At 35.5% G+C, this 64,840-nt stretch overlaps 4 protein-coding genes, 1 long non-coding RNA gene, 2 other non-coding genes and 2 pseudogenes across 14 annotated transcripts; 6 read left to right on the top strand and 3 right to left on the bottom strand.

The window, feature by feature from the left end:
* Nucleotides 1-23,351: 23,351 nt before the first annotated feature.
* Nucleotides 23,352-25,345, top strand: LOC120129341 (FAD-linked sulfhydryl oxidase ERV1-like). 2 transcript variants are annotated; one of them, XM_039146859.1, is made up of 6 exons: nt 23,352-23,612; nt 23,839-23,910; nt 24,009-24,056; nt 24,419-24,483; nt 24,887-24,964; nt 25,103-25,345. In XM_039146859.1, exons 1-6 carry the CDS (start codon nt 23,415-23,417, stop codon nt 25,215-25,217), a joined length of 576 nt encoding a protein of 191 aa, XP_039002790.1. In that variant the 5' UTR covers nt 23,352-23,414; the 3' UTR covers nt 25,218-25,345. The 2 variants fall into 2 exon arrangements, with proteins under 2 accessions (XP_039002790.1, XP_039002789.1); XM_039146858.1 differs by having other exon boundaries at nt 23,836-23,910.
* A 3,134-nt stretch (nt 25,346-28,479) lies between these two features.
* On the top strand, nt 28,480-28,563 carry LOC120129400. Its single transcript, XR_005516735.1, has one exon. It is a non-coding gene; the product is annotated as a small nucleolar RNA snoR117 (small nucleolar RNA).
* Nucleotides 28,564-28,687: 124 nt separating this feature from the next.
* On the top strand, nt 28,688-28,770 carry LOC120129399. The gene has a single exon (XR_005516734.1). It is a non-coding gene; the product is annotated as a small nucleolar RNA snoR117 (small nucleolar RNA).
* A 4,348-nt stretch (nt 28,771-33,118) lies between these two features.
* Nucleotides 33,119-35,441, top strand: LOC120129319 (annotated as a pseudogene).
* Nucleotides 35,442-35,782: 341 nt separating this feature from the next.
* On the bottom strand, nt 35,783-38,195 carry LOC120129355 (BTB/POZ domain-containing protein NPY2-like). The gene is made up of 4 exons (XM_039146876.1): nt 37,990-38,195; nt 37,759-37,828; nt 36,465-37,613; nt 35,783-36,190 (listed from the first exon to the last, which is right to left on the bottom strand). Exons 1-4 carry the CDS (start codon nt 38,049-38,051, stop codon nt 35,783-35,785), a joined length of 1,689 nt encoding a protein of 562 aa, XP_039002807.1. The 5' UTR covers nt 38,052-38,195.
* Nucleotides 38,196-39,055: 860 nt separating this feature from the next.
* Nucleotides 39,056-41,912, top strand: LOC120129357 (annotated as a pseudogene).
* LOC120129358 lies at nt 40,885-58,694 on the bottom strand. The gene is made up of 3 exons (XR_005516728.1): nt 58,683-58,694; nt 55,968-55,975; nt 40,885-41,017 (listed from the first exon to the last, which is right to left on the bottom strand). It is a non-coding gene; the product is annotated as an uncharacterized LOC120129358 (long non-coding RNA).
* Nucleotides 46,129-52,611, bottom strand: LOC120129354 (early endosome antigen 1-like). 7 transcript variants are annotated; one of them, XM_039146873.1, is made up of 20 exons: nt 52,483-52,611; nt 52,308-52,401; nt 52,106-52,214; nt 51,987-52,025; nt 51,784-51,867; nt 51,614-51,675; nt 51,282-51,384; nt 50,444-50,584; nt 49,923-49,991; nt 49,792-49,848; nt 49,482-49,687; nt 49,334-49,382; nt 48,717-48,788; nt 48,566-48,643; nt 48,410-48,487; nt 48,219-48,329; nt 47,793-47,863; nt 47,231-47,419; nt 47,018-47,111; nt 46,130-46,679 (listed from the first exon to the last, which is right to left on the bottom strand). In XM_039146873.1, exons 1-20 carry the CDS (start codon nt 52,541-52,543, stop codon nt 46,371-46,373), a joined length of 2,076 nt encoding a protein of 691 aa, XP_039002804.1. In that variant the 5' UTR covers nt 52,544-52,611; the 3' UTR covers nt 46,130-46,370. The 7 variants fall into 7 exon arrangements, with proteins under 7 accessions (XP_039002801.1, XP_039002804.1, XP_039002802.1 ...); XM_039146870.1 differs by having other exon boundaries at nt 46,129-46,679; nt 49,334-49,687; nt 52,308-52,380; nt 52,483-52,606; XM_039146869.1 differs by having other exon boundaries at nt 46,132-46,679; nt 49,334-49,687.
* On the top strand, nt 56,316-58,314 carry LOC120129356 (tubulin alpha-2 chain). Its single transcript, XM_039146877.1, has 3 exons — nt 56,316-56,506; nt 56,897-57,131; nt 57,215-58,314. The coding sequence occupies exons 1-3, from the start codon at nt 56,414-56,416 to the stop codon at nt 58,237-58,239; spliced, it is 1,353 nt and encodes a 450-aa protein (XP_039002808.1). The 5' UTR covers nt 56,316-56,413; the 3' UTR covers nt 58,240-58,314.
* Nucleotides 58,695-64,840: the final 6,146 nt, after the last annotated feature.

Raw genomic sequence — 64,840 nt, 5'->3', positions numbered from 1 at the left:
CAGCTTGGCAACTCTCCTGGGGATCAGTCAAGCTTTGAAATTAATTATAAATTGTCTCTGGAAATTAAAAATTCATATATTTAATTTAGAATTCTTTCCTTTCAAATTTTTTATACATATACTTATTATTTTTGTAATATTTTATATATTCTTTTTTATGATTGTTTTTTATTTTATTTAAAGGTGTTAAATTTCATTTTTATTTAATTGTTTGTTAGAAATCTGAATATTTCTCCTCACACACAACACTTGCATTGCATAAACATAATCTCTATAACTGAGATTTGTCCCTTTTAAGTGGTAGTGAAAGCGACGTCTTCGTGAGAATTTATTCTCTGTGTCATACATAAAGAAATGTGTCCCCTCGAATTGAGCTTGGTTCGCTTAAGTCTGTGATGGACTATGATTGAGGGATGGCAGCCCAAGGGGGCATCAACAAGGACAGTTCGAGTACCTTTACTCTTAGAACCAAAACCCTGCATATAATGAACCCTAGAAATTCTCCTGATCTAAGACAATACTGAACCTTTGTACGTAAGTGTACACAAAGGAGAAATAAGCTTTAGCTTTTAATTTATTATTTTTCTCTCTGAATAAATGCATGTGAACTAGTAATCATGCGGTTAGGTTAATTTTTTTCAAACAAAGCATGGAACTAGAAAGCATGAGGTTAGGATTTATACCTTGATAGATATAAATTTTTTCTTTCCATTAGTTGGTACTAACCATTTTATTTTATTTTTCTTTTTTACTGCATGTTATTTTGCTCTAACTTGTTCATATTAATTTCTTTTTTCTGCATTGCATGATCATGGCATAAACAAAAGGTGTTGACTTGAAAGGCTGCTCATCAAATTAGAAAGAAATCATAAATGGACAAAAAGTTTTATGATTGAACAAAATATGACGCGGCCAAGGAAAGACATCCTGAGGGAACTCCAATGATAGAGGAGAGCTGTGCACCCAAAGGTCGTATGCCCATTGAAGAGCAAAAGGAGATACGACAAATAAGAGAGCATATGTCCAAGATGATGGAAAGAATATATGTTTTGGCCAAAGGAAAAGAGATTCCTGCACAAAAAAGAGAGAGAGAGATCAATGAACATAATCTTGCAATTTCAGATATGCAAGAGACTTCTGATCCTAATCAATTGGAGAAGTTACAGACAATCATCATTCGTATTCACAAGTCGTCTGAAGATACCAAAGAAATGATGACAACTATAAAAGCTCCCAGAGAAGAGAATAAATTATGTAACCTAAAATCATCGAAGTTTAGTCTGCTCCCGACATCTAAAACTCAGGTTCTCATGTTGATGTTATACCTATATCATATAAAGAGTTATATGAAAAACTACTTGAAGCACGAGAAGTGGCTCCATATTGCATAAACCTCCGTATCCGAATTGGTATGACATCAACGTTCACTGTAAATATCATGCCGGAGCTCAAGGACATACCATCGAGAATTGTCATGCTTTTAAACGTCGAGTCCAAAGTCTTTTAGATCATGGAACCTTACAATTTATGGTAAATCATCGACCTAGTTTGGTAACCAAAGGTCCTGCTAGATTAATACCAAAAGTCTTCAAAGGTAAGAGTATCAGTAGGGGGCGCGCCCAAAAAGAAGAAGATTTACTGAGGTTCGAGGCTCAAATACGTCATTTAAAGATGGAAAACAATAAATTGAGCACCAAAATGGAAACCATGCAGGAAGATTTCCAGAAGATCAATCAAGCTTTTCGAAATGCTGGCATAGGAAACACCCCAGAAGAGTGGATAACAGGGGTCACCAAACTGAAAAAGAACTGCAACATAAATGGAGGACGAACCAAGAAGTTTTCCCATGATTTAAGAGTCGCAGAAGAAAGACACTATACAACTGTCGTCGATTTGAAAAAATGTCAAGTCGAAAATCAAAGGTTGAATAGTGTTATGACCAATATGGAAGCATCATATCAGATCCATCAGTTGAGATCGATACTGAATTAGAAGTCACTAAGACTAGAAACAAGATGTTAGAGAAATGTTCAGATGAGTATAGAGATTTTTTACAAGAACTTCTTGGACACAAAGGGTCTCTTACAAGGGAAAACGAGCAACTCCGAGAAATGACATAGAAGATGAAGGAAAAAGAGAATGTCATGGAATAAGCTACAGTCCAAGATAAGCAATATGGCCCATAAATTGATAGACTAACTTGGCTTTAGAGGGAAAGTTATCCCCTATATATAAAGTTTTGTTGAAGTTAGGACCGAAAGTTGTCCCCTATATGTAAAGTTTTATTTGATGCAATGAAACTTTTGTGTACAATAAAATCTGTTCTAAGATGATCACTCTTGAGTAACACCTTTTCATACATGCATTTGCATTTTGCATCTTTGCATTTTTATGTTTGTATTTACATTTACATCATGCATTAAAACATATTTAAATGTTTATTTATTTTCAATATCAAAGAAAATGGCAGTCTTAATATAATTGGATGTCCTATTCTGGTATTTTAAATAATTTACATTTACATTTTTCCATTTTGCATTTGTATTTTTATGTTTACTTTTACATTGCACAGTTTGCATTATTATTTTTGCATTTTCGCATTTACATTACATTGTTTTATTTATTTAAGTATTGTTATATACATTAATTATAAAAACATGTAAATAATTCATGAAAGATTTTTGAAACAGTAAAATCAAGATCATTCATTCATATTACTTTATTATCATCATGAAAACAATAGAGCAATGTTATGAAGGACTACAAGATCAGTGGTCATAACAATTGATAGGGTTACCCCAGGATATAAGGAAAGAAGCATCAGATTCAGTACCATATAGATCAAATCAAATCATTCAGGGGATGACATCTGATAAAGAAGAGATAACCGATAAAGAGCAACCATGCTGTCATATTGAAGAGTCAAAAATGATAACATACCCTGGGGCATCCCAATCAAACCCAAATAATAGCCTCGTTAATTATTCACAATATGGGGAAAGATGCAAGAGGATGGATGAAGCAATCAGAAATATGAAAAGTGTTAATGCCTCCCACAAAGAATTAGAAGCAAGAGAGCTCAGCTTGGTTCCAGACTTAGTTATTCCCCATGAATTCAAAATGCCAGATTTTGAGAAATACAATGGCACCAGTTGTCCCCTAATCCACCTGAGAATGTTTTGCAGAAAAATGGAAGGATATTTAAGTTCTGATGATCTGTTAATTCACTCTTTCCCTTATAGCCTCATTGGCCCAACAGTAGTCTAGTACAATCAGTTGAACCCAAGAACATATCAAGAGATGGGTTGATCTAGCTGATGTATTTTTGGGACAATATCGGTATGTTAAAGGCTTAGCTCCAACACGTATGAATCTTCAACGAGTAAAGAAGAAAGCCAATGAAAGGTTTCAAGAATATGCCTTATGATGGAGAGGGGTGGCATCACAAGTTCAACATCCCATGTTAGAAAAAGAGATATCATGTATGTTTCGTGATTCCCTTCTCTCTCATTTCTTCAAGATAATACAGGTAAATCCGACGAAGGAATTCGAGAATCTTGTGATAAGTGGAGAATTAATTGAAAATGTAGCCAACGAAGACAACTCAAAAGTCACATCCAAGAGCTCAACGGATCAAAAAGCGAAAGAATATGATGTGAATGAGTGTCGCATCTAGAATCATCGTAATTATAAAAGAAAAAGAGCAAGTAGTTGTTCTGATCGACCAAAGAAAATCATGCGATCAAGAAAAACTTTGGAAGTGTTCCAAGCTTCTATTTCAGACTTGTACCCTCATTTGGTTAAAGGTCGATATATCACACCAAGACCAACAAAAGTGCCATCCAACCCTTCTGCTCATTGCTATGATCAAAATAGTTTCTACAATTTTCACTTGGGGGTGAAGGGGTATTCAACAGGGAATTGTTGGCCACTATTAAAAGAAATAAAGACGCTTGTTGAAAAGGGAGTCTTGACGTAAGAAATGATCAAGAAATAGGGGCAAATAAAGACAATGACCCTGATCCTGTTACACACCCAACATTCGAGGAACGAGATAGCAAGTTAAACAAAACAAGTGGAAGTTGTTATCTACCACTATAGGGCTTTTCTATTTGCAGCATCTTGTTTGAACTTGTTTTTTTGTTCCTTTCTCCTCTTTTTGTGCAATAAATAAATTTGTGTTGCTTATTAAGGTTATGAGCATTGAGTCAATTTTGCAATCTTGCAGTTCTTTGAATATCAACTGGATTAAAAAGCTCTTCATGATTAGAGTTATAATCTTTGACATAATATTAGGATTGAAAACCAGAAAAACAAGGACCATTGACCTTACCTCAGAAGAAATACACCCAAACACTATCCTATTACAAATATGAGATAGCCTACTCCTATTGAAAGAAATTACAAAAAGGCTTGGTATTTATATATAGGAGCGTACAACATGGGGAATCGTTAGTGTATTACATTACAAAACTGATTAGAATATTTTTCTATTGATGATGTTCGATGATGAACATGATTTTTACAAATAGGTAAATCTAGTTTAAGTCAGTTGCTTGGGAATTGAACTCTAACGAAGAGATTTTCTTAATTCCACCAAAACACCTAGACTTTAACAGGTTCTTCTTAAAAAGCTTAAGAAATTGGATTTGGATACCCATGTTATATTATTATATATAATAAAGCTTGAGTTGTCCCACTAGAGCAAATGGTTAATCGCCCCGGCTTTATGGATAATATTCAGTTAATCTATTTATACTATTATATGTAATAAAACTATCCCTCTAGAGCAATTGGTTAATCGCCCCAGCTTTATGGATAAGTTTCAATTAACCTGATAAATGTGATTATATTACTATATACAATAAAGCTGAATTCAGCTAGCCAACATGGAAAATGTGTTAACAAATGGACTAAGGGAGTTACGAAACACATGTTATAGTCAACTTCACACAAGCACTCAGAAATTTCATTTTTAGACTGATATTTTCGCACTACTTTGATTAGATGAGTCTAAATGAAAGATTCCAGAGAATTAAAATGGAAGGACTCTATAAGGTCTAGTAATTGGTAATCCTAGTTGCGTCATTTTGTACGTATCCGGTTAAAATACCAAGTCCTCAAAGTGAGACATGTGACAAAGTTCACAAAGAGCGATAGATGAGTGACATCTTAAATAGATGTAACCATAGAAAATAGGAAAGTCATCCTGAAACCAAACCAAATCTTGATACTTGTCAAAGAACTATAATTCTCAAACATTAAAGAATTGTTGATTCTTTTGATATTCTTTGAATTCATGCTTATGAGTTGATTTTATTGTGAACCTGTGATAGGCAACATTTTACAAAATTCTTCAATAAAGAAAGGGGAAAAACATTTTCAAACAGGACAGTCTCAAATGATGAAGGTCTTTGAAGCAAGTTGTTGTTTATTCTACCTCTATTGTAGAAAAAAATGAGACCAGAATAATGAAGCATCGCACTTTCTTGAAAGAAAGTGGTCCAAAAAGCCAGAAAGTCTGGAGAATTGAACTTGTAACGATCTCCTGTGACATCATTAGCAATCCATCAAGAAAGATTATCACTTATCTCATGCTGAAGGCGATAAGCATCACCAGACAAATTATTTTCCCCAGCCATCAATCCATGTCTCTAGCAGATTCTCCAATCACATAGTCATAAGTCCCATTAAGTGTATTATGGGAATGAACAAGTCACCACTTGCACTCTGGTTATACCGTGATACTGGATCAAGTCTTGGTACACCATTGCTAATTCTTCCACGTTGATCATTTTCCTTGTCAGGATTATATCCATTATGTCATTCAAAAGATTGTTGAACTTAAATAAGACATTGGAACAGATTCTACACTTGTATGCCTTTCATATTGGGTAATATTAGTTACAAGATTCCAAAAGTAAAGATAACCAGTTTTACTATCAACTAAACCTTTTCATGGTTCGGGAAGAGTGAGATATAGCAGTGAGTATCTTGAAACAGCAGAAGAGACAGTCATTGTAGCAGTCATTGCAAGAAAATACACCAACAAAAATCTTCTAGTTCACCCCGATGATGTTTATTTCTTCCAGTAAGGTTGTTACAATGGATGCCACCGACAACCAGGTCGAATCCGCCAAATCTACTCATCAATTGTTCTAACCGATCACCATTCAGTTCTTGCGTATCTGTTTTCAAAGGTATGCCAAGACATGTAGAAGGCAACCTCTGCACCACTGATCCCAGAGAAAAGAGACAGGACATTGATACCACCAGGGAGCATGTCTCTATACAGATCCTCGTGTATGGTTTTTAAGGAAATCTAGAAGCATTTCCTCCTCATCAGGTTCAAGTGGAACAACTTTATTCCTTCCAACCCATACCAGATTCCATTTTCGGCACTCATCAAGAACATACTTTTGGATATTCGAATATGGCTTATTGTCATAAGTTTCAAGAGCCTTACGGATCCTTTCTATCAATTTGGCATTTCATGTACATGTTTGTAAACATTTCAACTTTGTTCTTGGATCCCAGGAAGGTCACCAGTTTGTTGTCAATGGAAAAACATCATGTATGGTGCGTGGAGAAAGCGGAATAAGAGGAAATCTGTTATCAATTGGCAGATTATGAATGTAGCCCTTTTCCAGCAACACAAAAATACTTTGAATATACGAATTCTGGCTCTGCATCGTGTAAGTATCGTGACATTTCTGTCCAAACACCAACTAGAGCAAGTGCCACGTTCTCATTGTAGAAATAAAGAGGCCCAATAGCATCTTCTGGAAGTGTTCTTTGAGTTATCTGATCGGATTTGGTAGGAACCCCAAAACTAATCATTAGATTTATAAGATGAACTGCATGATTGTCTTCATTAAGAAGCTTCTTTTCAAGCTTCCTCTGCTTCTTCCTTTTCAAAAATCATAGCCCGAGTTCGCATTTGCTTGTAATTGGATGAGTGCGTCATCAGTTTTAGCATCACATATAAAATTTGTCAACTCTACGATTGATGAATCTGAATCTCATCTCTCCATGGCTATTGAGGCCTCAACCTCTGAGTACCCCATTTTCGTCAAGCATAACAGTTTATTCTCTTCATCAGAATCAGAATTCAGGATTTCCTCGGTATCAGGAGAACTATCAATATCTGTGAAACCATCCTGAAAGATTACTTCATAATCAGATGAGTAGTTATCAGAATCAACATGTTGCATGGGTGCGGACTTTTCAAGAACATGTATCACTGTAAATGGTCACCTCATTCAGAAGAGGCACATATCTCATACATTTCTGTCAGAATGATTGATTACTTCTTAAGTTTGTGACAACATGAAGAGAATTACTCAAGTTAATTTACAACACTGTTGTTTAGTGATATCAGAATGAGAGTATTCAAGATAAACAGATTTGGGGCACAGATAAATCCATAAGTACCCATAATAGTGCATTGTCAAAATTGAACCTCGTAGGGATCATAAGATTCAAGTCAAACAGACATTGAAAGTAAACCAGAAATAAAATGTTAGGGCATTTTGAAGGTTACTTCAGACAGATCCATATGGGGCATGCTGAAAGCCCATTTCAATCAGAATCAGGAATATTAATATATTTTGAACATTTGTATTAGCAAATGTTGTGGCATATCGAAAGCCCATTTCAGAAAGAAATGATTCATGTGGGGCATTCTGAGGGCCCACGTCAGTATGAATATTTGGTCATTTTGAAAGCTCATATCAACAAGAAGCAAATGTTGGGGTATGCTGAAAACCCATTTCAATCATAATCAGGAATATTGACGCGTTTTGAATATTCACGTAAACAAATGCTGGGGCATGCTAAAAGTACATTTTAATCAGAATTTGGAATAACATTTTGAACGTTCATATCAGCAAATGTTGGGGCATGCTGAAGGCCCACATCATTATGTGTTAAAGATCATTGCTTTGAGCAAAAATTTCCAATGAGATAGAAAGATATGAAGAATGAAAATGGTAAAACAGTGACAGTCGAGCTAACTATACATAATTGCTTCGTTCATCAGGCAGTTACATTATGATGTTGTTGAACAAATATCTACTCAGCAAGTATGGTTTCAAATACCCAATATTCTTAACCATGTATCACATGACATCATTTTCTTTATTAAGCTACATCACAGTTGCATGAATAAAGATGGTCCCCAAGCAGACCATTCGATCTAGGATTCAGTTCCTCAAAATCTCAGCTTTGAATTTTGTATTACGTATGTCGGTGATGATTGGAAATATTTCTTTGATATTCCTGACAGTTAGTTTCAATCATGCTGTTGAGATCACGAAGTTGTTTTTCATATCAGTGTTTGTCTACTTGATGATATTGAACAAATAAAGAGGCTCTGCTTACGTATATTACCCTTATTCCCGTTGTTACTGTGGTTATCATTGTCAGCCAGGGTGAACTGAGTTTTCATCTATTCTGGTTTTATCATGTGCATTTCATCCCCAGCGACAAGAATTCCATGAACATACTTCTGTACATGGTTCCTATAGTTGATGTGTTTCTACTTCCTACAACACTCGTTATTGAAGAAAATGTGACCAGTATCACACTGGTACTTACCTGAGACGATATCAAGATCAATTGGAATCTCTTATTCAATTCATCACTAGCATATTTTGTGAATTTGACTAACTTTTTGGTCATGAAACACACCAACCTCTCACCTATATTCCCCCTGAGTTTTGTTCTCAAGAGGTCTTGTGACATCATATAAAAGCTTTGAACACTGAGCAAAGAGCTTCCTTGACCAGAAATTTATGCAGAAGCCATAGGAAGAGATGAATACGTTATCAAATGTTTTATGAACATCTGGGCAGAAACCACATGAGAGGATAAATATGTTGTTAAATATTTTCTGAACCAGTGATTATGGTGCTGAACCAATGTTGCTATCATATGGTGTTTTCATTTATTGATCTGAGATAAAGTTTTCTTCAACCCCAAGGTTTGAAATGAGATATGATGAAGATTTCTTTCCATAAAAGGGAAGCAGAAATTTTAACAACAAGAAAATAGTGGAGCCAACAAATGTTGAACGGCAGGTTGTTGTTAAGCATCTCGACATGATATGGTCCAAGTTGCCTTATTGAGATTTGATTAGATGTGGAGACATGAAGGAATTAAGATACATCCTCCTTATAATGTGTTGCAAGAGTCAAATCAAAACAGATGTTGATCTCCTAATTAATCCCTGCTGAGTCAGGTATATCTACATCTACATTCTTCGAAGATGATAGATTTTTTCAAAGATGATAGATTCTCTTTTCAAAGATGAAAGATTTATTGGATTTCTACACAAGTCCAGACAAAGAAAGCCGATGTTATCAAAGACAAAATAGGGCATCAAGGTCATAATTCTGATTACGGTAAGAGTTCCATAAATGAAACATTTCTTCTGAGATTTTAATACAAGAAAAGAAGATACAAGATTGATCAGATGGTTCTTCAGAGATACAAGCTTGATAGTATAAGTTGCTACACTGATATTCAAAGGTAACCCTGGCAATAAATGATGAAGTGAAAGAAGACCGAGTTCACCACTTTGAAGTCAAATGAAGATTGCATAAACATTCATGCATTCATAAGAACATCATTTACACAATAGACAATACATTACATTGATACATCTGAATGCATTCAAACATGAAGTTTTACAGATCTTCGTATGAAAAAGAAGATTCATGATGAACAATCTTTACAAGAAGAAGGTAGAATTCAAAACCTCAAATACAGAAATCACACAAACATATGAAGAATAGATGAACGCAATCCACAGAAGAGACATTATTTTAATTCGGTCATGTTACCCAATCAACAAGTTAATTCAATGAAAAAACGATTTCCAAAATTTCTCATTTAATCTTTTCTAAAAATGAAATTGTTGAAAAGTAAGAAAATGATTTCCATAGTTTTTTACTTAGTAAACTATTTCCAACATCTGTAAGTCCTTCAGTGCATGATGTTATCAAAAACCTTCGGGTCATCTGTAAGTTCTTCAGTGCATGATGTTTTCAAAACCTCCGGGTCATCTGTAAGTCCTTCAGTGCATGATGTTATTAAAAACCTTCGGGTCATCTGTAAGCCCTTCAGTGTATGATGTTTTTCAAAAACTTCGGGCCATCTGTAAGTCCTTCAGTGCATGATGTTATCAAAAACCTTCGGGCCATCTGTAAGTCCTTCAGTGCATGATGTTTTCAAAACCTTTGGGTCATCTGTAAGTCCTTCAATGCATGATGTTATCAAAAACCTTCGGGTCATCTGTAAGTCCTTCAGTGCATGATGTTATCAAAAACCTTCGGGTCATCTGTAAGTCCTTCAGTGCATGATGTTTTCAAAACCTCTGGGTCATCTGTAAGTCCTTCAGTGCATGATGTTATCAAAAACCTTCGGGTCATCTGTAAGTCCTTCAGTGCATTATGTTATCAAAAACCTTCGGGTCATCTGTAAGCCCTTCAGTGCATGATGTTTTCAAAACCTCTGGGTCATCTGTAAGTCCTTCAGTGCATGATGTTATCAAAAACCTTTGGGTTATCTGTAAGTCCTTCAGTGCATGATGTTATCAAAAACCTTCAGGTCATCTGTAAGCCCTTTAGTGAATGATGTTTTTCAAAACCTTCGGGTCATCTGTAAGTCCTTCAGTGCATGATGTTATCAAAAACCTTCGGGTCATCTGTAAGCCCTTTAGTGCATGCTGTTTTTAAAACCTTCGGGTCATTTGTAAGCGCTTCAGTGCATGATGTTTTCAGAACCTTCGGGTCATCTGTAAGCCCTTCAGTGCATGATGTTTTCAAAACCTTTGGGTCATCTGTAAGCCCTTCAGTGCATGATGTTTTTAAAACCTTCGGGAGCTTTTTGATGTTTTTTAAAGCCTCCGGGTCATCTATAAGACCTACAGTGCAAGATAATAAGACTTTAGAGCCATTCATAAGACCTCTGGGTAGAATGTTTTCAACATTTCCATCATACTTAAAAGAAGCCAAATGAAAAATTATTGTCTTTTTCGTCTTTGCTCTATTCTTGTTAACACAAGAATAAGCAAAGAGGGGCAGCTGTAGACACTAATTTTTTAGTTTGTTATTATTATTATTATTATTATTATCATTATTATACATTATTATTATTATTATTATTATTATTATTATTATTATTATTATTATTAAATAAATATTACAAAGCCCAAAATCTGGCCCATTTTACAAAACTCGGATGGCCCAAAACGGTCCAGGCCCAAGCCTAAACTTAACCCTAATAATACAGGGTTTATATCATCTTATCAGCAGCCAGCCGCCTCAGCATCACAGCCGTTGGATCTGGCAAGATCCAATGGCCCACACGCATCCAGAACAAACCCTAGGGTGATGATACCCTAGGGACCACGCGGCGCCGCCTCTGCCTCTAGCCGCCCCACATCGACGTTCCAGCTGCTGCCGCCCTCACCAGAAGACCTTAAAGACCGTCCACATCACAGCTATAGGATGAGTCACCACATAGTTCGGTGACTCACCGAGAAATCCCTTTGGGACCGGTCCGACGAAAGCCTCATCGAGGCTATAAAGCCTCGGTTCACCTGCAAACAAAAGAAGGCAGCGAGCAAGAACGAAGAACATAGCAACCAAAACAGAATCGACAGTAAAAAGAGAGGAGAGACGAAAAACAAACCACAACAGCGAGCCAAACAACACCCATAGCAGCGAATCGAAAACAAAGAGAGAAGAAAGGAAAAGACTTACCCTTGGGAAGCCCAAGCATAGCCGGAAACTGTGTAAAAACCAAGGTAAAACCGTCGTTTTGTTTTCTAGATTTACTCCGATTAGGAGATTTTTAAGGAAAATTAAGGCTAGGTTCGGGTTTAGGGGGTTTAGAGCTCCGTTTTGGGGTATTTTGGGATATTTCGGCCACCGTCAACCGACGCCAGAGCACGTCTGTCAGCCGGTGGTCTCCCTCTCTGTTTTAGAGAGAAGCTGAAAAACGAAAATGAGAGGAGATGGCCATTTTAGGCCGGTTTTAGGGTATTTATACCCTCTCCCAAATGACGCCGTTTTGGGGGAGGGTATCTGTGTAATTTCCCTTTTGGGAAAATCATTTCCGCAACACCCACAGATTCGTAACATTATAATTTAGTCACAGGAATTAATTGCTAATCCTTTTAATTTAATCTCGTAATTTTATTTTATTTTAGTCCTTATCTGCATATATATTTATTTAGGGTAAATACCTAATTTAGTCCCTTACAGTTTAGTAATTATCATTTTAACCCGAATTAATTAAATAAGGCTAAATTACATTATTAGCACTTAGATCTTTTTATTATTTGATTTAGAACCTTTAATTTTAATAATTATCATTTTAATCACCTATTAATAATTAGGGTTAATTACATCATTAGTAATTATATTTTTATAATACTATAAATAAGGGCTGTAAAATTTTATTTTTTATTATTTTAATATGTTTTAGTCACTATTTAATTGCAATTTAATTTGTATTATTATCATTTCCGTTCCAAAATGTTTAAATGATTACTTTAATTATTATTTTATTATTTTAGTCAAATATATATATATATATATTTGTTTAATTGATAATATTTATTTATTTTTAATATCAAAGAAAAGGACAGTCTTAAAGCAACTAGATGTCCTATTCTGATATTTTAAAAATAAATAAAATTTCTACTTATAAAAACCAGAAAATACATATTGTTTTATTTAAATTATTTTCTTAGAAAAATAATATTTTAAATATATATTTATTTTTCAATATTAAGAAATGGCAGTCTTAAAGCAACTGGATGTCCATTTTCTGATATTTTTAAATAAATATTTTACTTTTATCAAATATATATATTAATAGAAATTTTTTATTAATATTTATTTATTTTTAAGAAATGAGTTGTCTTAATGCACCTAGAAGCCATTTTCTGATATTTCTAAATAAATAAATATCTTATATATATATATAAATTAATATATTTTCTTAAAATTATAAATTTGAAATAACATGATTACAAATTAAATATATTTTTGAATTTTTAAATTTCCAATAATAGAGACAATTTATAATTAATGAACACCAATTTTGGGCGTTATGGGACTGCTAATCCTTCCCCAAACGTAATCGACCCCGAATACCTTTTATTATTAGAAAGAACGAATTTTTGGTTAAAACGCATACCAGTTTATCTTTTAACTGACGTTTTCTGAAAAACTCTTTTAAAAGATAATTTTTAGGTATTCGCCCTACCTGATCCAAAAGGCCGATGGCGACTCCCAAAATATTTTTAAAAACCATTTGTTCACATCACTTTTCTTGCCAAGTAAAAATTTCGTGCCCGGATGAAAACCGGTTACGACAACATGCACATGCGAGAAATGAACGAATCAATGTAAAAAAATATGCTACCTTTTATTTTCTTTTCGAATCGTTTACAATAGCTTCGCCTTTGTATTTTTTCGTTCTTTCCTCTTTATCTTGTATGTAAATCGTGTCTTACAAATGGGGAGGATTACATGTATTTATAGTGAAAAAAAACTAACTATTTTTAGAAACCTATTAACAATAGAATCCTAATGCAACTAGACTCCTTGCTCGGTTGTTGCACATTTGTTGGTGTGGTTGTTGCTTTAAAAGATATGGTGGTGGAAGAGTCCTCCTAGGAGAGAAACTCTTGCTAGTTCTATCTTTTAAGAAAATGAGTGTCTACAGCTGTCCCTCTTTGTCCTTTTTTGTGGATCGAAAAATAGGACAAAGATAAAAAGACACAAATTTTCATTCAATGGAGTTGAAGAATAACTCCTTGTTGAATTGAATTGCGGATGGCTCCTCCGTCGCGAAGTCGAGTCCATCTTGAAATTATTTGAATCAAAATGTGGCTTCTCGTTGTAGTCCACTTTGGTCTTCATCTCGATTTAAAGACCTTGGCTAAAAATTCGACTGGAAAGTAATCTCTTGACTCCACAATATGGTTGATATGCCCTCGAGCTGAATGAAACCGAACTCAAAAAGTCTTTGCTAACAGATAGCTTTTCTCGACTTAAGTTATACTGACGGAAAAAAGGTTTCTTGCTACTAAGGCACTGCTAACCCAGACCTTCTTCTCGGCTTAAAAACCCTCGATTGAAGCTGGACAATAGTATGATTGAGGTGTCATCGAGCTGAATGGAATTGAACACGACAATTTTTGTTGACAAATAACCCTTCTTGCCTTGAGTTATGCTGTAAATTTGATTTACCTCTGAGTTGAATGTAATCAAACTCAAAGGTCTTTGATGATAGATAACCCTTTTTGCCTTGAGTTATGCTATAAATTATGTGTTTTGGAGCTGAGCGTAGTCGAACTCGAAGGTCTTTGTTGACAGATAACCCTTCTTTGAGTTGGATATCCTTCGTTGTGAAGTTGAAATCCAATCTAGAGATGGATGTTGCTTGTGTACACGATTCCCCTTTGTCGTGAAGTTGAAACCGCGGGTGGCCCATTCGTCATGAAGTTGAGCCTGGTAATTGGATATTCTTCGTCATGAAGTTGAAATCCAAGTGGATAGTATTGTTCCGAGTCCAATATCCTCCGTCGTGAAGTTGAAATTGGCTCTGGAACTGGGAAATTATTTGTTGACAGCCAGTCGCCCCTTCGCTGTGAAGTTGAGCTTGTGTTGTCTCGAGTTCAATATCATTCGCTGTGAAGTTGAAATTGACTCTGAATGAAACTGAAAAGTTGTTTGTTGACAATCAGTTGCCCCTTCGTTATGAATTTGAGCTTGTGTTGTCCCTCGCTGTGAAGTTGAAATTGGCTCTGAAACTGGGAAGCCCCTTCGTCATGAAGTTGAGCCTCAAATGGCACGATATCCTTCGTTGTGGAGTTGAAATCGTGGATGTGCGGGTACGATATCCTCCGTCATGGAGTTGAAATCGCGGATGGCCCCTTCGTCGTGAAGTTGAGCCTTGACTTGAATATCCTTCGTCGTGAAGTTAAAATCCAAGTATTGTATGTTGTGGGTGGACACGATTCTCTTCGCCGTGAAGTTGAAACCGTGAATGACCCCTTTATTGTGAAGTTTGGCTTCGAGTTAGATATCCTCCGTCGTGAAGTTGAAATCTACTCTCGAGCAAATTGTGTCGCTTTGAGTTCAATATCCTTCGCCGCGAAGTTGAAATTGACTCTAGCTAAAACTTGAAAAAGTTATGCATATATGTGATGCTATGGATGCAATGCTCTTAGGTGTGCCTAAAATGCATATGCAACATATGTTATCTTGGGGCTCTGGAGAGAAATCTCGATCTCCGGTTGCCTGTCTGGAATCTTGATTCTTGAACCTTTAAGTTCTGATCCCTGATCTTGAATTCTTCAAATGTTCAAATCTGATGTGTACATTCTATTTTTTATTTGAGAAATGCTTCTCGACCATCTCAAGTATGTGTCTGAGCTGAGTGTAACGGTTCAGATGATGCTTCAAGAGAAGTTGTCTCGAAAGAGATAGAATTCGTTTCAAGGGAAACGATCTCAAAGATATCTGTTGTTTCATGAAAAACGGTCTCAAGGGAAACAAAATTTTGTTTTAAGGGAAATAAATTTGAAGATTTTGTGTTTCAATAGAAACTGTCACAAGGGAGACAAAATTTGTTTTAGGAAAAATAAATTCAAAGATTTTGTTTCAAGGGAAACTGTCTCAAGAGAGACAAAATTTGTTTCAAGAGAGACAAAACTTAGTTCCAAAAGAAACTGTCTCAAGGGAGACGAAATTTGTTTAAAAAAACATATTCAAATATTTTGTTTCAAGGGAAACTGTCTCAAGAGAGATAAAATTTGTTTCAAGTGAAACTGTCTCAAGAGAGACGAAATTTATTTCAAGGGAAATGTTTTCAATGTTTATGTTTCAAGAGAAACTGTCTCAAGGGAGGCAAAATTTTATTTAAAGGGAAACTATCTCAAGAGAGACAAAATTCATTTCAAGGGAAATGTTTTCAATGTTTATGTTTCAATAGAAACTGTCTCAAGGGAGATAAAATTTTGTTTCAAGGGAAACTATCTCAATCGAGATAAAATTCATTTTAAGGGAAATGTTTTTAATGTTTATGTTTCAAGAGAAACTGTCTTAAGGGAGACAAATTTTAGTTCCAAAAGAAAGTATCTCAAGGGAGAATAAATTAGTTTCAATGAAAACAGATTCAAATATTTTATTTCAAGGGAAACTTGGAAACTGTCTCAAGAGAGACAATGGTGAGCACGATTCCCTTCGTTGTGAAGCTGAAACTGTGGATGACCTCTTCGTTGTGAAGTTGAGCCTTGGAATTGGATATCCTTCGTCGTGAAGTTGAAATCCAAGTAAGTTGTATCGTTCCGAGTCCAATATCCTCCGCCATGAAGTTAAAATTGGCTCTGGAGCTAAGAAATTATTTGTTGACAGCAAGCCGCCCCTTCGCTGTGAAGTTGAGCTTGTGCTGTCTCGAGTCCAATATCCTTCGCTGTGAAGTTGAAATTGGCTCTGAAATTGGGAAATTGTTTGTTGACAACCAGTCGTCCCTTCGTTGTGAAGTTGAACTTGTGTTGTCTTGAGTCCAATATCCTTCGCTGTGAAGTTGAAATTGGCTCTGAAATTGGGAAATTGTTTGTTGACAACCAGCCGTCCCTTCGTTGTAGAGTTGAACTTGTGTTGTCTCGAGTGGCACGATATCCTCCATCGTGGAGTTGAAATCGCAGGTGGCCCTTTCGTCGTGAAGTTGAGCCTTGACTTGGATATCCTTCATTGTGAAGTTAAAATCCAAGTATTGTATGTTGCGGGTGGACACGATTCCCTTCGTCGTGAAGTCAAAACCGTGGATGACCCCTTTATTGTAAAGTTTGACTTCGAGCTAGATATCTTTCGTCGTGAAGCTGAAATCTACTCTCAAGCGAATTGTGTCGCTTTGAGTTCAATATCCTTCACCGTGAGGTAGAGCAACCACCATGTGCTTTTGAATCGAGCATCCTTCATCTTGAAGTTAAAACTTGACTCTAAAAGCTGTAAAAACTTATGTATACAAAAAATGATAAATACGATGCTCTTAAGTATCTCTAAGATGCATGTAACATGAATTAGTTATGTTTTATCCCCTGGATGGAGTCTCGTGCTTTGTGTACTTGTTCCTGCATATGGAGGAAATACCTTCAAAAGGTCTGATAATTTGCATCAGGATGTTGAATTCCCAAAGATGCCCCAATATTCGATGTTGAATCTCAAAAAATGCCCCAACATTTGATGTTAAATCTAAAAAACATACCCCCAACATTTGATGTTGAATCTTCAAGATGCCCTCATTGTTCCTGATTTCTTGCTTCAGCATGAGTTTTATATTTGAGAGCCACATGTGATTTACCAAGATCCACTCTAGAGAGATTGTCTTGTTTTGAAAAAAATGTTTTTCTTTCTTTTTATTTTCAAAGTTCTGAAAATATCAAAAAAGAGTTTCGAAAAATGTTTAACCAAAAGTTTTAAAAATATTGCCCCTTTCACGGTTTTATAATTGAGACAAATAATAAAACTAGAGTTCATTGGATATCAAAGAATTAATTACATTGTTAATCCTTTAATAAATTATAGTCGTTTGACACATGCCAAGATCAAATCTATTTTTGGGAAATGGTTAAGTAAGGAAATGATAAGAATGTCTCAGGTTATTGTGTTTGGTTAAAGGTTTGGCAGTTTTGTTTATTTGATGCTCAAAGGTTTGATGGGGTATCTTGCATGCTCCTCTATTGGAAGTGTTCTCCGATTCCCAGCTTTCATGGTCAAGCTCGGATTGTGCGATGCCTTATCAAGGAATTCGTGCGATCGCCTCAGCTGCCCAATTTTTGTATTCGAGCCGTCTTTTCAGGTTTTTAACTCGAATCCTCCTTTGGTTTCAAGACGTCATTCGTAATTTACGTCTTGAACCCCCTTTTGTTATTTTTCTCTATCATAGATTAATTACACTATTTTTTGTAAATAAAGATTAATCTTGATAGGCGGGATGAAATCTGAAGATAGTCTCTTCTGTTCAGAACTTCATGTATGATTAGAAGGGACTTTTAAGGAACGTAATGTAGGTCATGGTTCATGGTTATGAAAGAAAATGATAAATAGGCCTAAATAAGTGTTTCAGGGTATTGAACCAATGATCAATTCATTCTGATGTCTTCAATCATATCTTGCTCAATTTGAATATGCTCGTATGTGTCTCTCTCTTGATGCTCTATGATCTTCGAGTGAAGTGATTCAGTGATTCAGAAATGATTGTGCTTGATCAATCTCATTTGATGCTCTATGATCTTCGAGTGAAGTGATTCAGTGATTCGAAAATGATTGTGCTTGATCAATCACATAGTTTGAATCTCAATGCGTCGTTTGAATCGAGAGAATCTTTGCATATGCATCTTGTCTTCTTTTTTCTTCAATTTTCCTTTGTTTTTTTTATTTTCTCTTTGCTTTTTTCTCTTTTTTCTTTTTGTTCTGATTGAATCTTTGCACTTGGCATTTAGTTCACCTTTCGGTACCTTATATGAATCAATGTCTTCACTCATGCGAGCAGATTTTCTCCACCTTAGCCCCCAGTGTGGAGGGTGATCCTTGGTTAGGGTTGAATCAGAAGATAAAATACTATAGGCTCAAAAGGGGACACAAGGGATATATATTTTCTCCTGTTATGAAGGGGTAAATAAAGAAAATCGTTCATTATTTCATACATGGAAGCTTTCACAGAAGAGGTATCCCCAGGGGGATAGATTTTTAGGATTATTTTTATTCACATGAAAATAGTGTAATTAATGCATGGTAAAATTATTTCGAGTGAATTCTTCTTTCTGCTTCTTGCTCCCAACATGTCTCAATGTCCATGCTCCCTGCGAGATGCCCCAAGTTGTGTCTTAGAAGAAGGCTCATGAAAAAACACAATGCCTTGGGTTTTAATGGCATAAAAATGTCAATTTTGAGTCTAAAAAGACAATGGTGTGACTTTATTTGACTCAAAGAAAGGTATGGGTGTATCAAAAGATAAAGGTAATGTTCAAAAGTTTCAAAGGGAGGTAATGTCAAAATTTGGTCTTTTTGGTAATGACCATGAGTTATTTTGGGTAAAGAATCAAGGTATTTTATTTTGGGTAAAGAAACAAGGTATTTTATTTTGAGGTTTGAGACGGGATAAGAAAGGTCTAATCTTGCCATATGTCAAAAATCTATAATTCTTGAAGAATTAAAAGAATTCTTAATTCATTTAATATTCGAAGAACTAAAGATTAAAATTTGTTCAATTGATCCACCTTAGGAAGTAGTATAAATTCAATTGTTTAAAAGATTAAGCAAACATGAAAGATAAAAGACGTGTTCAAACAAAACAATCCTCTAAGTGCAAATGATATATGCAATGTCCACTTCTTCGGCTGTCCATGCCCCTGAAGCCATCAGGTTTTAGATCTTGCGCTTCAGTGCCTTATAGTTCTTAGAGGAATGTTTAAGGGTTCCTATGTGATAACTGCAAACAGCTTCAACATCGTAGCCCTTAGGAGATGGGGACTCTTTTCTCAGATCATCCTGACAGGCTTAGTCCTACAACCAGCTGATCGGACTCATTCGTTCTGATTTTAGTTTTTTTTCTTTTGATGTTACAATCTTGCTTCCATGTGGTGTCATGTGGTTAAAACCACTTCATCGAATTCTCCATGAAGAAATTTCATGTTTATGAAAATGCTTAAAAAATAAAATGTAGATGCAAAATGCAAAAATACATGAAATGTTTGAGGCATTGATCCAAAAACATGTCTTTTATTGTAAATAACCTTTATTGGGACAAAACTATTTTATCTTTTAAGAGACAATAAACATATTTAAAGGTACATCCAGACTAAATCCTCTAGACCCCGAAATAAGTTGACTAGTCATCTGCCTTTGTATGTCACCGGTCGAATACCCTGTCGAACTGCTTCGGCTTCTCTGGCTAAACCGTGCAAGTGACGAGCTGTTTTTTGTACTTGTTCATAAAAGTATCGAATTTCTGCATCTCTGGATTTCATCCTTTGCTGAATCGAAAACTCCATTGAAATCCTCCATCAAAGGGATTATCCGAAGTTCATTTGCTTGTTTCTTGAATTTGTTAACAATGACTTCCAATTCAGCTATCGTTTTGCCATCTTGTTTTTGTCATCTTTGAATGGACTCTCGAGGTTAGTACCTTTTTTCTTGTCTTTCCCCTGCCACCTTTGTCAACCCATTTTTGAAAAGTTAACTTTTGATGTATTTGATTGTGGGCGCCATGTCTTCTTGATCGAATGTGACACATAGTTGTCTTGCAGATTGTCCTCATTTTCTTTCTGAGTCTTTTCTGACCATAGCCGGACCCCTGCGTTTTTCACCTCTTGTATTACAACCCCTTTGTTCATTAATGCGAATTATTTATGTTTTAACAAACACGTTTTTGGTGGATCAATATCTCTTTTGAATGATGTAAATGATAAAAAAATGAAGTAAAAAAAATAAAAATTAAAGGAAAAAGGTTAGTAATATAAGGATTATAGAAAAAAATAATGAAAATAAAAAGTCATACCCACATGATATCTACCCCACATGCTTATTATTCCTACCCGAATATGATCTCTATCCCGAAAGTTGATTTTGAACAAGTCCTAACCACATAAATTTCTAGTTCACATGCTTTGAACAGAAAGTAAAGCAGGAAATAATTCCAGCATCCTAGGGTTTGAAATGAGGTTTTAGGGTGGGCTCTAATTCTCCATAGCATCCCGGTTTAGGTTCTAAAAAAGGTACCCGAATTCTCCTTTCTGGTGCCCCCTTGGGCTTGCCAGACCCTTAGTCCTAAGCCCATTACAAGCTCGTGTGGACTAAGTTAAACTCGAGAGGAAACATTCCCTTATGTCCGCACAGTGAATAAATTCACACGAAGACATAAGGTATATGAATCCCGAAGGTTACTTGCTAGGCTCGCACGGAGAATAAATTCTCACGAAGGCATCGCTTTCACCCCTACTTAAATAGGGTTCAGAGCTCGGGTATAGAGCCTTAGATGAAAAACTTTGAAAATATGAAATCATTGAAAAAAACGTTAGTACAACTATTTATTTGAAAAAAAATAATCAAAGATAAATAATTGGAATCGAATAAATAAACTAAAATTTAAACTTGTAATTTTCACTAAAAAAAACTGAAAATTAATTTCGGTCTTACTCACTTACCTTTCCCCAGTGGAGTTGCCAAGCTGTCGTAACCGTTTTTCGGTTGGGCCCCAGAATTGGGCTTCGACTTGAAAATGTGGATTGGAGTCGCCACCGACCATTTTAAAACGAATTTAGGTGGGTCAGACACCATCTTACCTGATCTGCGTTTTTACCATAAATGTGTCGGGTTCGGGAGTCGGTTACGGTCAAGGAAGGATTAGCACCCTTGAACCGCCCTTTCGGTACCAATTAATTTGCCAGTTGTCTTAGTTGCGAAAATTCGAAATTTAAATTAAAATTTAACAGACCCGATTCAAATTACTTACAATTGATTGATTTGAATACCCTTAAAAGATAAAAACGTTATATTCGTAGCAGAGTATAAAATCGAATTAGGATAGCAAGTGTGCAAACGTGAGAATAATAAATAAAACAAGAAAAAATGGAAAATAACAAAACAAGTAAAAAATAATGAAAAAATAATAAAAATAAACAAAATGAATAAAATGTTAAAAAAACAAAGGCGTAGATAAAGGGAAAAAATTAATGGAGTAAAAGAAATTAAAAAGGAATAAAAATAATGTGTATATATAAAGTAGTATTTACTAAAATAAATAAAAATAATAAATATATAATACTAAGTAAAACAAATAAAAAATGAAGATATACATGATATTAAGAAAAAAATAATAGAAAAAATAAAATAAAGTAAAAAATATAATATATATATATAAATAAATAAAAACAAAAATAGAATATTAAGAAAATATATATAAAACGTATAAAATATAATATTAAGATAAATATATACATAGTAAATGGAGAAAAATTAATACATCTATAAATATATATATATATATATATAATAAAAATGATATAATATAAATAAAAAAGGACGAATATAGTAAATAAATAAAAATATATAATTAAAAAAATATATATATGGGACGAAATTAATATAAAAGTAAAATTAAAGGGTAAATTTCAAGGTAAATTAAATATTAAGATTGACTTAGGGGGAATATTAAATACTTTCAAAAAAATGAACATGCCTCGGGGTTCGAAACTTCGAAACCCCACCCCTTTTTGGTCATCGGCGCAACCCACACTTTGGGTTATTCAAACCAAATCTCAAGAAAAATAACATGCACATGCGATAAATGAACGAATCAATGTAAAAAAAAAAGCTACATTTTATTTCCTTTTCGAATAGTTTACAATAGTTTTGCCTTTGTATTTTTTCGTGCTTTCCTTTGTATCTTGTATGTAAATCGTGTCTTACAAATGGGGAGTATTACATATATTTATAGTGAAAAAAAATTAACTATTTTTAGAATCATATTAACAATAGAACCCTAATGCAACTAGACTCCTTGCTCGGTTGTTGCACGTTTGTTGGTGTGGTTGTTGCTTTAAAAGATATGGTGGTGGAAGAGTCCTCTTAGGAGAGACTCTTGTTTGTTTTATCTTTTAAGAAAATGGGTGTCTACACCATAAATACAATTTTTTTAATTGTGGAGGTCTGATAAATTTTTCTGTATTTATTTTTTTAATATTTTTTCTATATCAATTGATAATTAAAAATATAATTGGTGGGAGCCAAGGCTCCCCTTGCCCTCCCTCTTATTCCGCCTATGTTGATGGTGCTTTGGACTATTGTTACTTGATATGTGCTTAAATTTATAGTATGATTAATTATATATTTTGTGTGTTGGAACTTTAAACTAATATAAAAATATGCAAATGTAGTGTGTATATGTATTGAGTACTATGTATTGCCCATATGTATTTTTTTTTTAAATTAAGGAGTAAAAATGTGAAGAAAAATTGTAATAGGTTACAAGTTAACATGTGTAATCGAATCGTTAATAACGATAACTGTTTTTAATGGTTAGGTTATGGTTAATAAAATTCAATAATCATTATAACGGTTAACCAAATTGTTTAGACTAAACGGTACGATTAAATGACCACGAACACCCCTAGTGCAAATCACCCGTTAGTTTTTAAGATGAGGTACTAAAACAAAATAAAAACAAAATCTTGAAAAATTAAAAATTTATGTACTAAAACAAACTAAAACAGACAGTTTATGTATTAAATGCATACTTTACTCTAAAAATTAAATGAAAATCAAACAGCGCCTTAAGATCCAACTTCCTCATTTTCCCGCCATTATCTCTATCACGTTCAAGCAAAAATGGTTGCTGAAAATCCAAATCCTTTCCGAGCTTTGATCCAAACAGTTGAAATATTCTCGAATCGTGTTCAAACCCACCTCGCCAGTTTCACCCAACAGGTTCATCATTCATCACCCACCAAGAAAAACCCTCTCATATCTCTTTCATCGTCAGTAAACGCTGACTCCCCGACCACCGCTACCAATCTTCCCATCAAGGTATCATTTGCACTCCATCAATAGATTCTTTGTTGATATGCCCAATTACTTGGCATCGATTTTAAATCTTACGATGTTATTCGATGGCGCTCCTCTTAGGTTGCTCATTATCTGTTTGACGAAATTTCGCAATGACGGCTGTCTTCTTTTGTTTTTAGTTTACAAGCTTCTTATTGACGTGTTGCATTTCATTTCTGATACCCATTTTTGTTTTAATTGACAGAAGCCAGCTGCACCGGTGACTAAAGAAGAACTTGGGAGAGCTACTTGGACTTTTCTTCACACTCTTGCCGCTCAGGTCTCCTCATTTATATCTTTGCTTTTGTTTTGTATTTTTTTTTTCCTTCTCATTGTCAATTATAACGCTTACGGTTTTGCCCTGATGGTTTCCTCCAGTATCCTGAAAATCCAACAAGGCAACAAAAGAAGGATGTGAAAGAGCTGGTATAACATCTCATTCTTGGATTATATCTTAATTTACTCATTCAATCTTGCAATTTTATGCTAGGATGAAGCTTAATCTCGGTACGGGTTCGATTTAAACTTAAAAGTGAAATGAGTTGAGTTCAAAGATGTCGAAATATTGCCCAGCTTTTGATTATTTAGGCTTCTAATGACATAAAAGGAATTGTAAGGAAAACCAAAAATGGAATTGTGGAAGTAAATTTTGTCCTTATAAACTATATAAACCGAGCTTCTAATGACATAAAAGGAATTGTAAGGAAAACCAAAAATGGAATTGTGGAAGTAAATTTTGTCCTTATAAACTATATAAACCGACCAATGACAAGTGTTTCGACTCGCAGATGTCGATATTATCCAGAATGTACCCCTGCAAGGAATGTGCAGATCATTTTAAAGAAGTTTTGAGGTATATTTTTTTTGTCTCCGTGTTGCTTCCTCTGGTAACCGATACCATGTTAAGAATTTTAGCAACCACTTTGTTAGCCTTTCTTTTAGATGGTATAATCAAAGGGATTGCCAAGTAAGATTGGAAAGCTATCCGGTTTCACACCTCACCCGGGTTTGTAATTGAATTAGCTCTGGTATTTGAAGAAAAACAGTAATTAGGTCCTGATTTGGGAATGCTGAGTGCAAAATTATGAAACTTCTAAGTCAAGATCCCGTTGTTCTGTTTATTCATAATGTTATATGATGCTGGATTGTTCTCACCCAATTCAATCAAAATTTTCGATTGGAGGTTCTTCTTATACGTATATAAGTAGATATTAGTAGCCTTAATCTGTTCTGAATAGAGATATTCTTCATGTCAGAGGGAACCCTGTAATGGCCGGATCTCATGACGAGTTTTCCCAATGGCTCTGTCATGTTCACAATGTTGTTAACAGAAGGTAAATTTTATTTTCTTTGTTGCACCTCTCATATGCTTGCGTACCAACTAGCATACATGCCTATGTGAATTGAGCTATATTAGATTGACCTTTTTTAGAGCATTGTTACGGTTAGCTGAAATCGGTTGCTTTCAACAGCCTCGGAAAATCAATATTCCGCTGCGAGCGAGTGGATGCGAGGTGGGGCAAGCTGGATTGCGAGCAGCGTGCCTGCGATTTGCAAGGAATGACGACAAAGCATGTCGATCTATGAATAGATAGACATATTAGAAGAGCAGTAGTGGCCTGAAACCTGCCTTATTTATTTGTTTTTCAGTGTCGAGTCGACGACTGACAGCACGAAGCAGAGGGAAAGGAAGAGGGGGTGGGAGAGATCAATCAATATGGTTATTTTAGTCGGTTTTCGGTTTTTAATTTCCGAACCGAATCAATAAAAAATCGACATATATAATAATTTAAATATATTGTATTTTGTCTATAAATATTTAAATTAAATTGATTAGCGTGCGAGACCAATCGATTTTAAGCCGATCCGATTATATTAGTTTAGAGGCTTAATATAAAAAATGGTTTAAATTATAATTTTTTCATTTAGATGTTTAAATTATTTTTGTCAATTTATATGTTTAATGTTATTATTTAAGTTCCAACGTCGTAATAGTATTTAAAAAATTATTAAAAATAAAAATAAGTCGATCAATATTTGATATGTGGCTTGATTTTTTATTTGGGTAAATTATACTATTTCTTATTGAACTATACTCTTTATCCTATTTTACTCATTGTATTTTTAATTTTTCTAATTTACTCATTGAACTTTTGAATTGCTCTTGTTTTGATCATTTCAAATTATTTTATTATTATTTTTGTATGACGTGAATTTTTTTATTATTTAATATAAAATAATTTAAAATATAAAATAAAAGCAGGATGTGGCTGGACACCATCGTCGGTCATCGTCATCGTTGTAGATGGTGGTCGTTCAGTCACAAATTTCATGGGTTACTCCGCCTCGACATCTGAATCCAAATTTGACCTCTATTTTGTTGGAATTTGCTTCAAAGTCCATGAATTTGAGATTGAAAGTGAGGAAGTCAAAACGTTCAGTCGAGATTCATGGGTTTTGGGATATTTTTCGGTGAAACAACTATCAAATTCAGATTTAGGGGTCAAGACAAACCGACCCATGAAATTTGAGACCGAACGACCACTATTTGTTTTTATTTTATATTTTCAATTATTTTATATTAAATAATAATAATAGATGCCATGTCATATAATAATAATAAAATAATTTATAGTTATAAAAATCGGAGTAATTCAAAATTTCAGTGAATAAGTTGGAAAAATTGAAAATACGGTGAGTAAAATAGGAGAGAGAGTATAGTTTAGTGAGGGATATTGTAATTTACCCTTTTATTTTTTTAGATTTTTGAAAAATAAAAGTCATATTTTTTTAAAACCTTAACTTATCCTATTTTTCATAAAATATCCAAGATATTCAATCCTGAGGTCTACCATCACTACTCGTTGGTCACCATCTTATCAATCACTTGTTGACCACTTACCCATCGATTAGGATAGATGAGTGTTTGAATATAGGGATGTAGATTTAAGATTTAGGGGGTTCGAAGTCATGATCGACGATCGACGATGGGTAGGCAGTTAGTGGGGGCGACAACGATAGTGGACGATCAACAGTTGGAGTGGATGCTTTGAGATTAAGGATTTTGTGACTTTTTTGAGATTTTAGAAATATTTTGGGGTTTTTAAAAATAAAAATAATTTTAAGTTTTTTTAATAAAAAAATTTAAAAATCTATAAAGGCACAACATGTCGTACAATGTGAGGTTGACGAAATTTTTTTAACGTCCGTCACAGTCTAGGTATTTAATTGATAATATTAAAAACATTAGACACCTAAATTGATAAAAAAAATTAAGCACCTAAATTAAAAAAAAAGATAATTTGGACAATTTTTTATATTAATCTTAGTTTAGAATATAAATTCAATCTTCTAACGGGAGAAATGAGATTGTAATGTGGTTTGACTATTTATCTTTTGTGTTTTGGAAAGAGGGTCACATACAATTGTTCAATGGAGGAGAGAGAAAAACAAATGAGTTGAAAAAGATGATCAAGTGTCTAGAGAGAGCTCCGGTGCGAGTAAAAGATTCTTTCTTTTTGTCCAACCTTGCATGATTATTTATATATAAATTTTTAGTGTTGATATCAAATTTAGGATGATGATAATTATTTGTACTTTCAAATTTTTTCAAATCGAGTCGAGTTAACTTTTTAAATTTTTATTTAAATTTAATTGTAAATATTTAAAATATGATGATATTATTTGATCACAATTTAAATAGTTTTTTATAATCATATATAATATATATATTTCTTTACATTTGTTTGGTTAATTACACAAATAGTCACTAAAGTTTGAGTGAGTTTTTGTTTTCTCCATTAAACTTTCAAAAGTTACAAACTGATCACTAATGTTATCGAATTGTAACAAAATGATTAATTGACGTTAAGAGTCATTAGTAAAAACTGTTCTGGCGTTGTTTTTCTTACGTGAGATAGTTGACCGTCTTCCTCTACCCTACTAAAGTAACCGTCTTCTTCTCCCACAGTAAAAGCTAAAGTATTTATTTCCTAATAAGCCATTTTATTTTCTCAGCATTTAAAGGACAATGCCAAACAACTAGAATCAGCTTCTTCGTTTTTTTCTTTATACATATTAATATATAACAACTCTTGAAGAGGAGGTTGAGAAGGAGAGAGAGAAATTGAAAACGGCTGGAGCAGTTGCAGTTGAGATGATACTCTGGTGCATCCTGAAGGAAACTTATTGATGCAAGAAATGGAGGTGGAGCGCTGCCCATATCATCGCAACTGCTACCGCGCTTCACACAATTTAAAAGTTTAGAATTATTATTCGAGTTATATTTTATAATTAGATTTATATTTAAAATATTTTTAAACCGAGTTTATCAAATTACGATTTGAGTAAAAAAAATTAATTTTTTTAAGTTGAGTCGAATTTTATTTATATTAAATTTGTTAATGATCATATAAGAGATTGATAGCGAAGATGTGACTTCCCTAAGAGAGGCCGAATGGTTATTGGGTCAGTTTTTGGCCCAACCCTGACAAATCGAAATATAGGGTTTTTCAGATACATCGATAAATACCCTAACTTGATAAACTAGGTTAACTAATTGGCTGTGGAGACGAGACTCATTTAGCTTAAACAGAGATTTAATCGGAGGGCGGCCATCGTCTTTAGTCAATCATGGGTCATTCAAACGTCTGGAACTCTCACCCCAAGACCTACGGCCCTGGCTCTCGCGCCTGGTAAATTTAATCTTCTTTCGATTCTCCATTGTTCGATTGCTTATAAATTTCAAATAAATCGCCCATGTTATCAACTTTCATACGGAGGATTCTATTTCTTCTCTCGGTATACTCGAATTTCTATTACGTTATGTTATTATATTCTGAATCTTGATTGCCTGTGACGTTCAAACATTTTTCCGTACCATCTGAGATTTCTTTCTCTGATGTATTCTCTCGAAGATTTGATTCTGAGGCATCAATTTGATATGAATCCATGTATTTTTTGTACTGTGGTATGATTATTTAAGGCAGAGGATTCTGTTTTTCTCTTGCTATACTCAAATTTGAATAGCGTTTTGTTATTATATTCTGATTCTTGATTGCCTGTGATGTTCAATCATTTGTCCGTACCATCTGAGGTTTCTTTCTCTGATGATTCTCTCAAAGTATTGATTCTGAGGCATCAATTTGATATGAATCCATATTTTTTATACTGCTACTAAATCACAAAATTTCAGCTTAATCTGCTAATTTCACTGATGTATTATATCAAATTTGATATTTTTGTACCTTTAATCATGAAACTTATTGAATCAAAACTAATTTTCTCGCATTTCATAAAACAGATGGATCCAAAGCTACAGTTTCCAATTCGTATTCCCATTGCCACCATGTTGTTTGTTTTTTATATGATTTTATGGTGTATTATCATAATACAAAGTACTTTTTTTTTGTTTTATGGCCGAGTGTGTGGAAACCCTCATGCCATTATCAGGAAGTATGGACTCATGTGTTGCAGACAATGCTTCCGTAGCAATACCAAGGAAATCGGATTCATCAAGGTATAGCAATGTCACCCATGTGAATACACTTTCAACTGTTAATAATTAGTGTTATCTTGCTCTTAATCTCTTCATATTATTTCTTTTGTATGAGTATCAGCAGTTTTGTAACCTTCGTGTTCTTTTTTTCCGCCTTGCAGTATCTTTGAAGAACGAACTTTAACACTGGTACGAAGAAGCAAGTTTTGTGAAAATGAAGGAGCTTTTTAAGATAATGTACTTTTCCTTGTTGAATTTAAGTTTGGGACTTTAAAGTTATGTTTCTCAGTTAAGTAATCATCCTGTTTTCAAATAATTCGGAGGGCATTTCATAATTTGGAGGTCTCCTACGGAAACTGCTCTCAACCTAGTGTTGGGGACAGCCTACTATCTTATCTCCCACTTATCCCATTACATATAGGACAACCATTTTTTTTCTTAGTTAAGTAATCATCCTGTTTTCATTCGGTATCTTGTTGTTAGTTTGCTATAATCGCCTTTGTACTGTGATGAAATACTGAAGCTTGTTTATTCTCATCCACTTATTAATTAGAATTTACATAAAATTTAATCATAACTGTAAATTCATTAGAAACAAGTATTTAAACTTAACCCATTAAATAGTCCCAGTTGTAAAAGAGAATATTATTCTTTATAGAAGTATTGTGTTTGAGTAGACACAAAATTCATGCAAAAATTCTTCCTTTAATTGTGCTCTTAGTTGAACCACAAATTTATTGGGAAATTCTTACCATTCTATGGTCGCAGTGTTGATTTCTAAGACCTATTTTTCATAATTGATGGTTTTTGTTCATATTGGTCCATTTTTGAAGGTTGGAAAATGAAAGAGAAGCACATGCTGGAAACTTGTAGGTAACCAATTAAAATTCTTAACTCAAATTGAAGACTTTTTTATCCCATATTCAAACATGATCTGACTTCACCCATTTATGAAACTTGACTTAATTTGAACCCGATAGATTGAGATTAATTTGTTATCTTTAAATGAGTGCATCTTTGAATCCTTAAACTTGCATCATATTTGATTTAAGTTAGTAAATTGATAAATCGAATATTAATTTAGAAATAACATGATATAATTGATATTCGATTTTTTTGAAAGGGGTTTTTGTATTCGAGATATTCAAAATATAAAACGAGATACAATCATAGGCCTCGTTAAAAAATCTTTCTAAACAAATGAAGAAAAAGAGTGCAATCAACTGAGAGATCAAAACAGCACCTTGACACAATTGAATCGAACCTAAGCACATACAAACTTGGATACTAACCAACAAATCCGAAAACAAGGTACCCTGAGCAGAATGTCTAGAACCAATCCATGCAATTCCCCAAAATTAACCAACACCATCGCATAAATTATGACAGACAAAAAGACAGATTCCATAGCTATCCTCCCACTACGCCAGATTCCACCCTCGGCAATCCCATATGGCGCTTCGTAGCTTCTTCTTCCTTGGCGTCTGTAACCCTTCATGCAGCGTCTGTAAAGTGTAACCCCTCATTTCGAACTTGATTAATTCCCCACAAAAACACATGCCAATTAGCCAGCAATACCAGATGAACATCACAACCAAGCTTCATACAATCAGCTAGAACTTGAGACTCCTAATTCCACTACTAGCCAATCAGCACAACCATAAAACTCTCCTGTCAGACTTGACCAAGCATTTAATACACGAAACTTGAAGAAAATCCTCTACAACCCGAAGCAATAGCATTGGGACACCTTAATAAGTCTCCAAGTGATAATGTGCAAGTGAACCGACCAAAACTACGATCCTGCTTAGCAGGATCTTCCTTTTCAGAGAGAAGCAACTTTTATCCCACATCGATATTAGACCGCCCGAGGCTCCCTCTGAAGACACAGCTACTGATTCATGAAACATATTACCTCTCAGACGCTTCAACAGCCTTGAGATATCGACAGGCGCTTTTCGATTCTTGCAAGAAAACTATTTTTGCTTTTCTGGAGGCGATGATTTTGCTCACAGCACTCACTTTTTAGTTTCTTCCAAGTCCCTGACATTCCATGAGATAACTGAGAAATTCATAAACAGTTAAACTTAAAACAAACTTACAACACTAGTAGATTCAAATTGGGAGAGACTTAGGCCCTATCATAACCATCAAGCTCCTGGATTTTAGCAAGGACCTCACAAGCTGGAGCTTTGAATTCAATACCAATTCTATTACCCATATCGAAGATTAACTCTCCATTTCATCATCTTCGAGGAGGTCATTCATCGGACTCTCGACATTGCACTCATAATTTTCAAAAATGAAACCCTTCGTCGATGAACTGTTGGTCTCCTTCGTATACCTCAGTTTTCAGTTTCATCAGTGAGAATCTACCATTAGCGATTATGCCTACCATGTCCGGTATCTTTGACCCCTGGTCAACTTTTATAAGGACCTTCGCTTCTTCAAAGCAATTGCGCTGAAGTGTATCTTCATCAACTTTCAACCCAGAACCCCATCTATCGGCAAGCTCCAGGAAGAATTTCTCATTTCAAACCAATAATGGAACATCCTGCATTACCAACCAAACTTTAATTTTTCTCTTACCTTCGAAACCTTCAAGGTATTCAAGCTCATCAAACCATAGTTGAATGAACTCATCTCTCCTGAGCCAACATTTCTTTAGATCATCAATACTTGAAAACTGCAGAACAGCGAGAAGGTTGTGCCATTTACTGACCTTCACTTCGAACCCTTCCGATCTTAAATCATCTTGCAAAATATCCAAATTATGCATATCTTTTATCTTACCAACTAGGCAATAACTTCTCCAGGTTTGCTCAACTTTTGGAACTTCGATCATAGATGGAACCGAGCCTTCCATGTTAGGATTTCGAGTGACGTCGGATACAATCTCTTCATGCGCATGACCTGCACCCTCAACTTCACTTTGTTGTTGTGCCTTCTCCATTGGTGGGATATTTCCTAGCAACACTTCTCGGAAGGATCTCGAGTCTCTCAACGATGGGGCATTCCACCTCACCTTCTGAATCTTAGATGGAGCTCTTGCGACGCTAGGATTATTGTTCTTATCTAAGAAGACCCTTATGGTGTAGCCGTCTACCACCCTTCTGTCTCCTTTCAAAGCCCTGAATCAAATAAGCCAAATGTCGTCTTCCTCAGCTTCCTTTTTGTGCTATTGTAGGCTATAAATGCATCTAGAACAACTCCAAAGCTTTGGAAGATTTCTTTCAAGGCCCGGTGATGAACCCTTTTGCTGATATCGTCGATAAAAACTGAGAAACCAAACCTGCGAAACTCACTACTTTTAGTTCTCTTTCACACCGATTCCATAGCTATCCTCCCACTACGCCAGATTCCACCCTCGGCAACCCCATATGGCGCTTCGAAGCTTCTTCTTCCTTGTCGTCTGTAACCACTCATGGCGTTTATTATATTTTAAGGTACGATGTTGCTTTGGGCATCAATTTTGATATTCGATGTTAAAGAAAACATAGCGATAGTGGGTGTCTTCCTTTCAATACCAATCAAATCTATGGAGTATTTTTCAAGTAAAAATGGCTGCTAAGTTTAATCTGCCAGAAAGTTCTAATTGTCTGTTAATTAATCTATGCAAACTCAGTTGGTTATGTGGGTTCTATCTTGCTCATGCCATGATATTTCCATTACACAGATCATTAAGTCTGAGATTAAATATTTAAATTGGTAAAATTTGATGGATTCAACCAACTTCCTTCCAAAGATTCACAAAAACCCAGCTGAATCTTTCTAATTTCTCCGAAGATCTTACTTTACCTGTGAAACCCAGTGAGGGTTTCGCTGTTGTTGGTGTAAAATGCAGAATCTTTGAAAAACCATTTCTGGGTTTTCTTCCATTCACCTGTAAAATCACTCAAGTTAGCGATTTTCAGCCATGAAAATGAAGACCCATTGCTGCTAAATTCACATATTTTCTTTGGCAATGTAGAGGAGAAAATAGATTCTGATAATGGCGGCTGCATTTTCTCACTCAGTTGAAGAAACAAGAAAGACTAATGGCTCCACTGTTACTTGAAAACCACAAGTTTCTTCAAGGTATTTGTCTCCTTCTTCACCGGCAACAGCAGAGGCTAGTTCTGCTTCAAAACCGGCTCCGATGACTGTGTCGTCGCTTCCGAAACGATCTCGATCGGCCGACCGGAGGGCCGAGGGGTCAATTGTCACAAGGAAACAATGTTAATGCTGTAGAACTGCTTGCTGCTAACAAGATGATGATTACTTCAAGGAGAAGCTTATTCGTTTCGTTTCAAGGTGAGGCTTTTTCCCTTCCCATTAGCAAGATAAAAGCTCAAGAAGGTTCCAATTTGACTAGGAAGGCTAATCCTGAAAGGCATCGACCTAGCCCCATAACTGATCACGAGAAGAACTCGATGCCGGTGGATCAGGGAAAAACCCGGAAAGCCAATTCGGGTTCGAATTCGTCGTCTAGGAGTTTGGATTATGGCTGTGATAGGAATGTGTTTCGATCTTGTGCAATGCTTGATGAGAGTAGTAGTAGGAGTGTTTCTTTTGTTGGTCCTAGTGATAGGAGGTTGAGTTTGGATTGTGGATGTCATGCTGAGATGTTTAAAGAAGCTAATAAGCTAAAGCCGAATGCAGTCGCTTGCGATCTCGCTGCATCCGATACCAATAGCTTATCCTCCGGGCGGGAGCACCAATTCGGGTATGCAAGAATGTGGAGGAAGTGGTCTTCTCATAGGAAGGAGTGTGCCCCGGAATATTGGAGTGGACAAGACCTGCTTCTCCTAGTCAGCTTCGGACACCTTCAGCTTCGTCTCGGTCGAGGGGGCTAGGTTCTGCTTGGGTGAGAAATGCAGTTGGTGATCAGATGATGGTAATTCTATCAATACTCCGTTTAATCCAAGACTTTCGATTGATATTCGGAGAGGAAGAGCGGGGAGAATCAGATAGTCGATGCTTGCGTTTTTGAGGCTTCTTTATAGCATATACTTGCAATGGAGATACAAAAATGCAAAGGCGGATGCCACTTTCATGACACAGAAGCTGAGTGTAGAGGTATGGATTTCCTGCCTTTCGATCTCATCATTCTCGAATAATAGCTGGTTCGATATGAAAACGAACTAGGTCTAGAAAACAATACATCTGAGCTGAGATTTAACATTATGGCCTCTAATATGTCTGGTATGTCTGCATCTTATTTCATTTTCGTTTGCATCAGAAATACCTGTGGAGTGCTCGGGTGACAACATCGGAACTGTGGCACTTGGCCAAGCTAACAAGAATCAAGTTGCTATTGCTGAGTCGAAAGTTGAAACTGACTTCCATCCTGAAGGGACAAGTAAGATTCGAAACTTCATCGCATTTCTTTAGTATTGAATCTGTTCCTCATAGTGCTTCGCATACAAACATGGTTTTTACCTTCATATATTAATCATGTTGTACATGTAATTCAAGCGCATATAGCTCATTTATAGGCGTGGACGCTCCTCGAACGAGATCACTCTAGTCTTTGCAAGGAGCAAGTGAAGCTTTAAAGGTGAGTACTCTTCGTCTTCTGATTGTCGGAAAAGCAATAGTAAGTTTCTTCCCATTTCCCCCTTGCTTTTTACTATATGATATGTTCTTGGTTCAGTTTCATAGCTATCAGTGAGGTTTAATGTGCTGTTCTTGCTTCTCTTCCCGTCCTTCGTTCTCTTGTAATAGGCAGATATCGAAAATATGAAGAATGCTGTTAGTTCGGCGGGTGCCGTGATGCAGGCGATCACATCCTCAACTTGCACACTATCGTCAAAGGTAAAAGATCAATAATCCGAGACATATAATCTACCGAATCATCTGAACTCCGTTTATCCATTGCAGGTCGAGGAAATGAATTCTCTAGTGGCCAACCTCGCGATCAAGACGACGAAAGAAATGGTTTTGCTCGAACAATGCAACAACTTTCTATCCGCCTTAGCAGCCATTCAGGTAAAAGTACTGCATTTTGTTTAATCCTCCAAGCTATTATCTGCTGATATGGCTTATTATAATCAATATTTTCATCAGGTTAAAGACTGTAGCTTGAGGTCACATAGAATGCAACTAAATCATGTATCTAACTGATCTTGTTTCGACTATTAATTCACCCTAAATGCTATCGTTCCACCAGAAAGCTCGAGTTTTTTTTCTGACGGGTCGAGACGGCGACGGACAAAAACAAGAGCTGACTGATTCTAGCCAGGTTGGGCTTCTCATTTTAGCAGTTTTTGTAACCCATTATCATGTATTTATTGGCCTACTTTGATTAATCATCTAAGTTTGGCTTAATATCACTTTTGACCCCTGTAGTTTATCCAAATCCTCATTTTGGATCTTGATTAATCATCTAAGTCAATGAGAGGCTGCCACATGTAAAAAACATTAAAACTTCTTTAAAAGGTAAAAAATTCAAATAAAATCATAAAAATGTAAAAATACTCTAAAAATATAAGGGTCAAGCTGAAAATCTGGGTAAAGTACAGGGGTCAAAACTGGTATTAACCCATGTATATAGATAGACACACATCTCCAGCAAGCAAAACAAATATGCTACATTTTACTAAATTAACATAAGACCTAAGCTCTTGAGTTTACTTTCGTCCATTTTAGCTGAACCAAGAGTTTCTGATGAATCTCAACAACTAATTTGACAATATTGGCTTCCTTTGCTTGACCAGACCTTTTTAAACATCCGCGCCGACTTCAGCAAGCTTTTCACTTTACTAATGGCACCGTTTCCAAACGTTAAGGCACCATTGATCTCATCGGATGTTGCCGGTGCATCCCGGTCTTCCTCAGGGTTGGTTGCTGCTGCCCTTGTGCTCCCATGAGACCCCTTCTTTAGACCATTCTGGTCTTTGCGAGTGTTACCACCCAATGAAGCAGCAGCCCGGACCTGATCGAATAACACAACCTGCATAACTACACGCGACGGGAGCCTCTCGTTTTGAACCGCATGCATACGTGCATCCACTGATAGTTTATTGTAGTCCATTAACTTGCATATACTTGTTCTCTCACTTTTGCTCAACACTGGGTGCTCCTGAATGGAAACAGAATACACTTAGAATCGGTTTGCCTTTGTCTATGTTACTCAGACTTGGGATTTGGTGTCGGATAAGAGTTTATGTCCCACATGTATGTTCGTATCGAAATGCCAATGTCTGATACGAGTATCAGATTCGGGCACTTCAATTGAAATAAAGAGTCGGAACAGCATGAACCTTTTATAATAATAACAGAGTTGCAGACATTGACTAGTTCAAAATCTTCAATGATGTGCATTGAAACTGATGGGGCTTTGGTAAGATTCTCACCTTAAGATACACGTCAATGGCTCGGTAAAGCCGATCATGATTCGTCCGAGAGATGCCAGACACCATTTCAGCAAGGTCTATGAACTTGGACAATGTTAATCTGGGATCCTTGGCAATTTCAGCAAGGTATGCATCTATCAATTTTGCCACCATCAGCTTGGAATCATCTGTCAAAATTCCAGGTCTTTCAATTTCCAGGATCTCGTTCTCTTCCGACTCGAATTCGGAATTCTGATCTTGCATCAGAAACTCCTGTACTATTTTCTGTACTACATCAACATCATACGTTACTTCCCCTTCTGGTGTTTGCATCAAAATATCGTTTAGGGAAACCTCCTTCAGTTGCTGTCTGATTCGGCAGACCAGCAGTTCGGTAGTCATCTCTCCTGAATCAACGATGATGGCTACTTTCAACAACTTCAGCAAGAAGCTGCATGGTACACTTCCTCTCTCTGCAGGCAACAACCAAATGATTGTATCGACCGTCGATCGATACTTCGCTGCATCCCTCGAATAGATAACACCCTCACTAAAACCTGGCAATCTTATGTATGAATAAGCTTTCAATGCTTCTCCAATCACTACATGTGACAGTATACCTTTGGTTTTAATCTTCATCATAATACGCTTATACAAATCGATTTCGAGTTTACACAAATCTTCGATCCACCAGTCTTTCGGCACAGGTCGACTTCTGATACCGTTACTGCTGTCATCCGAGAGCCTCCTCTGGTTATAAGAGTAGGACCAATTAACCTTGGATACATCGGAGCAAGCCTTGGCAGCTATAGCATCAATGCAAAGACCGACCAGCACCGATTCTTCGGGTAATGGTAACACTGATTTTGTGGTTTGAAGAACGATGATTGAATCCTTCCAGCTGCGGAAGATGCTGGAGTTGAGGAAGGCATCGATCTTGTATACTAGGTTCCCTTTTTCAGTGGTCTCATGCATTCCCAAGTACTCGGCTGCACAACGAGCGGCGATAACGTTGTAAGCATTAAGGGTGATGGCAATCCCGTAACAAAATTTGACACATATCTCGAAGGCTACCGAACCTCCGGGGATGTCGGAAATCTGAATTTCATCACCGTTTTCGTCATTTGCAATCAGCTTTTGTAAGCTGGCACTTTTTGACAGAAGAGGAAACTGCATGCATACATACATTCATGAATTCTTATGAACATACTCGTATCGGATATACATTTTACTCTGAATAACATATTTACACAATGACGTTGTGCAATACTTGACCATAGGTAAAAATTCACTCGAACTCGAAGAAAATTTGTACCTTATGTAAATAAAACTCAACATCCCCAACAACGATAACGACGTCGGTTGCTAGCTCGCTAGCTACATATCTGAACATGTGTATACAAGCTTAAAACCATCATATATGTTCAAAGTTCATACATGTATTCATATTCGATACTCACATCACGATCTTTCAAAGATTCTTCGGCTTCGAATAAGTTGAACGTATCGAATCATAGATTGCAAACAAGGGTCCATTAGATCTCACCTTACATTCTTGCCATTGCTCCGAAACGTATCCGGCTTTGATCCAATCTTCATAAACTTCATATCCCTTCACTGTGGAGCCACCAAAACCACAGACAGCAAGTATCAATTTTTATACAGACATCCGGCGGATCGAGCGGCGAGGAACTCGATGTCCTTTAAACAAGGCTCGGGTTCAAGCTCAGTGGATGAAGAAAACAACGCTGGAAGAGCTTTGCAAATCTAGGTGCATGAGATTCACAGGGAAGCCAATTGCACGAAGATAGGAGTAATGTGTAAAATATAAGTAAAGGTGTATGTTTAGCTGGTTGTAGTTACACCTAATACAAAGCTTATTCCACAAAGTGAAAAAACATATTCTTAAATCACGAGATGTTGTAATTAGGTTAAGCATTCGATTGAGTCGAGTTAGAAAATTTTAAGTTATTTAAGTTGACGGATTTTATTTTATAATTTAAACTTTATTTGGTTTTTTGTTCGAGTCAAATTATTCAAAATTTGGTTTATATTTAATTATAAATATTTACTATGTTATTATATTATTTGATTCTAATTTAAATAATTTTCTATATTCATTTACAATATACATATATATTTCTTCATATTTCTTCATATGTGATATACATAGATCATGCAGAGTTGAGAGATTCGACTCAAGCTTAAAAATTAATCTTCTAATTACTAATTTTTTTGAGTTATTTGAGTTCTATTTAATAGTTCGACTTGAATTTAATTTTTTTCCGATTTGAATCGAATTTATGAATTATCATTTAAATTTTATTTAAATTTTTTATCAGTGTTACTCATCTAGCTTATTGGTTTTCGAAAAGTACGATGACTATATCATTACAAATTGAAGTAAAGGGACTATTTTTAATTTTTTATATAATAGAGGGATGCAATTTATAATTATCTTTTCTCCTGCATTCCAAAGCCCTGTAACTAGATTCGGATGGGCCGTTATATAAACCCTAAATTCACTAATCTCAATAACATTTGGACTCTTACGTGGAAACGGATTATCGGAATTTAGGGCTGAGAGGATTTTATTCAAATAAATTTTCTGTGATTGGAATTACATAATTTTTTTTTTTGGAAAATCCTGAAACTTCATTCTCTGGTTAGCATCGACAGTTTGCTTACTTGAAGCAGACGCATCTCCTCTCTCATGGCGGCCTCGCAGTTCTTATCGTTAACAGCGCCAAACCCAGAAGCGATGGGTCCCGTTATCGGAGCCTGTAAATCGTCTTTCATCACCGGCACCAAGCTCTTCTTGTCGAAGAAGCCCCGTTCTCGAAGGCCCATTGCTCAGAAATGCTTCAAACATCCGTTTTCTAAGTCAATCGACCACATCCCCAAGCAATTCAGAGAACAAAATCTCAAAGATGGATGTCAGTTTTATATTTTTTTTCAGATTTTTTAAAGCTAAGAACATAATATTGTTATGCGTTTCTTGTGGAAAGGGTTTTGGATTTGGGAGCAATGGTTTTTACTTATAGTTTGAAGAATATAGCAAATGAATGCTGTAGTTTCTTTTTATATTGTTACAGTCATAAACATGGAGTCTGATAGATTAATATATTGGAATTATTTGATTAATCCATATATTTGTTAGGTGATACTTTTAGTTCTAGATGGAGCTTTGATGGTTTGTTCGTTATTTGAGTTATGAAATTATGACAAGCTGCTTTGAGTGGGATTCATTTGAAGTTAAGACTAAAAGTTACTGTTTCGTTTGTTGTTGTATAGTGATGGACAATTATAAAATGTGCCTGGATATCTTTATGGTCTTAGTCCATCACAAATGGACATGTTCATGACTGAAAATAATCCAGTCCGTCGACAATCCGAAAGTGTTACTGAGGTTTGCTCCTTTATTAACCTCTTTCCAAATCTCAGTTCATAGATGATGGTTGATGTAAGAAATTAGTGTAAATAGTAGAATCTAGAACTTACTTTTTTTTCCAATGTTTTCCAGGAAAGTATTTCATCTGCTAGAAACTATTTGAATAATGGGGGTATGTGGAATATGTCAAGCATTAACGATAGAGGCCCTTCCAAATATAGTATGAGTGTAAGCATGTATCGTGGAGGGGCAGAGGATCCGGAAGGCCTAGAACTGCTCCTCCAGATTTGCCTTCTTTGCTCTTAGATGCTCGGATATGTTATCTTGGCATGCCGGTAAGTCCATTCCATATCTGGCCTATAATCATGCATGGTGGCTAATTTCTAATTCGTTGTTGTCTTATAATCTTTTTCTGTAGATTGTACCAGCAGTAGCTGAGCTTATTGTTGCTCAACTAATGTGGTTAGATTATGATAACCCTTAGAAACCTATATACTTGTACATCAATTCATCTGGGACACAGGTTAGAAGAATGTTTCTAATTCTTGATCAGTCCACTCAACTTCTTCGAAGCATTCCTTTTGTGACATGTCAGTATCATATACTGGAAGTTTTCATATCTATTCGTGTTGATTGATTGCTTCTGAACTATATAGGATGAGAAGATGGAGACCGTTGGATCAGAAACCGAGGCATATGCTATAGCCGACACCATGGCTGTGAGTATCATGATAATAAAATATTTCTGTTGATATTTATGAATTTATCTTTCATTGAATGAGGTAAACTTCCGAAGAAGTTCAATATTTTACAAGCACGTCGGTTTTTGTTTTGTTCTACACAAGGATTATGATGGTGACCGTTTGTCATTTTAGTTATGTTTTACGGGGAAATAGCTAAGTTAAATAGTTTGTTGATATGAGTTATTGCTTTGGATTATCATTCTTATTTAGCTGTTGGATTTGATTTGAATTTAACTCCTTCACTTTTATATTTCTGTATACCCGAAGTACTGCAAATCAGAGTTCTACACTGTGAATTGTGGCATGGCATTTGGTCAAGCAGCAATGCTTCTATCTCAAGGAGCTAAGGGTTATCGTGCTGTACAGCCGAATTCATCCAGTATGATTCAATTCCACTTTGTAACTTTGAAGATGAGCGTAAATTATGTTCGGAAATATTTCTTTTATTCCTACTCTATCTGAGGTTGACAATACCACCCATGAGTATAGACTCGATTTTCTCTATCTTGTTTAGAATCATTTATTCAGAATTTCAAAACTTATCTCCGGATCTCCTACTAAATGCTTTGCTTATAGGATTACAAGATAAAAACTTGACCATCCTATCATTTCCTTTTTCAACTTTTAACATTTGTTGGCATGGTACTAGATGTTCATGTATCCCTTTTTATGTTTTAAATACTTGCAGCGAAGTTATATCTACCTAAAGTCAGCAGATCAAGTGGGGCTGTCATAGATATGTGGATTAAGGTGCCCTTTTGCTCTATCCCCTTATGCTTTGTATATCTGCATGTTTGTTTTAGCTTTTCTGATATATATGTATTATTTTCAGGCCAGGGAACTTGATGCAAACACCGAGTCCTACATTGAGCTACTAGCAAAAGGCACAGGGAAGACCAAGGAAGAAATCGAGAAAGATATTCAGCGTCCTAAATATTTCCAAGCACAAGAAGCCATAGACTATGGCCTTGCTGACAAAATAATCGACTCAAGAGATGCTGCATTCGAGAAACGGGTAGTGTTTTTGTTACCTTTTCACTTGTTCTGACTTGGTACTTATATCTAACTCCCATATCTAATGATTATTGAGAAACATACTCATATTTGACACATACACTGGAGTCCGAATGACATAGTTTTTTTCCATGCTCTTTTCCTTGTCATGCACCTGTAGCTATCCTTTTAGTAAGTTGTTTTTCTTTTGTTTCTTGGTCAGAATTATGATGAGATGCTTGCTCAATCAAAAGCAATGAGGAGAGCTGCAGGTGGTCCACAAGCGGCTCCGTCCGGGTTCAGGTGATTTAAAAGGTTTATAGCATAGCATAGCATAGCATAACTGTACAACACATAAAGTGAAAACCTTTGTGCTGTCTACCCTTTGTTCACTTCATGCCCTCTGAATTACCTGGCAATACTTTTTCTAATGTTTTTTGTGTTTTTATGCATCGTAATAGATTACATTGTTATATAAGTTTTGGTAGGTTAATGAGTCATGATATATAAGATTTCGACATATTTGTGCATTCTTATTAGGATCTGGAAAGGAATTTCTAGATTGAATCAGATACTGAATAATTCGAATCCGAAAATATCTGAATCCAAAATGATCTGAATTGCATCTGTTTCGGGAAATGAAACCGACATGCTTGTCAAGCACAAAAAATAGTTGGGTTAGTTAATTTCTGTTAGTTTGATGCCAAGCTGAAGAGTTTCAACCATCAGCAAATTGCATTCATATTCTCCAAAACCACTGCAGTTCTTTCAACATGCTTCAAAAGCACTTCATATATTTTGTTCCTCACCCTTCCATATGCTTCGAATTCGGGACCTCGCGATGTTGATTTGCCATCGCTTTCCATCGTATCTAACCAGTCGTTCAATCTCTTGATCTGACACATAGATTCAGCTATGAGGTACCTTTGAAAGGCATTCATTATCGAAACTGCCTAAATAGTTCTCTTTATAAGCTAAAAACCATGTTTCACATTCATCTTGCAATGTATCTGCAAGGTTTCTAGCTATATTCAAGGTACTTCCCTTCACCCAATTTGGTATATTTTCCTTCTCAGCTGCCAAATCAGAGTGAAATTCACCATTGCTCCTTTGCTTCGTAATCATATAACCACCTTTCGGCAATGTAATCTGACTCGATTGTTTCATGTTTTTCGCTTGATTTTTACCCTCTTTGGTTCCACTTGTAGAGAGTGGGACAAGGTCAGATGCCACAGCAGCTTTAACCCTTGTGGTTGCATTTCTCGATCGGCCGACGGCTAGTTTTAATGCTTCCCTGGCCGAACCAGGATTAATCAGATCACAATCAGCCATTCTTTGGGGACTAATATTGGTTAATGACTGAACAATTGTTCTCCACTGAGCCATGAAATCTTGCAGCTTGAAGAACTTGTTAATTGAAGGTTGTTGATCTTCTTTCGCCAATTGAAGCTTCGAAAACTTGCTAAATGAAATATTAAGGGAATTTAATGAAATTTCCTGACGATGCAGACTCGAGTAATACTCGTAATGAAAACTCAGGTACATTTCCTTACCTTAAGCACTTGAGCAATTTCTCAGTACCAGCAGCCTCTTGCAAAGCTTCAACAACAGCCAGCAAAGTGACATCTCTTTGCCTTAGTAATTCCTGCAGATATGTTAAAAGTTATGGGACTTTAAGAGCAGGTAAAGTGAAATAAAGGGCCAAAAATAAAACCTCAAGCAAAATGGGAATACCTTCCCTAGTTTGACTAAAGAAGGAGGAAGGGTATCCCATAACATCTCACTTTCTTTGCATATTTAGCTGTTGGATGAATCTCTTTGCCTTGCTTCAGTCCAAGGCTCTTTAATTGTTCTTCTAGGGGTTGAAGAGTTCCAACTTTTGCTTGTACTTTTAACTGGTTTTGAGAATTGACTAACATCTTTTATCCCTACTTCAGTGTTTGAATTATCATCATGGTAAAATCTTGCAGACCCAACTGATGAAGCCTGTAATGTTAGAAAAAGAAGTATATATTGGCCTATTTTGTATAAGAAAGGGAAATGTCATTTGAACCTTAAATTCTGTTACATGCAAGTTCATTTTTCTCGAAATATCCTCACGGTATATGGCTAGATATGTGTATAAATATATCACAAACATCGGGCATATGTCGAAATCTAACGTTCACTCGAGTTTAACCATCTGATATATAGTTAGATATTTGTATAAATGCAAGACAAATTTCAAAAAATTTGAGCATACTATGTAGGACATGTTCAAATCCGACACTCGCTCGAGTTTAACCATATGATATATAATTTAGATGTGTATAAAATACAAGACAAATATAGAAAAAAATTAAGCATATTATATAGGATACACGTCTAAATCTGACATTCATTCGAGTTCAACCATATGATATATAGTTAGATGTGTGTATAACAAACATCCAGAAATTAGGCATTCCATGTAGGATTCATGTCTAAATTCGACACTCACTCGAGTTCAACCATCTGATATTTAGTTTGATATGTGTATAAATACAAGACTTAGAAATATTTGAGCATACCATGTAGGACACATATCCAAATCCGACACTCACCCGAGTTTATTCATCTTATATATAGTTATATATGTGTATAAATACAAGGCAAACTTTGATGATACAGATAGAAAAGGACCAGGAAATGATACTTACATGAGAATTAGAACAATGTAACGCCTGTCTCTTTCTTGAACAACCCACGTCAAAGCCTTGATTGTTAAGACCATGAGTCCTGGTTCTACAGTTTAGACCCCCATACTTGCTTCAGTCCCTCAAGGGTGCCTTGCAAGGACTTATAGACTGAGCCCTTTCAGTTCTTTGTTGCACCAACAATGGCGTCTCCATTATATCCATGCCAACAAGATCTTTGGGATACTTATCAAATGGCTGTCTCCCTGGAATCGGCATCAACCCTTTAAGCAACGGAACTGGATAGGCCGATTCCAATTCCTGCACGTATATGGACTGGCCGATATGCAACTTGTTGTTTAGAATCATTTCGTCATGTTCTTGAGGCAAAGAAACAAACACTTCGTGGGTTGAATCCGAGACTTTGATAACGAAGCCTCGTTTAGTTCAAAGATCGCCTTCTGATAACACTGGGATTATGCTTATGATCTGAAACAGGACGGCTCTCTTGTGATGAGGATCTTCCCGATGATTGATCGCAGTTTTTTCTTAAATGCCCATGGTTGAAAGAAGGTTCAAAATGACCCCGTATTGCAGATTTTCCATGGCTCTTTGAAAAGCGATCAGGGTTCCGAAAGAAAATGGAATCTGATTATTATGATTTTGGGGGTTTGATTTCTCTCTCTCCTGTGATTTAGAAGATGTGATTTGCGTGTTCTTGGATGCTTGGTTTCATGGTAGGTTAACCGCCATGAAGAGGGAACTTTAACGGTAACTGAAAACAATGGGTAAATAATGCATTTAGTACATAAACTATTAATTTTTTCCTGTTTTAGTCCTTAAACTTTCATTTTTTTAAATCATACTTAATGTTTTGTTTGTATTTCATGTTAGTACCCCGCCGTTGAAAACTTCACGGACGGACTCACCTATGACCGTGCCTACAGTCTTCATTCGTCGCATCAGTCGACCGATAAATTCCAAAGTACAAATTTTATCCAGATCCCCGACCCAACATCCTTGTATAAATCCTAAACTATTACTTTCGTTTCTTTTGATACCTAAACTTTATATTTTTTAAAATTATACCTAACATTTAGTTTATGTTCAATTTGATACATGTTAAAAAATTAACAAAACTGTTGTGACATTTTTTTTTATTTTTTTCAATAATGACATGGCATTATATTATGGTGATACGTCAACATCAACGTTAAGTTTTTGATGGTGGAGTACCAAAAATAAAACCTAAACTAAACGTTATGTATTGCTTTAAAAAAATCGGTACTAAAACGAAATAAAAGTAATAATTTAAGTACTAAACATATAATTTATCATGTTTTATATAATAGAGATATATTATATCATTAAAGTTCTAACTCACATAAGATAAGATAATATAAATATTTTTGACTATTTGATCAATTATTAGATCTGGTAATATTTACTAAAATGTTTAGTCCCTGGAACATTTGGACGTTCCCCGGTGGGCTCAGCAAAGCGTCCCTATTTTATCTTCAAAGACACCATTAATTGAGTGCACACTTCTATTTTATTTTAATGGAGTTATTTAAAAAAATTGTTTTTTTAAACATATAATTTTTAATTTTTAGTTTTAAATGATTTTTTTTAAATCACAAGATTATGATACGTGTTACTTAACGGAAAAATTAATATCGTTGACAGCCCGAGTACCTAAAATAATAACATTTATATCGTTAAACACCAAGATGAATCAAAATACTTTAAGCACCTATTAGAGAAAAACAGTATAGTTTAAACACTTACTATGATATTAAGCCTTCTAAAAACTACAATATTTTGTTTAAAAAATCAATAAAAATATTGAATTATAGTTTTTTTTTCACTCGTTAGAACATAACATATTGTATGAGATTTTCAAGTTAACACAGCGAACATATCAATGTATTGTGTAGTCTGGGGAGACAGCCCAACATCCCTTTTACACTTGGACATGGAATCCCGAAAACCGGAAACGCCTGCAGCAACGGAAACCGAAAACCGGATACTTCGTTTTCTTCAACCTCTCCTATTTTACAGAGCTGCTGTTCGACATAAACAACTTGGCATCACATGTGCATATGTCGAAGCTGAAATCAGGACTAGAACACGGATCAGGATAAAATCAGGATGTACTTGAAGAGCAGGTTCGGGGAGTTTCCTTTAATATCTGAGCGGCAAGCGTTAGCAGATCCAGCATCTCAAACCCTGCAGCAGAAACTGAATATATTTTCTGACTGCTGGAATCCTCGAACATATCACTTGCCTCACCGTCTATACTTTCTCCAATCGGTTCAACATCTCCCTCAGCTGACCAAGTAACGGGCAGGGAGCTGCCGAGGGTGGTCTTCACAAGTTTTGCCTCAGTAATGATCTCATCAAGTGTCTCTAATGAACTAGTATCTGAATCTTTCGAATTAATCAGCTCCATTACCTACAAAACCGAATATAACTTTGACATTTGTAGTTCAAGTCGAACAAGAAATAAGAAAGCTATTACTAACAGTTCAATTTAACTTAGCTTCACACGGACGATTTGCATAAAAAATGGTCCATAGGCAGAAAATAATATGAGAATAATTTGTGACACCTATAATTTTTTTTTCTTTTTCATCTCATAAAAACCTAAACATAATTTTGCATGAATTGATGTTCGAAGTAAACCATCGAAAATATTCGAGCATAACATGCCCAAGTCCAAAGCAAATAACTGCAAGTGTCGGACGTACTTGATATTATGTCTGCATGCTTGATGGAATGCTGAAAGATTACCTTAAGAAGTGAAAGACGCAATCTATGAACTGTAGAAGTCAGGAGGTCTATACTTTCCATGCTCTCCTTCAGTGTAGCATTTTCGATTCTCAATCTGGAAGAAGAATAGTAATAACATAATCCACGTATCTGTTAAACTCGTAGAACAAATATCACTCTATAATTTGCATGCAAATGCTATCCAATTCAAGCATCCACAATATTTATGGATACCTAACGAAATCTATGCTATTTGGAGGAGATTCAGCTTCATTCTCCCCAGCATCTAGTGCACCAACCCAACGTTTCAGATATGTTTTCTTTAGCAGATTTTTTAGTTTTCCATCTTTTTCATATGTAACAACCCTTCTGTCAGCAACTTCAGCCAAAACATTCCCTTGCTTCATCTCATTACTGATTTTCCTGTAATAAGTGTCACATTCGAGTTAGTTGCGTACACAATTCAGCCACTATAAGTGAGAAATATTGCTCAAAACATAGATGCACAAACTTTAAGAAACCGAAAAAAACAAGACAAAGAAAAAGAGGGTAAAAGTTAAGATCTTCATGTATATGATTAAATAAGGACACGTGCAAGAGAAATTCCACCATATTCTTGAATTCGAACAATGATACATGAAAAATCCATTCCTTTTCTACATCATTCTTTTACTCAGGATAAAGGCAGCTTGATAACTGATCATCAACTTGGCGCTACTCATGAGGTATAAAAAAAGTATAATAAAATAACAATAGCAAAAAAATACTATCATGAAAAGAAAAAAAAGCATCTTACTGTTGCAATAACTGATATCTCCGCTTGAACTGTGCCAACTCAAGGAGAGCCTTCACCTTTTCATTTGTAACCTGAGTTTAACAAAATTCTTAGAAGTTATTTTGATGCAAAGAGTATAATGCAACTAAAGATAGAAGCCATTCAACAACCAAAGAAGATCAAAGTGTATGCTGCAAATGACAGTAACTCAAACCACACATAAACGATAACAAGCAAACAAGGAGGCATGATGCTCTCATGCAACAATGAATAGCAACAAAATCCTTCAAGTCTTCAACAGAGTGTCTCTTGAAACAAAATCATAGTGTCTCATTGACTTGAACCAAGTAAATCCCATAAATCATTCTTTCAAATTAATGTGCTGCAACAAAAAAAATTATGGAAAATAAAATGTGTTTCCATTGGAAGTTAAATTGAGAAAGTTACTTGAAGCAAATTTCTATGAAGTTCATCTATCTTTTTCTGAAGAGCTGCATTAACATTTTTCTCAAGTAAATGCCTTTCTTCCTGCTGCGATAAAAGCAACAGTGCTGCTACCTGACAGAAGATTTCAAGGATGAGAAAACAAGGTATGAATTTCCAGAAACCAGACTAGTGACAGAAGAATCATCTAAAACCTTTTCTTGCAATGCCTGTGCAAGGGCTTCTGAGGCGTCACCTTTAGTCTCAGCAGTATTTAAATCCAGCATGCCCCTCTACAAAATATGATGGATATAAATAGAAATGTATAAATTACCAGAAACCAGACCACAGAGAAAAGAAACGTCTAAAACCTTTTCTTGCAATGCCTTTGCAAGGGCTTCTGAGGCATTAAGCTTAGTCTCAGCAGTATTTGAATCGAGCAAATCCCTCTACAAAATATGATGGATATAAATAGAAATATATAAATTACCAGACACCAAAGACAGAATAAACATCTGAAACCTTTTCTTGCAATGCCTGTGAAAGGGCTTCTGAGGCATCACCCTTATTCTCAGCAGTATTTAAATCCACCCCCTAAAAAATGTGATGGATGTAAATAGAAATTACAACTTGAAAATACATGGTAAAATGACCGAGAAATAATAACCACGGCCGGCATCCTGACATCTAGATGCATCCTCACAGAAAATACTATCAATGGTAATTGTTTTCTCACTAAAGTTGTCAAAGCTAAAAGATGGATTTGAACATAATTGAGAAACTTTAGTGAGAAAAGTCAATTTCAGTGCTCAGACTGCAGTTACTACTCCTGAAAAGTCAGAACTTCCAAAATCACATGCTTTAGCATCAAAAGACAACAGAGCCAATACTCAAAAATAAAACATCAAAGAAAAACATTGGAACCAAACAAAAATGCCCAATAGACGTCATTCAATTTAGCTTTTTATAACTCATCGCTTGGAAAGGAGGATTTAAGCAACCCAGGATGTTTCTTTTCTTTTTCTACAAAAAAACCTTTTATCGTTCAAATCAGTCTCTTGAGACAAAGATAGCACTAGATGTTTTACATAAATGCAAAAATGAGAGAGAAACAAACAGCTAACTACTAAGAAACAAACCTTAGACACCAACTTGGATTCAGCATCAGTACTTATATGTACAACTACACGCCCATCTTCATCTGGTTTGAGAAAACATTGCACATGATGCCCTCTTGGATTAAATTGTCTAATTTTTTCTTCAGCATCAGTACTTGTATGTACATCTACACGCTCATCTTCATCTGGCTTGAGAACACTATGCACATTTTGCCCTCTTGGATCAACTTGCCTAATTTTCTCTTCTACTGCATCAACAGATCTTTTGATATGTGATCTTTCCATATCAAGTAAATTCATAATTTGAATTTTTTGCTCAGAATGATAATGGCGTAATTCTGTGACCCTGTTCAAAATCATTTTGCCTGAAGTGATCTGCACATAATTCATAAAATCAAGGACTTAATCATAGAAAAGAAACAAAAAGGAAAACCATAAAAATGAAACTAAAAGGGAAAAAATTTAAATAAAGTACTCACTTTCTTTCTTTCCAATTCACGAAATTTCTTCTTTAAATGATTTTCAATCTCCAAACCCTATATACCAACAATCAGTTTCTATCAATACGAAACATGAAAAGCAAGCATAGGAGTCTCAAACAAATCCATACCATTCGCAATTTGTTTCGTAGATCATCAACAGATCTCCTTACTCTTTCCAGCTCTGCTTCCAATGAACTCTGTCTGAGGAAAAGTTAATCAAGTTGCATGTTGAAACAAAATTCAATCTAAAGAAATTTGAATTTCTATAAACTAAATCTGAAAAAAAAATGAAGCTTGTCAACGTATTAGTCTTGCCAGCCAAGGACAAGTTTGAATTAACATGATATGAAGTAAAACACCATGTAGAACATGGGCATTGGTTGTAGAAATCAATTGATATATTGTACAAACATAAACATGAAAAATAAAAAAGGCAAAGCCAATATACTGTATTCATTTTGGAGTAGAATAAATCATGGACATATAGGCACCTTTGTCCATAGCAGTTATAGTCCAAAGTAACAAGGAAATACTAATATTAAATAAAGGGGAAAACTAAGAAGAGACAAATTCTATAATGCTATATTAAATTACAATAAGGTTGCTGCAAAACCTGATAGAGGAAAATTTAGAATTTAATTGAACTCACAATGTATTTAGCAGTGGAAGAATCGTTGAAACTCCACAATTCTGCAGGATCATTTAAGAGACATGTACATTTATCATCCAAACTAGAATCCTCTAATTCCCCAAGAGTTTCTTGCCTGATCTCGTAAAACTTGCCAATAACCTGTCCCAGATTTAGAAAAGGTAAGAAACTGCATATGCCCTTGTAAAGTCAAAAACAGAAAGGAACAAAATGCAAAGGTAAATGAAGATAATGTAAAAGATTCTTATAAAAAAAAGATAATGTAAAAGATAGTGCAACCCGGAAATAAAGCAATTCATTTTTCATTTGAAGAGAGCGGCTAAAAGGTAAACAGATTAACTAGAAAAGAAATAATAGTCTAGATGCACCAACTATCAGAGTAAAATGTGAAGCAGGCCGTGATCCTAAACCAAAAATTAAAAGTGGGGAGGTATTGCTTCTTATTAGTTATCAGGATTCTAGTCCTCTTATTCTTGTCTTCTTTTTCTTCTTTCTTTTCCTTTTTTTTTTTGGTTGGTGGGGGGGTGTTTACTAGGCCTTACTAAAAAATTTAAATCCATAAAGAGAAAATCTAAGCAATTATTTTAGTTTTAAACAAATGTATTTATTCACGATAATCAATTAAATGAATTGATATGTAATATAATCTAATTAACTAAATAACTTGCTCTGTAAAGCTTGGAGGCAGGTTGTAAAGTAGGTTATCAACCATATTTGTAGCAAACCTACTAAATCACTGCATAACAAATTAACAAGTACAATCATATTAATTCAAGACACTGCACCCCTTATTTAAAAAATCAGTTCAAGATGTGAACACAATATTTCTGACTTTTACCTTCTTTAAAGTTCCATTTTCCTCTTTTTGCTTTGCAAGATCGATTTGCAGTGCATCATTACATCTGCTCTGTTCAAGACAATTCGATGCAAGCTCTTCTAACCTGTATTATAATTTTTTAATGATTATTATCCAAATAAAAAAAATTCAATCAATTTGGATCATATCTAAGATTTAAATTTATATAAAACTAATTTTAGATTTCATATATGTTCTTAACCCTCAAATTTTTTCCTTCCAAAAGGCCACCCCCATCCATGAAACTGACAATAGGGACAGCAAATCCTCCCCAAACCCAAACCTGATGATTCCTGGAAAGATATAAAGATTACCTTGCCTGAAACTCATTATACTTCTGAGCCATGAGCTCTTCCTTCTCCTTAGCCTTTTCAGCCTGTTACCAGCCATGTGGAACTTCAAACTAGAATACAATTATAACACAGTGCACAATAACAAGAGGGCAATCATAAATAAATTAAATTTAACCAATTATGGAAAGAACCTCCAAGATCGAACGATCCCGTTCAGCAAAAGCAGCAGCCACACAGCCTTGGAAATACTTAACCTGCTTCTCAGCTTCCAGATTCTGGAGAAAGAAACCAAAACAAATTAGTGGTAAAAAAATAAAAAAGCCAAACAGGAATCTCATTCATTCACTAAAACAAACAAGAAATGATTTCATTTCAATTTGTTAATGAATGTTACCTTAGCAGCCTCCTCACGATGTAGATCGGCCAGCTGAGTCTGCAAACAACAAAGCAATCACATCAACCCGTACAAGAGGTTAAGCAAATAAGATAACTGAAAACTAAAAATAAACATACTTTAATTCGATAAGATTCAGAAAGCTCCTCTTGAAGATTTTGGTTATGCCGGGTACAAGCAGCTAATTCCTTTCTCAAATTCTCAATCTCCTGCTCTAATCCAGCTGTCCTAATAGGGCATTAATTTTTCAATTGACAAACTCAAAATAAGAAAGAAAACAACGAGTCCAACAACCGGATGATGCAAATTAAAAATTTATACCTCTGGAAATGCATTCGAGTAGCCACACCAAGATAGCTTGGTCCAGCTTGTTGCATACACAATTGTTCTATATCTTTACGCAATTCATCACGCTCTACGCAATCAAAATCAATTTAAAAAAAAAAAACTAGGGTGAAATCACAGCGAAAAATAAAGAGGAAAAATAAAAGTGTACCATGTTCTAATTGTTTGATGCGAGCAAGTAATGATTCGGTGTCGTTTAAGCCGGTCTCCATTTTTCTTTAGATTTTCTCAAGGAAAGTTGAAAATTTTGGGGATTTTTCTTAGGGATCATAAAAGAAAGAGAAAATCGCCTCAGTGACCAAAAAAAAGTTATAATATACGATTTTAACCAACTTTTTTTGGATTTGCGAAAATGACCAACAAAATCGCAACGCGAAATAAAAATCGCAACGCGATTTAGAAAATCGCAACGTTGAAAAGAAAATCGCAACGGTCAAAAGAAAATCGCAACGCGATATTCCAAGAATCGCAATGCGATTAAGAGAATCGCAACGCGATCTTCCAAGAATCGCAACGCGATTAAGAAAATCGCAACGCGATTCCAAGAATCGCAACGCGATTCAGAAAATCGCAACGCGATTCCAAGAATCGCAACGCGATTCAGAAAATCGCAACGCGATTAAGAAAATCGCAACGCGATTCCAAGAATCGCAATGCGATTAAGAAAATCGCAACGCGATTCCAAGAATCGCAACGCGATTAAGAAAATCGCAACGCGATTCCAAGAATCGCAACGCGATTAAGAAAATCGCAACGCGATTCCAAGAATCGCAACGCGATTCAGAAAATGAGTAAATTCTTTCAAAAGCTATTGTATTTGTTTCTTTCTTAAGAATTTTCTCTAAAAAGATAGTATCCGCGCGGACGTGTCGAAGACACGTATTACCACGACCACGACCACGACCACGACCACGACCACGACCACGACCACGACCACGACCACGACCACGACCACGACCACGACCACGACCACGACCACGAGACGAGACGAGACGGCGGCGGCGGCGCGCGAGAGTCCCCCTTGTTCTCTTTCACTCAACAAGGAAATGGGAAATCCAAGCCTTAAATACACTTCCCAATAGTGTTTCCAATACTATGTGGGATTGAGCATTACTCAACACTTCAAAGAAAATATAGCAATTTTTGTAGTATTTTCCCGCTTAATCCATATCTAAAAATATTAAAACATTTTATCAAGAGAATTAAAAGAGTTGTAGATATCTACATTTCAATTCAAACTTATACATATAGTTTTAATATGATAAAATGTTTTAATATTTTTAAATATGGATTAAGCGGGAAACATGCTACAAAAATTGCTATATTTTCTTTGAAGTGTTGAGTAATGCTCAATCCCACATAGTATTGGAAACACTATTGGGAAGAGTATTTAAGGCTTGGATTTCCCATTTCCTTGTTGAGTGAAAGAGAACAAGGGGGACTCTCGCGCGCCGCCGCCGCCGTCTCGTCTCGTCTCGGGTCGTGGTCGTGGTCGTGGTCGTGGTCGTGGTCGTGGTCGTGGTCGTGGTCGTGGTCGTGGTCGTGGTCGTGGTCGTGGTCGTGGTCGTGGTCGTGGTCGTGGTAATACGTGTCTTCGACACGTCCGCGCGGATACTATCTTTTTAGAGAAAATTCTTAAGAAAGAAACAAATACAATAGCTTTTGAAAGAATTTACTCATTTTCTGAATCGCGTTGCGATTCTTGGAATCGCGTTGCGATTTTCTTAATCGCGTTGCGATTTTCTGAATCGCGTTGCGATTCTTGGAATCGCGTTGCGATTCTTGGAATCGCGTTGCGATTTTCTGAATCGCGTTGCGATTCTTGGAAGATCGCGTTGCGATTCTCTTAATCGCATTGCGATTCTTGGAATATCGCGTTGCGATTTTCTTTTGACCGTTGCGGTTTTCTTTTCAACGTTGCGATTTTCTAAATCGCGTTGCGATTTTTATTTCGCGTTGCGATTTTGTTGGTCATTTTCGCAAATCCAAAAAAAGTTGGTTAAAATCGTATATTATAAGGCATTTTTGGTCACTGAGGCGATTTTCTCTAAAAGAAATTAGAGAGAACGTGAAAAGAGGGTACAAAGGCTCAAACGCAATGGAGAATAAACCATTTTGCAAAAAGCCAAATTTCTTTGTGTTTTTTTACCTCAAGGGAAACGCAATTTCTAATATTCAGCAAATTCACCCTTACCCGACTGCCACGATTTTTAGTAGGTCTAATTCCACTGTCAATCCCTATGCTGTTTAGATTCTTGAAATTTGATCCCTTTATTTTGAATTCTGAAATTTAATCCCGCTCGTTGTTTTAAAATTCAATTAAAGGTAAACTACAACCATGACCACTTAATTATAGGTGGATTCTATTTTGACTATCATTTTTTTAATTTTATCAATCAAATCATTTGACTATTCAAGTGTTGTCAAGCACTAGATATTTAACATTTCACAAAGGAGATGATGTGCCGGTTGAAATATTAATATAATAACCAAATTGATAGAATATGTAAAAATTGAGAATTAAATATAGAGTTATACTAATTTTCTAACAACCACATTAATATTTCCGTTAAATATCAGTGACTTACAACTTGATTGATAATACTTAAGTAATTGAGAAAGATCGATAGTTAAAAATTAAATTTATCTATATTTAAGTGGTCATGAGTAGGGATGTGCAAAAAGATCTGATACGATCGATCAAATATGATGATTTAATCTAAAAAATTTGGATATCATATCTTTTTTTTATTTCAAATAATTTGGATCAGAAATCCATTTTTTTTGAATAATCATATAAATTCCAATTTTGAATTATCCACAAATTTAAAAAATGGTCTTTAAGATTTTAGATATATTTTAACCCAATAAATGAGTAACCCTATGACCCATTAAAGTTATAATCCAATAAAAATTAGAATATTTAATTATTTATTGTACGTGAGTAATTATATATTTATAATAGTAAAATTATCGAATAAGTTACATTAAATTACAAAATATAAAAAATATAAAATTTAGTTTGACAAGCTAAATTTATATTCGGATAACTAGATATCCGATCTGAAAATTCAGATCTTCGATTCTTCGGATCATATACATATCATCATTTTAGGTATTCAAAATTTTTGGATATCCGAATTTTTAGTGGAATTGGATGCAAGATCCCAATTTGCACACACCTAATCATAATGAATATTGTTTTTTATTAGTTTAGGTGAATATAAAATATGGTAAACTATGTATTTAGTATCTAAATTATCAGTTTTGGTTTGTTTTAGTACTTAATTTTTTTTTTCAAAATCATGTCTAACATTTAGTTTTCATTTCGTTTTACTATACTATTAAAAATTTAATTTGCTTGATACCTAAACTATTAGTTTTGATCCGTTTTAATACATAAACTTTCAATTTTTCTAAAACTTAACGTTAAATTTTGAACGGTGGTACTAAAAACAAAAACTAAAATTTTTAATGGTGAGATACTAAAATAAAATAAAAACTGAACTTTATATATGATTTTTTAAAAAATTAAAAGTTTAAGTATTAAAACGAACCAAAACTAATAGTTTAGATACTAAACGTATAATATACCCTATAAAATAACATCTATTCAAAAAATTCTCCGTCATTAACAATAAATACTAATACCTTTCGATTAATCACACATAAAACTCGAAATTTAACCAACTTAGCTCTTATACTAATTAAAGTTATATACCAAATAAGGTATTATGTTAATTGGCTCACGTTGAAGTTGCAACAAACTCAATTATCCAGCCGGGCGGCAAAATTTAAAATCGACAAATTGGAAAAGCCATCTAACCGTGATTAAAATGCTAGTTAGAAACAGACCAATAGTATTCTGCCACGTCAACATCAATGGCCGTCCAAACCCTAATCTTAACCACAGCAGTTATACCCCCCTCGAGTATCTGTATTCGTCATCCACATTCTCCCACTATAAATACTTCCACCAGCCTCCCGCATTTCGCCACTCCAGATTTTCAAATCGTTTTACAAGGTGTCTTAATAAACGCCTTCTTCTTCATCTGTTTTTGGTTATTTTTCTCAAGGAGAAAATGAGAGAATGCATTTCAGTCCACATCGGTCAGGCAGGTATCCAGGTCGGAAATGCTTGCTGGGAGCTTTACTGTCTCGAGCATGGAATCCAGGTATCTTCCATTTTTTTTTGCTTTCATTTTGATTCAGATCTGTGTTAATATTATTCGTTTCGGCTTATGTAAGCTTAATTACGTTTAGATCTGCGTTTTGCCTTTTAATCGAATGGTTTATCTGTTTTTATATGCCCGTTTCTATTGCATGATTAGATTTGTTGTGTTTTTAGTTAGATCTGAGGTTTTTAGGTATATTGTTCATGTTTCCGTTCTATTTCCCGTTAGGTTTCGTATTGTATCAGATCTGGTGAATCTCTGTTTGAATCCTGCTTCAGATCGGGTTAATCTTTGTGTATATATTGAAATCTGTTGGTTTGAATCCCTGTATTGTTTGTTTGGCTTTGAAATACGGAGTTTCTTAATGAGCTGTTCTGTTTCTGTTAACAGCCTGATGGTCAGATGCCAAGTGACAACACTGTCGGAAGAGGTGACGATGCTTTTAACACCTTTTTCAGTGAAACTGGTGCTGGAAAGCACGTCCCTCGAGCTGTCTTTGTGGATCTTGAGCCCACTGTTATTGATGAAGTGAGGACCGGTGCTTATCGCCAGCTTTTCCATCCTGAACAACTCATCAGTGGAAAGGAAGATGCTGCCAACAACTTTGCCCGTGGTCATTACACCAGTAAGTTCTTATTCCATTACCATGTTTGCCCATGTTTTGTTTTTTTTATTGGAACTAACAATTGGCTTACTTTTTTGTTTCAGTTGGCAAGGAGATTGTTGACCTGTGCTTGGACCGAATCAGGAAGCTTGCTGATAACTGTACCGGTCTTCAAGGGTTCCTTGTATTCAACGCTGTCGGTGGAGGCACTGGATCTGGCTTTGGTTCTCTCCTTTTGGAGCGATTGTCTGTTGATTATGGCAAGAAATCCAAGTTGGGTTTTACTGTTTACCCTTCTCCCCAAGTATCCACTTCAGTTGTTGAGCCATATAACAGTGTTCTATCAACTCACTCCCTTCTGGAGCACACTGATGTGTCCATTCTCCTTGACAATGAAGCTATCTACGACATTTGCAGGCGCTCTCTCGACATTGAGAGGCCCACATACACCAACCTTAACCGCCTTGTCTCTCAGGTCATTTCTTCCTTGACTGCCTCGCTGAGGTTTGATGGTGCCTTGAACGTTGATGTGACTGAATTCCAGACCAACTTGGTTCCCTACCCAAGGATCCACTTCATGCTTTCCTCATATGCACCGGTAATCTCTGCTGAGAAGGCTTATCACGAGCAGCTTTCGGTTGCTGAAATCACCAACAGTGCCTTTGAACCCTCATCTATGATGGCCAAGTGTGATCCTCGCCATGGAAAGTACATGGCTTGCTGTTTGATGTACCGTGGTGATGTAGTTCCCAAGGATGTCAATGCTTCTGTTGCTACCATCAAGACCAAGCGCACCATTCAGTTTGTGGATTGGTGCCCAACTGGCTTCAAGTGTGGTATCAACTACCAGCCACCCACTGTCGTTCCAGGAGGTGATCTTGCTAAGGTCCAGAGGGCTGTTTGCATGATTTCCAACTCCACTAGTGTTGCTGAAGTCTTCTCTCGCATTGACCACAAGTTTGATCTTATGTATGCCAAGCGTGCTTTTGTTCACTGGTACGTCGGTGAGGGTATGGAAGAAGGTGAATTCTCTGAGGCTCGTGAGGACCTTGCTGCATTGGAGAAGGATTATGAAGAAGTTGGTGCTGAATCAGCTGAGGGTGATGAGGGTGAAGACGACGAGTATTAAGATGTGGTTGTGGGATTATGTTGTCTCTTATAATGTTTTACGTCCCTGTTTATGTTGAATCGTTGAAGCTTCGTTTGGTAAAAGACGTGATATGGTTATTGTACTGTATGCTATATTTTTATGTTTTAATTTGTTGTTTGTGTTGATATTTTATGTATTTTTGTTGTGCGTGTTTGAAAGTAAATAGCTAAAACCCCTGACACGATCTTATTAGTTGAAAGGAAAGTCACGGGTGAAGTGTGTAATGAAAACACAAACGAATTTGCATGACACAATTAAAATATTTTTACATTGTTAAAGCTTTCACACAAGTTGTTAAGGAGCATGTCAGATTTGCACTTAATTGAGAAATGGAACCTTGATCATTGTGAAGGTCCTTATTTTTCATCCAATCAAATGCTTCTCCTGACATTGACCTCATTTTATTCATTGCATCTGTCAACTATGTATGTTTCCTTTGCAGTCTTTCGTAACACATTTTTAATGCTTTTCCTTAGTTTCTCTTCTTAGAGTTGAAGTTATAATACAAATGTCTCATATAATTTCTGTGCTCGGCATGAGAAAATAGTTCGATAATTGCCTTTACAAGATCCTATAAGCATAAAATAATTAGTCATTATTAACATATAAATATAGGTGAAATTAGTTTGAAATCCGAATAAAATTATTATTTTACCTTTTGTTTGCTTGACATGAATGTATAATCATGAGAGTTTGTTAGCTCCAAGTATGCTTCAATTAGTTGTAAAAACCAATACCAAAAGGTATGGTTTTCACTCTCAACTGCAGCATAAGCAAGTGATAGATGCAGTCATTTGCATCAACCCAACTATTGCCAATAAATAACCCTATATTACTTATCCCCAAGGTTTGTTTCTCTCAATTCAGCAAGATTATCATATATCCTTGCATATTGCTCATCTTGATTTCTATTGATCATCTTCAAAGTTTCTTTCTTTACTCTATTGCATTTTGATATTGGAATATCAATGATGTGATCATTTTTCACATCATGTCTTAAGGAAATAATGAAATAGTTTAGAGGTCAACCCTAAATTTCTCTAGGTATACTTTAGCCAACCACCTATAGGTACAATTCTTATTCTTCATCTCTCTAATATATTGATTCTCTCCAATGTAGGTCTTAATCTGTCAAATTATGTTAGTGCCATCTTTGGGATTCACTCTTGATGCCCAAACCATCCATGGACACCCAATCTTGCACACTATCTAGATTCTTCTAGAATCATTAACTTTAAGCCTCACATTGTATTTATTTTCACCCTATATTATGTTTTAATGATTTTTTTTGGTTAGCAAACAACATTCCTTTCCTAAACTAAGAATTTTCGTAGTCAACCCCATTATTGAACTGAGGAAATCTTCTCCTACCACCCTTTATTTCATAGTCACTTGTACTGTGCTGTAACAACCCGAGAAAAAAAATTAAATCGGTGTAATTTGGTGAAATTTAGTGACTAAAATAAAATTTATGAAAATTTATAGGTCATTTTAGAAGTTGAAGGAAATTCAGGGACCAAGCCTTGAATTCCTCCAAAGAGTGTCGGCAGCATTGTTTTAAAAGCGTTTATTTCAAAAATCAGAAACAATTTTTGCTTATATTTCCTTTCTCCCGCACATCTACTTTCAAGCCAATTTCGACGCCGTTCGACTTCCAATCGTCAAATTGAAACCACCATCGTGTTCATCGTCGACCCGTGATCAAAACCCAGTAAACCAATTATAGAGAAACGCTGCCAAACGACGTGAATATCGAGTCAAAGTCTCGATTTTTTTAGCACCACCGTCGGGAAAATCTTAAATTCATCTCCGATCGTTGATCGGTTTTCGACACCTCCCGCACCATCGTGTTCCTGGTGTCGTTTTGAGTCCGATGGTGTCGTCCTTGTCTCCGTAGGCGGCGACGCGTGTGGGAGGTGGAGCGGTCAAAGATTCGGCAGAGTTGAAATCGAGCTCTCCACCGTTCAAAAATTTGAACCAAGGTTGGTAAGTGACTCAAAATCGCTTAAAAGGATTTTTAGAATTTTTTTCATGAATTATTGGAGACCGGACGACGCCTCACGCGCCCCCACGCGCCGCCCCTGCGCGTGGGATAGCTTCGAACTGGTTGATTTCATGTTGACCGGCTTGACCGGTTCGAACCGGTCTGACCCAAACTGTTGACCGACCCGACCCATTGACCGATCCAACCCGACCTGTTGACCGACCCTGTAACATCCCGAACTATGGGTTAGTGACCAAATTATAAAGTTTCAGAATTTGGTGACTAAAGTAGAAGAATGGATCAGTTCAGTGATTTATTTGGAAGTATTTCCTAAAAGTTATTAGTAATTATTAAAGGAACTAAAGGATAAAATGGTCATTTGATCATTAAGGAATTAAAAATGTGATAGTGGGGATATATAGTTTTACACGTGGGAGTGTAGGAAACCAAAAACAATGTCTCCAGAATTCTCTTCTCCTCCTTTCTTCTTTGTGCGTGAAGCTCCAGCTCAAAGGTGAGTTTCTTAATTAGTTGGTTATTTGTTGAATTAAAAGTTGGGTTATGATTCTTAGGTGATACTTAAGCTTAAGGAAAGCTTAAGTTATCTTAAGATTAAAAGATAAATGAGTTAGGGAAGATTAAAGATTTGGAGTTCTTGAGTGAATTTCCAGAATGGAGTTGATAAGTTGAACTTGAAACTAAATTTGACTTGTCATCAACTTAATTAAGAAGTATTAAGTGTTAGAATTAGATTTGAAACATGTGGAAAATAGGGTATGATTCTTGAAATTCCTAAAGAGAAGAGGATATTAAGGTTAAAGATGAGATAAATGAATATTAATGAGTTTAAGTATGTATATGTAAGTTAGGAATATGAAAGGGGTTGAAATATGAAGGATTTAATCCAAAAAGAATGAATTTTCGGGTTCAAAAAGAGGATTCTGGGCAGAGTGCATCGATGCATATTCATAGTGCACCGATGCATCAAGGTTAAAACCCAGAAATTGTTTGAAGGTGTATCGATGCACAGGTAGTGCATCGATGCACTCTTTTAATCTAAAAACATCGAATGCAATTGGTGCATCGATGCATATGCATCGATGCATCCCAATAATAAACAAACATCGAATGTATTTTATGCACCAATGCACAGGTAGTGCATCGATGCACCGATAGGGAATGCATCGATACACTGTGCAGTGCATCGATGCATACCTTCATTAAAAGATGAAATGGGATTTTCTTTTAGCCTAAGAAGTGACAATTTAGAAGATATCAATTAGTATACTGTTATGTATCAATGTATTATTATGATGTAGATATAGAATAAAGCTTGTTCCGGAACAATCTAAGGATTAAGATTGATTTAAAGCAAACAAGGCTAAGGTGAGTGCACATTCTCTAGTATATGAGGTTCAAGGGAAAATAAGACTTGTGATAAGTCTATTTCCAATAGTGAAAAACATGAATTCATAGAAGTATGTATTTGTTATGATTTATATGTGTGCATGAGTATATGTGTTATTGATATGAATATGGTAAGTAAAAGGGATTAATGGTGATGATAAGAATAATAATAAGGATAATGAAATGATATGTATATGTGAATATAGGTATTGATGTGTTTTGTATGTATTGTAAGATGATATGTTTATGTGATAACATGATAAGATGACAATGATTTACATGTCATATGAACACATGAGAAATGTTATGAGCCATATGAAAGAGAAAGTATATGTGATACATGAGGGTGAATCTTATGTTTATATGAATATGAACTCATATGAGAATTGACATGAACTACGTGATTACATGTATATGTGAATGAAACCATGAGCTTATATGAATATATGATATGGTTACATGAATATGTAAAAGGATATAAAAGATAATGCCCATGTTATGTGTCATGAGAGCTAGGGGTATAGTTGGCATGCCAAGAGTCAAGGGTCTATGTGGTCCTTCGGGACATATATGTATTCTTTGGAACATGTGTGAAGTCTGGTGAGACATATACTTAATCATTGGCATATGTATATGATTCTTAAGGAATGATATGTGGTCATTCGAGACATATGTATTCTTTGGAACATGTGTGAAGTCTGGTGAGACACATACTTGATCCCTAGTATATGTATATGATTTTTAAGGAATGATATGTGGTCCTTATGGACATTATTATATGGCACTACGGTGCAATTCTACGCGGCACTCCGGTGCAATTATATGTGGCACTTCGGTGCAATTATATGAGCTGTGGTGACAACATTAGTACACAACCTCTATGTACTCGCATATCTTTAGTTCTCACATGTGTATCATGGGCTATTAAATAGATAATATTAATAAAGTGATATGATAATATGTTTGTTTCCTTGTGGAATTTCATGTGTAATATTGATTGTACAAATGGTAACTTATAAGACCATACGATGAAAGGAATCAATGATGGTATATATATATAGTTTACATGACATGATATGTATATGTGCAATTGGTTATGGTATATGTTATATGATATGGACATAAGAGATCATAGGAACATGAGAAAGAGATATGAATGATAAGGACATATATGTATGCATATATTTGTTACATGTAAAAGTATGAGTGATATGAAATGATAGTAGTAATTGTTTAGGTATGATTATTAGTTACCGTTTACCTTATATGTTTATATGCCTTACTAAGTCTTTGACTTAGCGTGTAAGTGATTTATACATAGGTTTCGAGAAGAGTAAAGAGCAATGTGGAGCAAGACAACTCAGTTCTCCTTATTAAAGGTCAGATCAGAAAAGAGTGAATAATATGTATTTTAGTATATAAAGTTCTAGTTGGCATGTTTTCAAAAGAATATATTGTTTAAGCTATGAACAGTTTTATAAATGTTTCGAATAGTTATATGTAAATAAATAAGTGAAATATACACGCTCTGATTGGTTTTGTAATAATGAAAATGTCTTTTTATGTAAATTAGTCATTTATATGTTATAAAAGTTTTAAATTACTCACTATTTTATACAAGTACATGTTTTAAAAGGTCAATGTGACACCTCAGATTCGTATCCGGTTGGATATGGGTTGGGGTGTTACAAACCCGACCCGTTGATCCGACCCGACCCAGTGACATTCTGAGAATTTTTGTGAAAAAGGTGACATTCTGGGAATTTTTGTGAAAAATGTGATATTCTGGGAAATATTTTGAAAAATGTGACATTCTGAGAAATATTTTGAAATTCTTTTTGACATTCTGGGAATTATTTTGAAAAAGGTGATATGATGGGAATTATTTTGAAAAAAGGTGACATTTTGAGAATTTTTGAATGTGGACTATTGAACCCCTTTGACCATAACTTTGACCGGCTTTAAACGGCCATTAAACGACCTTTGATTTTGTTCAAGTATACCTATTTTGACATTTTTCGACGTGCTGAATTCGTTTCCGAAGTTCGTTTTGCCAAATTCAAACCCTAAGGCCTCCAAATCATCAGTTAAACCCGTTGACTTTGATTTTGACCAAGAATTTGAATTTTCGAAAAGTCATACTTTATGGTTTTCGACGTCCTAATTCTGATTCCGCAATCCGTTTGTCAAATTCAGACTCGAAATCCTCCAAATTGATAGTCAAACCCGAAAAATGCTTATATACTTAATAATTTAGCTTTGAACAATTAAGTAAGACTTGGGGCTGATAAATTATTATTGTTTGAAGGTACAAGAGACTCTCCGGATCGTTCGACAGCTCGACCCAGCTCTTCTAGATCAGTTAAACCACGTGTGCCAGTATTCACCCGTAAGATCCGTAAATTTTATGATTTTAGAGATTAATTATGTTACCCATTAGTAATATAGTGTTATTATAAATTAGGTTCGAAAACTGTAGCAGAACGTGGTGAGACCAGCAATCAGTAGATCTACTACTTGAACCTATTATCGAGGTGTGTTCCCTATTTATTACTGAACTGTTTTATTTGTTTTAATAAGTGGTACACTGAATTCTTTGGTTATTATTTTATTGATGCACCGATTTAATGTGATGGTTTATGGATTATGACCGCTATCTGATTTTGTTTTGAAATGGTATATGATTACCATGTTTATGAATTTATGGAATTTATGTCACGGTGCAATTGAATTTTTGGAATACAAATTTATAAAGTACAGCTCTGATCAAGCTGGAAAATTTTACGGACCTAATGTGACTCTTAGGTAGGCTCTGCGGCCCTGAGATCATTCTCGGGTAGGCTCTGCGGCCCTAAGATGTGTTCTTAAGTAGGCCCCACAGCCCCAAAACCTATCTTGGGTAGGCTCTCAGGCCCTAAGATGTTCCCTTAGGGTAACTCTTTTATGAGATTTACTGCAGTACAATTTTTATGAGATTTACTGGACTATGATTTGTTTAGTGTACCTATCATGATTTTATAGTAATGTTGGGACACACTGAGCCTAGCTCATTTTTCGAAAATGTTTTATTTTTTAGGTTGACTCTATTTTGGTAACATGGGCCTTATTTTAAAGTATTGGATTTTATAATAATTACTCCTTTGCTAATTATATTTGGTTTATCGTAAATTTGGATTTTTAAGATATGTT

Source organism: Hibiscus syriacus, unplaced genomic scaffold (assembly GCF_006381635.1).
Source record: "Hibiscus syriacus cultivar Baekdansim isolate YM2019G1 unplaced genomic scaffold, ASM638163v2 tig00110485_pilon, whole genome shotgun sequence".
NCBI classification, from domain to species: domain Eukaryota; kingdom Viridiplantae; phylum Streptophyta; class Magnoliopsida; order Malvales; family Malvaceae; genus Hibiscus; species Hibiscus syriacus.
Note: the sequence above shows the minus strand (reverse complement) of the source record. Positions and strands in the feature narration are given on the sequence as shown.

Coding starts and splice junctions, on each gene's coding strand:
- LOC120129354 (XM_039146869.1), bottom strand. CDS start 52,543: ATGGAGACCGGCTTAAACGACACCGAATCATTACTTGCTCGCATCAAA. Junction 48,488..48,565: donor CAAAGGCATTGCAAGAAAAG/GTTTTAGACGTT, acceptor CATATTTTGTAG/AGGGGCATGCTGGATTTAAA. Junction 46,680..47,017: donor TGCGTCTTTCACTTCTTAAG/GTAATCTTTCAG, acceptor TCGGTTTTGTAG/GTAATGGAGCTGATTAATTC.
- LOC120129356 (XM_039146877.1), top strand. CDS start 56,414: ATGAGAGAATGCATTTCAGTCCACATCGGTCAGGCAGGTATCCAGGTC. Junction 56,507..56,896: donor GTCTCGAGCATGGAATCCAG/GTATCTTCCATT, acceptor TTCTGTTAACAG/CCTGATGGTCAGATGCCAAG. Junction 57,132..57,214: donor TGCCCGTGGTCATTACACCA/GTAAGTTCTTAT, acceptor TTTTTGTTTCAG/TTGGCAAGGAGATTGTTGAC.
- LOC120129355 (XM_039146876.1), bottom strand. CDS start 38,051: ATGAAGTTTATGAAGATTGGATCAAAGCCGGATACGTTTCGGAGCAAT. Junction 37,829..37,989: donor AGCAATGGCAAGAATGTAAG/GTGAGATCTAAT, acceptor ACACATGTTCAG/ATATGTAGCTAGCGAGCTAG. Junction 36,191..36,464: donor CCATTGACGTGTATCTTAAG/GTGAGAATCTTA, acceptor GTTTCCATTCAG/GAGCACCCAGTGTTGAGCAA.
- LOC120129341 (XM_039146858.1), top strand. CDS start 23,415: ATGGTTGCTGAAAATCCAAATCCTTTCCGAGCTTTGATCCAAACAGTT. Junction 23,911..24,008: donor TTCACACTCTTGCCGCTCAG/GTCTCCTCATTT, acceptor GGTTTCCTCCAG/TATCCTGAAAATCCAACAAG. Junction 24,965..25,102: donor CACAATGTTGTTAACAGAAG/GTAAATTTTATT, acceptor TGCTTTCAACAG/CCTCGGAAAATCAATATTCC.